Consider the following 68,884-nt stretch of genomic DNA (forward strand, 5'->3'; position numbering starts at 1 on the left):
GGCTCTTGGCAGTGGTGCCCAGGGACAGCCCAAGGGGCACTGGGCACACACTGGAGCCCAGGAGGTTCCACTTGAACTCAAAGAGAAGTTTCTTTGGTGTGAGGCTGCTGGAGCCCTGGAGCTGGCTGCCCAGGGAGGTCATGGTGGGCTTGGGTTGATGGTTGGCCCTGATGGTCTCAGAGGCCTTTTCCAACCAAAGCAACCATTCAATGATTTCATTCTTTAGTCTGTTGAGTCTTTCTCAGCACTGTCTGAAGAATCTGAGTTCTCTTAGTGGTGCTGGGTGGATGGTTGGACTTGGTTGGTGTTTTCCCACCTTAATGATTCCCTGATTCCCAGCAGGACCTGAGTGAAGCTCAGGATTTGCAGAGAGCCCGGGAGAAAAAGTGGATCCTCACCTTGCCCCCCGTGCAAACCTTCAGCTATTTCCCTTGGCAAGGTCAGTCCTGCGCGGGGCTGACACACACCAGGCAGGCAGGGCTGGGGAGAGGATCAGAGGCAGATTCCTCCTCACTTCTCACCTGCCCTAACCTGGGGAGAGGCAGCTTTAAAGGCAGGACGCCGCCGTCTGCCCTGGCTTGGGCTCAGCCGAGGAGCTGCCAGTTAGTGGGAAGGAAATAGGGAGCGGTGGAGTCGGGAAGTGCTTTGTTCAGCCCATCCGGCCGCTTGGCACCTAAGGACCTCCCGGGGGTTAATCCGAAGCCTGCTAAAGCACCGTGAGAAACCTGCCAGGCGCCCTCCGAGCTGCGTGCCGAGGAAATGAAATCCCGCGGACCATATGGCAGGGCTCGGGCAGGGAGGGAGTGGGGTGCCCGGGGCAGGGAGTGAGGGGGGTGCCCGGGGCTGGGAGTGAGTGGGGTGCCCGGGGCAGGGAGGGGGGTGCCCGGGGCAGGGAGTGAGTGGGGTGCCCGGGGCAGGGAGTGAGGTGCCCGGGGCAGGGAGGGAGTGGGGTGCCCGGGGCAGGGAGGGAGTGGGGTGCCCGGGGCAGGGAGGGAGGGGGGTGCCCGGGGCAGGGAGTGAGTGGGGTGCCCGGGGCAGGGAGTGAGTGGGGTGCCCGGGGCAGGGAGGGGGGGTGCCCGGGGCAGGGAGTGAGGGGGGGTGCCCGGGGCAGGGAGTGAGTGGGGTGCCCGGGGCAGGGAGGGGGGTGCCCGGGGCAGGGAGTGAGTGGGGTGCCCGGGGCAGGGAGTGGGGTGCCCGGGGCAGGGAGGGGGGGTGCCCGGGGCAGGGTTTGCAGCTGCCCCCAGCAGCCCCGCGAGGTGCCAGGGCTGCTGCTTTGGGGGGGGTTCTGAGGCGGGGAGGAAGGGGAAAGGTTAGGGTTAGGGGAGAGGGGGGTCCATCACCCAGCAATAATTCACCTCCTTCCCGGCACCCGGCGGGGAAGGACAAGGACAGTGACGGGGAAGTGAGGGGAACCGAAGGGAAGGATGACACATGTGCAGCCCAACCCAGTGGCAGAGCAGCCGGGGAGGCAGAGCCAATAGCTGCTTTCCATGCTCAGTGAGTCCATCCACCTCCACCCCCCACACACACCCCCCTCCCCTCCCCTCCCCTCTCCTCCCCTCCCCTCTTCTTTGAGTCCTTAAGTTGCAGCTTTTAACTACCTCGGTGTTCAAAGAAAAGCTGATGCCCAGCGTGAGCAGAAGGAAGAGCCTGCTGGCAGGTAGACAGCATGGACACTGACCCTGGCAGGGCTGGCTGCTGAGAGAGGTAGGTGCCTTGCAGGGCAGGGATCTGAAAGCAATCACATTTGGGATGCAAACTCAGAGCAGACTTTAATTTTCCAGCAGGGGGAATATGGAAATCTGGCTCCCTCGAAATTATTCATCCCCTCCCCTCCTCCTTCCCAACTCCACCACCACCTCCCTCCCTGCTGTGTCCTCTCCCCATCCACCCATCCACCCATCCATCCATGCATCCATCCATCCATCCATCCATCCATCCATCCATCCATCCATCCATCCATCCATCCCAGCACAAACCAGCTTGCTGCAGTCTCTCCATCTGGGTGCCTCAGTGCTGGGTGGCTTTGGTGTTCTGTGTGTGCCAGCAAGATGTAGGGAGAGCAGCAGGAGGGAGGGGGTGGTACCCGTGGGGGGTGGTGGGCTCTGGACCCATGGCACTGCCAGGCTGGCAGGGATCCTGGCTGCTAAGAACCATCCTGGTGGAGCCAGGCACTGCCCTGCTCAGAGCCTGCAGGGGGGGTGGGGTGCAAGCAGGGGGTCACCCCAATGGGTGGCTTTCCCCCAGGAGGGAAGGAAGGGAGGGCAGGCAGTGAAGCAGGGACATGGACAGAGTTAGAGTTGTCCCTCCCTGGGGCTTTACACTTGAAGAGGACCCTGGGGCAGCACTGTGTTCATGTCACCTGAGGCTCCTGCCCTGAGCAGGCACTGGCTTGGGGAGGGGGGAGGAAGAGAGGCCTGGCTGAAGGCTGCCTTTTGGATGTTGTGTTGCTGGCTGGACGAGCCAGGGCTGCTCACTGCACCGGGGGAGAGCCTCTCCTTTTGGCTGGGGGGGTTGGGTCTGACCTGCTGCTTGGCTTTTGGGGCTGGAGAGTCCCCACAGATATCTGGGGGACAGCTCTGTGGAGAGGCAGGAGGAGGTGGAGGTGACCCCAAGGTGGCAAGACTCCCTTGCCTGGCAGTAGTGAGAGTGTGACTTCTCTGCCATCGCCGTGAGGGAGCTGCTGGGGGGTTGCTGCCTCTGGGATGTCTGTGCAGCTCTGGCTCACGTTTAGGAACACAGAGTTGTCTTCTCAAGGAGAAGGGGGAGGGTGGGGGTGGTGGAGGGGAGTTGTGAGGATCCCCCTGCCAGGGCTAGCAGGATCTGCCTGCCTCCTGGGGAGCTTGGGAGAACTTTGGTGCTGTTGGGGAGAAGGGGAGCCGCCAGCGCGGGCGTCCGCTGGGCTCAGCTTTTGCTCTGCCCCATCCTGGGGATGGGCACAGGGCAGGGCAGGGCAGGGGGACCAGGGCTGCTTTCACTCCGTGGCCCTGGTCTCCTTTTCCACCCTGCTGGGTGCTGGCAGCGGTTCCTGCGGCTGTGCTGGTGTAAATATCGCCCAAGAAACCACTTCGTGGAGCTGATGCCATCAGGTGGCGCTTGGGAACAGGCAGCGCGGCTGCGGGAGTCCGGGCGGCAAACACTTGTTGCTGCCAGCTGCACATCACAAGGGGCACGGGGGCAACGTGGCACCCGGAGCCACCGGCCACCCAAGCACTCACCTCCAGCCCTGCCAGCCCAGAAAGGCCTTCTGCAGGTGCTGGGAAGGGGGTGCAGGGCAGTGGTGGCTGTGGAGATGGGAGGGTGAAAAGCTTTTCCTCTCAGGTCTGGCCCTGGGAAGTGTGATTTGAATTTCAGACAACTCCTTCAGAGGTAGCCTTGGCAAGCTTGTGAGTGCCAGCCTGTCCCCTCCCTGGCACTGCCTGTGCCAGTGGCTCCACGCTCGCAGTGTGGCACAGGGCTGCCCAAGGCAGAAGTTTTTGTGCAGTCCAGAGAGCTTTTGTTTGCTCAGGAGCAGAGCCAGAGGCAGGCAGTGCAGACCAGGATGTGCCTCTTCTGTCCTGATAAACCTGCTGCTCCAACCCTCTGACACCCCAAACCTGCAGCAGGTCCACCCCAAACCTGCAGCTGGTCCAGCCTGAACCATCTCAAAAGCCAGAGCAGGGCTGGGCTTGGGCAAAAACCCCTCCCAGGGCACAGAGTGAGGTTCACCAGGAGGGGCTGAGCAGTGAGATACTGGAAGAGGTTGCCCAGAGCTGCAGGGGGGGGGGAGGTTCCATCCCTGGAGACACTCAAGAGCAAACTTGATGGGGCCCTGAGTAACCTGCTCTGGTTGGAGGTGTCCCCTGCTCATTGCAGGGGGGGCTGGACAGGATGACCTTTGAGGGTCCCTTCCAACAGGATGCAATCTGTGGTTCTGTCACCTGCACATGCCAAGGTCCCATGCAAAGCTGCTCAGGCCAGGACGAGCTGCAGGAGCAGGCAGAGTGCTGCCTGGGCTGCTCTGCTCCACCCCACTTGCCACATCCCAACACCACGGGACAGGATGGATCCCCTGCTTGGAGAGGAGGGCAGCTGGGTGGCAGCCAGGGCCAGAGCTGCTGGCCACCCTCCAGGCTGCCTATCTCTGCACCCTGTCACTCCCCACTGCCAGGGCCAGGGAGAGGGTTTGCCACCCCCAGCCAGGGCAGACGCAGCCCAGACCACAGCACAGCGCTCCCAGCCTCAAGGATAACCTTGCCCTTGGCTTCAAAGATAAGGGATGCTGGAGAGGACAAAGAGGACCTTTGTAAGTGGGATGTGTTCAGGGACCTTGGTGGGAGCCTCAGCTGTTTGCAGAGGTCCCAAATGCAGCAGCAGTTTTGCAGCCTGGCTGAAGTGCACAGTGCTGGGTCAACAGCTGGACCTGGTGGTCTTAAAGGTCTCTTCCCACCCAAGTTAGGCTTCTGTAGGGAACAGACAGGAGCTGAGGAGGAAAGGAGCTGCTCAGACTCAAGTAAGAGCATCCTCAGCAGGTGTCTGCATCCAGTTTCACTACACCAGGTCTGGTGCAACTTCCACTTGGAGACAGAAGCAAAATCAGAGGCACAATCCCAGCTGGGAGGCCAGAGAAGAGAGTGGGGACCTGGGTGCAAAAGGTTTGTCTGCCATGACCAAACCCTGCACCTTTTGGGTGCCCCTGGTGTGGGCCAAGGCTGCCTGCTGCAGGCAGGGCCAGCTCCTGGAATCACAGCAATGTTCCACCTGGAAGACCTCTAACACCATTGGGTCCAATCATCCACCAAGCCCTGGCCCCAGGTGCCATGGCCATAGGTAAAGGCAGAGTAAATGAGCCCCCAAAAGACCCAGTGTGCATTTTGGTGCATCCCAAACTGCTGTGCTGGGCAGGTGATGAACAAGGGCAGAGAATGACCTGGAGTTGTTTGGGTGGGAAAAAGTCCTCTGAGGTCATCCAGTCCAAGCACCAACCCAACCCCCCCGTGGCCACCAAACCCTGGCCCCAAGTGCCATGGCCACAGGTTCCTGGAGCACCTCCAGGGATGGGGACTCCACCACCTCCCTGGGCAGCCTGTGCCAAGCCCTGACCACTCTGGCAGCAAAGAAATTGTTCCTGGATCTCCAACCTAACCCTCCCCAGGTACAACCTGAGGCCATTTCCTCTGGCCCTGTTGCTTGGTACGTGGGAGAAGAGCCCAAGCCCCACCTCACCCCAGCTGCCTGCAGGGAGGTTGTAGCCAGGAGGGGGTTGGTCTCTTCTCTCAAGCAACCAGCACCAGAACAAGAGGACACAGTCTCAAGCTGTGCCAGGGGAAGTTTAGGCTGGAGGTGAGGAGAAAGTTCTTCCCAGAGAGAGTTGTTGGCCACTGGGATGTGCTGCCCAGGGAGGTGGTGGAGTCCCCATCCCTGGAGGTGTTCCAGAGGGGATTGGACGTGGCACTTGGTGCCATGGGTTAGTCAGGAGGTCTGTGGTGCCAGGTTGGACTCGATGAGCTTTGAGGTCTCTTCCAACCTTGGGGCTACTGTGATGAGCTGCAGAGAGGTCTCTCCCCTCAGCCTCCTCTCCTCTTCTGCCTCTGCCGTGGCCGGGAGCAGGCTGGGGGCCCCGGCCGGGCTCTCTGGGGACGGAGATCAGCAGCAGCAGCCCCGGCTGCAGCCCAGGGGAGCAGGTCCCTTGTTAATCAGCATTTAATTAAAGGACATGCTGACATTTGGAGCTCAGAAACAACTCTCCTGTGTGGGCTGCCTCTCTCTGCTGCTCGCCTCTCCTCTGAATCACTCCCTGACATTTTGCCAGATTAGGATGTGAGTCTCTCTCTCTCTCTCTCTCTCTCTCTCTCTCTCTCCCTTCCTCCTTATCACAACAAATTGCAAAGGAGATGCAAAGCCACTGCTGCTCCTGAGGGAGAGGGTGGGGGTGGAGGGGCTGGGGTTTCACTGGGGAAATCCTCCCCCTAGCAATGGTGCCCCACAAAGACCCTGGCTGCAGGGCAGCTTTTGGTGTGGGAGGTGCTGCAGGGATGCTGAAGCAGAGGGTTCTCAGCCTGTTGGCCCAGGGCAAGTGGTTCTTCACCTCCAAACCCACACAGAGAGCATCTCAGGTCCACACAGCAGCCACAAGTGTGAAGGAATCAAAAGCAGAGGGTGGGAACAGGTTGGCCCCACAAGGACCCTTGGGTAGGGAGGGATGGAGAGCCAGGGCCGGGGAGGTGCTCAGCATCTTGGCCTTGGAGCAGCATCCTTAGAGCAGGAGTGACCAAGGCCAGGCTGAGGGGGCAAGGCAGGACCACCCCAGCCCCCAGTTCCAGACATGAAGGACCCCTCTCCCCACACACAGACCCCTCTCCCCACTCACAGACCCCTCTCCCCACTTACAGAACTCTCTCCCCACTCACAGACCCCTCTCCCCACTCACAGACCCCTCTCCCCACTTACAGAACTCTCTCCCCACTTACAGACCCTCTCTCCCCACTTACAGATCCCTCTCCCCACTCACAGACCCCTCTCCCCACTCACAGACCCCTCTCCCCACTTACAGATCCCTCTCCCCACTTACAGACCCCTCTCCCCACATGCAGACCCTCTCTCCCCACTCACAGACCCCTCTCCCCACTTACAGAACTCTCTCCCCACTTACAGACCCTCTCTCCCCACTTACAGATCCCTCTCCCCACTCACAGACCCCTCTCCCCACTCACAGACCCCTCTCCCCACTTACAGATCCCTCTCCCCACTTACAGACCCCTCTCCCCACATGCAGACCCTCTCTCCCCACTCACAGACCCCTCTCCCCACTTACAGAACTCTCTCCCCACTTACAGACCCTCTCTCCCCACTTACAGATCCCTCTCCCCACTCACAGACCCCTCTCCCCACTCACAGACCCCTCTCCCCACTTACAGATCCCTCTCCCCACTTACAGACCCCTCTCCCCACATGCAGACCCTCTCTCCCCACTCACAGACCCCTCTCCCCACATGCAGACCCTCTCTCCCCACTCACAGACCCCTCTCCCCACATGCAGACCCTCTCTCCCCACATACAGACCCCTCTCCCCACATACAGACCCCTCTCCCCACATGCAGACCCCTCTCCCCACTTACAGACCCCTCTCCCCACATGCAGACCCTCTCTCCCCACTCACAGACCCCTCTCCCCACATGCAGACCCTCTCTCCCCACTTACAGACCCCTCTCCCCACATGCAGACCCTCTCTCCCCACATGCAGACCCTCTCTCCCCACATTTCCACCCCATGCAGTGGGTGAGTGGGGCTGGGGCAGATCTTTTTCCCATATCCTGGGGTCTCTTCCCATCCCCCAAGGCTGAGAGGGAGGGGAGAGGAGGGGTAAGGGGGGGAGGTGGGCAATCCATGCCCACCCCTCTCCCTTTACACTCCAGGAGCCATAGCAGAGCAGCATCCGAGGTGCCCCCTGCCTCCCAAACCTTCTGCTGCTCTTGAAAGCAGGCCAGGGAGTCTGTTTATCTGTTAGCCCATGCCAGAGCTGGGAAAATGCAAACAGCAGTGAGGGATGGAGGGGGGAGGAGGAGGAGAAGGAGGAGGAAGAGGAGGAGGGGCGGTAGTGGCGGTGGTGGTGGTGGTGGTGGTGGGGAACCCTCCCTGTCAGCTTCCCCTTGGCTGCTCATTTCAGCCTTCTTTCAAGCAGAAATTACTCACATTAATCAGGAGTGAGAATGTGTTTGCAGCCCTGCAGATCTGGCAGCCTGGAATCAAATTCCATCAGTAGCAGCAGCAGCAGCAGCAGCAGGAGGAGGAGGAGGATGGAAGCCTCTGCCTCTGCTGGGCTCTGCCTAATAGAGCCATTGCCAGGGGAAACTGCAGCTGAGAGCTCCCCTCGATTAATCTACCCTCGACAAAAAGAGGAGGAAATGTACGTGTGTGTGTGTGTGTGTGTGTGTGTGTGTGTGTGTGTGTGTGTGTGTGTGTGCCAGGAGATGGCCCTCAGAGAGGAGAGCTGGCAACTGGAACCACAGCAGACCCCAGGGGCTGCCTAAAGCTACCACACTGCCCCCTGCCCACTGTGGGCAGAGCCACCTCAGCACCCCCCAGGGGGGCTTCACTGCGTGGGGAGCTCAAGTCTTGAGAGCTCCTGGGGCAAAGGGAGAGCTGTGAAGAAATCACTGTTCCTCTCCCTCCTCTCCCTCCTCTCCCTCTCCCTCTCCCTCTCCCTCTCCCTCTCCCTCTCCCTCTCCCTCTCCCTCTCCCTCTCCCTCTCCCTCTCCTTCTCCTCTCCCTCTCCTCCCCTCTCCCTCTCCTCTCCCTCTCCCTCTCCTCTCCCTCTCCCTCTCCTCCCCTCTCCCTCTCCTCTCCCTCTCCTTCTCCTTCTCCTCTCCCTCTCCTCCCTTCTTCCTCTCCTCTCCCTCTCCCTCTCCCTCTCCTCCCTCTCCCTCTCCCTCTCCCTCTCCCTCTCTCCTCTCCCTCTCCCTCTCCCTCTCCCTCTCCCTCTCCCTCTCCCTCTCCCTCTCCCTCTCCCTCTCCCTCTCCCTCTCCCTCTCTCCCCTCCCAGCAGGCAGGAGACACAGAGCTGCCTGTGTCCTATGCCAGGGAGCTGCTGGCCAGCTGAGGCCATGAAGCTGCTGAGGGGCCTGGAGCAGCTCTGTGAGGAGCAAAGGCTGAGAGCCCTGGGGCTGAGAGCCTGGAGGAGAGCAGCCCCAGAGGGGAGCTGAGCAATGCTCAGCAAGAGATAAAGGGTTAGGGGCAAGAGGTTGGGGCTGGGCTCTTGTCAGTGGTGCCCAGGGACAGCACAAGCTGGAACCAGGAGGTTTCACTTGAACTGAGGGAGAAAGTTCTCTGGTGTGAGGGTGCTGAGCCCTGGAGCAGGCTGCCCAGAGAGGTTGTGGAGTCTCCTTCTCTGCAGAGCTTCCAACCCCTCCTTGGCCATTGTGCTCCTGGGCAGGCTGCTGTGGGTGCCCTGCTGGAGCAGGGGGCTTGGAGTGGATGATCTCCAAGGGTCCCTTCCAACCCTGCTCTGGGGCAGGACCAGGTGCTGCCAGGCTGGGTCCTGGCACCATCTCACCATGGCACTGGGGCAGGTGGAGTCTGCTGGGGTCCTGGCTGGTGCGTGCTGAGGAGCTGGGGCTCAGGTGCCACAGCTTGCTCCATGTAATAGAGCTGCTGCTGCTGCTGCTCCAAGGTGATTGCTCCTTTATTGGCTTATTTTTAGCTGTGCAGCCAGGCTGAGATCAAGATGGATGAGTCTTGTCTTGGGCGAGACTTGTGCTGCGGGTAGGAGCTTGGGGATGGGGTGGGAGCAACAGCTTTGACAGCTGCCTTGAAAGCAAGCAGGGGGAAGCTCCCCGGTGCAGAGCAGGGAGCTCCCCGGGCCCCCATTCCTGCCCTGGGAGCTGTCCATAGGGTGAGCTTGGACCAGGTTTGAAGTCAGTGTCAGAGGGCTGCATGCTGCTGGGCAGCTCCCTTCAGTGAGGGACCCCCGGTCCAGTTCACCTGCAGGTCAGGCTCCTGTCTACCCCCAGCTCAAGAGGGACAGGGAACTGCTGGAGAGGGCACAGCAAAGGGCTGCAAAGATGCTGAGGGGACTGGGACAGCTCTGGGATGAGGACAGGCTGAGGGGCTTGGGGCTTTGTAGCCTGGAGGCAAGACTGAGAGGGGGATCTGATCAATGCTGATCAATACTTCCAGGGTGGGTGGCAGGAGGATGGTGCCAGGCTCCTTTCAGCGGTGCCCAGGGGCAGGACAGGGGTCAATGAGCACAAACTTGAACCCAGGAGGCTCCACCTGAACAGGAGGAGGAACAACTTTAATTTCAGGGTGGTGGAGCCCTGGAGCAGGCTGCCCAGAGAGGTTGTGGAGTCTCTGCAGAGCTTCCAACCCCCCCTGGCCACTGTGCTCCTGGGCAAGCTGCTGTGGGAGCCCTGCTGGAACAGGGGGGGTTGGACTGGGTGATGTCCAGAGGTCCCTCCCAACCCCTACAGGGCTGCTGGCCCTGTGGAGCTGCAGGCAGCTTCAGGTTGCATCTGGGACAGGGAAGAGAGACCATGGCTTTAGGTCAAGGTGCTGCAGAAAGCCTGGGGAAGCTTTGATCTCCCCAGCCCAGGAGGATCCCTCCTCTGCGCTGCACCACATGGTGAGACAGAAGAAGGCTGGGGCCAGACTCTTCTCAGTGGTGCCCAGGGGCAGGGCAAGGGGCAATGGGCACAAACTGGCACCCAGGAGGTTCCATTTCAATGTGAGGGAAGAATTCTTTGCTGTGAGGCTGCTGGAGGCCTGCAGCAGGCTGCCCAGAGAGGTTGTGGAGTCTCCTCTGGAGAGCTTCCAACCCCCCCTGGCCACTGTGCTGCTGGGCAGGCTGCTGTGGGTGCCCTGCTGGGGCAGGGGGGGTTGGACTGGCTGAGCTCCAGAGGTTTCTTCCAAGCCCTACCATGCTGGGGCTCTGTGAGGTGCAGACATTGTGTGGCACTACCTGGGCAGTGCCTGCTGCCCCGGGGGCAGTGCCTGGCAGTGCCAGCAGCGGTGTGTGGCACACAGCCCAGAGCCTCCTGGTGCCCGCCCTGGCTCCGGGGCTGCCTGCCAGCGTGGCTGGGAGCTGTGGCCAGCCAGGCCACAGGGAATATTGATTAGTTTTACAGTGTAAGCTGACAGAGCCTGTTCTGGTGATGTAATGAAGATGGATGATCCCAGCCCCTCGCCACCCTGCCCTGGGGAAGGAGAAAATGATTCGCTGTCTCCTGGAGGGATGCTCCACGCTCCCCCTGCCTCCCTCCTCTTCCTCACCTCGTTGCCACCCCTCTCCTGCTGGGTTTCTTTCCCTCTTTCTGCCCTTACAGCTCTCTGCTTCCCCTTGGTTGCCACTCCACCGTCTGCCCCCCGACCAGGTGGAACTGGGAGGCAGCTCAGCCTGGTTCAGCCCAGGAGCCCTCAGCGCTGGGATGGGCTGGGAGAGGACTTCCTGTCGATCTTGGCTGCCCGTGGGGGAAATCTCTCCCACTGGGACTCCCCACAGCCAGAGTCATGGTCCTGACTTATTCCACAGCTCACCTCTCCCTCCTCCTCTGCTTTTGGTTGCTGCCTCTTGTCCTCCACCCTTTGCCCTCTGTGGATGTGTGCCCCAGACAAGGCAGCCCCGGGGAGCCCAGCTGCCAGCCCAGCTCGCTGCAGACACACAGAGTGGCTTCAGCTGGAAGGATCACACCAGCAGCTAAAGAGAGGCTCCCAGGAGGATGGAGACTCCTTTTTTACAAGGAGACTAAGGGGGCTACAAGAAAGCTGGGGAGGGGCTTTTGAGGGGGTCAGGGAGGGATAGGATTGGGGGGGATGGAACAGAATTAGAAGTGGGGAGATTGAGATTGGCTGTGAGGAAGAAGTTGTTCCCCAGAAGGGTGGTGAGAGCCTGGCACAGGTTGCCCAGGGAGGTGGTGGAAGCCTCCTGCCTGGAGGTGTTTGCAGCCAGGCTGGAGGTGGCTGTGAGCAAGCTGCTGTGGTGTGAGGTGTCCCTGCCCATGGCAGGGGGTTGGAGCTGGCTGAGCCTTGAGCTCCCTTCCAGCCCTGACAGCTCTGTGATTCTGTGAGTCCCCTGGAAAAGACAAAAGGTGATGAGGACAAGCTGCTGCTGGGGAGATTCCCATGGGAATCCAGAAGAAAATTTGTCAGCATGGGAAGAGTCAGAGATTGAAATCATCTCCCAAGGTCAGCAGTGGATCCCCCAGCACTGGACAGCTTGAAGGCACAACAGGACAGGGTGCTGGGCCAGCTCAAGTACACCATCACCCACAGAGACTGGACCCCAGATGATCCTTGGGGTCTCTTTGTGATCAGCCAGTCCCAACCCCCCCTGCCACAGGCACAGTCTCACAGACTCACCAAGGTTGGAAGAGAGCTCAAAGATCATCGAGTCCAAGCTGTGGGACACCTCCCACTAGATCAGGATCAGGTTCTCCCACCTCCCACACTTGGAGAGACCTCCTCAGCTCAGCCCCACTGGGAAAACCCCAAAGTGTCAGCCCAGGGGAGGCTGAGGGCAGCTGTGTGAGGTGGATGAACACCCTTCAGAGCCTGGCTCTGGGTGTTTGGGGAACCACAGGCAGTGCTTTTTGCTCCACTGACCAGGAGCTGTGAATCCATCCAGGCTCAAGCACTCACCTGGCAGAAGGCAGTTTATGTACAGCCATAAAAATGATTGAATATTGCTCAGGGTTTTCAAAGAGGGGGGGAAAAAAAGGAGCGGGGGGGGGGGGGGGGAGGGGGAAGCTCATATATTCTCAGGTCTTTATTTCTCTTCTGGCTTTTACTCTTTAGGATTTGTGTTTTCAGGCTCTCCTCAACAAGCAGCACCGATTGGAAATGCTAAAATGTGTTTATATAAGAGCTGAGAATCCTCCAGGGCTGAGGGAAGTGAAAATCCCCCCAGCAGCTGCTGGTGTGCAGGAGATGGCAGCTCCAGAGCTGGCAGCAGCCTCTGGAAGGAGCCATCCCCCCTGCACCTCCAGAACCCTCAGGAGCCCCAGGGCTGTCTTGCATCAAGTCCAAACCTCATTGCTCAGAATCTCAGCATGGTGAGGGCTGGAAGGGACCTCTGGGAACCATCCACTCCACCCCCCCTGCCAAAGCAGGGCACCCACAGCAGCTTGCCCCAGCAGCACAGTGGCCAGGGGGGGTTGGAAGCCCTGCAGAGAAGGAGACTCCACAGCCTCTCTGGGCAGCCTGCTCCAGGGCTCTGCCACCCTGAAATTAAAGAAGCTCCTCCTCATGTTCCTCTTCGTGTTCATGCTCTAGGACCATCCAGACCAACCACCAACCCAACACCTCCATGGCCACCAAACCCTGGCCCCAAATGCCATGGCCACAGGTTCCTTGAACCCCGCCAGGGATGAGGACTCCACCACTCCCCTGGGCAGCCTGTGCCAGGCCCTGACCACTCTTGCAGTGAAGGAATTGTTCCTAATGTCCAACCTAAGCCTCCCCTGCTGCAACTTGAGGCCATCTCCTCTTGTCCTATTGCTTGGGAGAAGAGCCCAACCCCCACCCGGCTCCAGCCTCCTCTCAGGGAGTTGTGGAGAGCAAAGTGGTCTCTCCTCAATCTCCTTTCCTGCAGACTAAACACCCCCAGCTCCCTCAGCTGCTCCTCCCCAGCCCTGTTCTCCAGACCCTTCCCCAGCTTTCTTGCCCTCCTCTGGCCATACTCCAGCTCCTCAGTGTCCTTCTGTGAGTGAAGAGCCCAAAGCTGACCCCAGCACTGGAGGCAAGTCTGGGGAAGAGCTTTAGAGGGCTGATGGGAGACCAACCCCAGGCTGTGAGGAGCAGCTCCTCATCTTTCCAGCCACCTTCTCCTCCAGCTCCCAGCTTCAGCCTTAACATCTGGCAAAGTTGCTCAGGGCAGGGGAAGTGCAGAGCGCTGCTCATGGCAGGCCAGGCTGACAGCTCCTGTGAGATCAGCCCCCTGAGCATCATGCCTGGGTGATAGCTCTCTCACAAAGGGAGGGCCTGGAAGCAAATCTTACATGACACATTTATTTTTGTCATCTATTTATTAGCTCGGAGCAAGAGTCCTGCTGCGCTGCATTGTGGGGATTATGCAAATGAGGGCCATCAAGACAATTAAGCACGCACACACAACAACAACAAAAAGCAAGCCCCCAAGTGAGCAGAGTGTCAGAGCCGAGCAGATGCTGAGGGACAGCTCAGACCGCACTGGCCTCAGCCTGGGGGCATGGCTGCAGCACTGCTCGGGCAGGTCCCTGTCCAGAGCCAACGCCTTGCCCCAGCTGGATGCTCCTGCTCCTCCCCTGGCTTGTGCAGACATCCCAGGTCATTAGGCTCAGCAGTTAATGAGCTGCTCAGCACATCTCCCCGGGTGCTGCCCTCCCATCGAGCTTCATCTTGCTGCCCTCCCATCGAGCTTCATCTGCTGCCCCTTCCCTCTTTGGGGGAAGGATGCATGGGGTGGACCCTGCTGCATCCTCAGCCCATCGCAGGCTCTCACTGGTCTCACAGAATCATGGAGTTGTTTGGGTTGGAAGAGAACTCTGAGATCCTGGAGTCCAACCATGGCAAAGACCTCCAAGATCCTGGAGTCCAACCATGGCAGAGATCTCCAAGATCCTGGAGTCCAACCATGGCAAAGACTTCCAAGATCCTGGAGTCCAACCATGGCAAAGACCTCTGGGATCCTGGAGTCCAACCATGGCAAAGACCTCTGGGATTCTGGAGTCCAACCATGGCAAAGACCTCCGGGATCCTGGAGTCCAACCATGGCAAAGACCTCCGGGATCCTGGAGTCCAACCATGGCAAAGACCTCCGGGATCCTGGAGTCCAACCATGGCAAAGACCTCCGGGATCCTGGAGTCCAACCATGGCAAAGACCTCTGGGATCCTGGAGTCCAACCATGGCAAAGACCCCGGGATCCTGGAGTCCAACCATGGCAAAGACCTCTGGGATCCTGGAGTCCAACCATCTCAGCTAGACTGATGCAGCCAGAACCAGTGGTTAGCTTAATCCAGGCCAGGATTTGGACTTAAGGAGTTGCTGAGGTGACTGCCCACAGGGCAGAGAGTGTCCTTGTCCCCTGCAAGGGACCTCTTGGCTGCCCACTGGAGAGCAGCTCCCTGCCCTGTGCTCCAGCACGAGGTGAGGCAACGCTGCGCTCGTGTTTGGTCAGGCACTGCCACGGGAGGAGGATCTGGCTGGCTCCACGGCTCTGAAGCCTGGCTAAATCCTCTCTGAATCACCTCTTGTTACTCTGACAGCTCGGGATTTATCAGCTGAAGTGGAGAGATAGCAACGAGCAGGGGAAAGCAGGGCGGGGGAGGGCGGAAAAAAGGTCCCGAATCCGACTTGTCTTTGCTTCAGCAAGCCCCAGGGACTCGGGCCGCGTGTTTGGGGATTTAATCCTGTCTGAAGCTCTCCGTTTTGAGGAGGAGGTGGTGGAGGGAGGGCTTAAGGCAGCTGAAGTGCACGCCGCTAGCTGCACCCGGGCGCAGCTCCTGCCCCGGCAGCTCCTGCTTGCGGAGAGCGAAGGGGCAGGCTGGTGCTCGGAGACACGGAACGGGGTCGGGGAGCAGCCAGGGAACCTCTTGCATCCTCACTCTGCTAATTACACTCATTAGGGAAGGAATGCCGCCTCTCCTTTCCAGCCCTGGCAGCTCTCTTTAATTGCCCTGCCCGCCGAGAGCAGCCCACCGGAGCACCTGGGTGGCTTGGGGTAGTTTTTTTCTGCTGGAAATGGGCATCCCCCCCTCCCAGGTCAGAGCCTCTTTTGTGTCTGCCTGGCTGGGAGAATGGGCTGAGGACAAAGCAGAGCGGGGCGGGGGGGGAACAAAAACAGGAGAGGGGCAAGATGGGGAAATGCACCGAGGGGGCACGGTGGCAGCCGTGCCCCGCTGGGCAGCGGGCACCCGCGGTGCGCCGGGTAGGGGATGGGGAAGCTGGCGGCGGAGCGGAGGAGCAGCAGCGGCGGGGATGCAGGATGCAGACGTGTGCGCGGCTCCGCGACCCAATGGGGAAGAGAGTGAGAGACGGGAGATAATTTATGCACTAACCTCACATCGGGGTTGCGGGCGGCCGTCCCCAGCGTGGGAGGGAGGGAGGAAGAGAGAGAGAGAGAGGGAGGGAGGTCTCCTCCATCGCCCCCCTTCCACCCGCCTCCTCCCACCCTGCAACCACACACAGCCTCACAATCCCCTTACAATTAGGAAGACACCTATTCAGCACCGCTCTGGCATCGCTGGGCTTTTGTTCCTTCTCCTCTTCTCCGCTGGCAAAGCTCTTCCTCCCCTCGGCACGGCGCTTGGTGAAGTTGCTTCTCCCCAATCTCCAGCCCGAGAGTCGTGGTCGGTCCCACCAAAGTCCCGTGGCTCAGGCAGGGAGGAGGAAAGAGGAACCCCCCCCTAAAAAAATAATAATTAAGAGGATAAAAAGTAAGACAGAGGTTTTTTTCTTCTCTCTCTCTCTCTCTTTCTTTGTCCAAAACCTTGCCTGGAGGAGTTGTGTGTGTGTGAGGCAGTGACCAGGGGTGGGAGCGTGGGCTGCAGGCTTGGGGGGGACTGGGGGGGTGGGGTGATGGGCATCCAGAATGACCACACTGGGGTGCCCCTCCCCAACAGAGCCACCTGCCCCCCCATCGGCTCCCCTGTGTGTGTGTCTGTGTGTTACCTGCGCAGCTCCCCTGGGGGCAGAGCTGCCTCGGAGCATCCCAAAGCTCTCCAGCTCCGCATTGTGTGTGCCGCAAACGCCCGGCTGGAGGTGGGGGGCAGGGGGCTGTGTGTGTGGTGCATACCTATAGTTCCATCTGCTCATGCTGGAGCTAATGTGTGGCATCTGCTTGCAAGCAGTTAGATCCTGGTGGAGAGAGGTTCGTGGTGAGCTGGAAGGAAAGGGAAAGAAAAGGAAAGGGAAGATGGAATTCTCTTTGTTTTAAGTGAGAATAAGCTGCAGCTGGTCCAAAACCCCTCCCGGTGGGGGTGCTCGGGAAGGTGTGGGGCTGCATCCGTGTGTAACTCACATCACCTGAGAGGAGGCTGGAGGGAGGTGGGGGTTGGTCTCTTCTTCCCAGTAGCAGGTGATGGAGTGCAAGGAAATGGCCTGAAACGGAGCCAGGGGAGGGTTGGGTTGGAGGTGAGGAGAAATTTCTTCACTGGAAGGGTGGTCAGGGGCTGGGCAGAGGCTGCCCAGGGAGGTGGTGGAGTCCCCACGCCTGGAGGGGTTCATGAAACCCGTGGCCGCGGGGGATGTGGTTAGGTGGTTGTGGTCGGGCTGGGTGCTCTTGGAGGTCCTTCCCAGCCCCAACCCTTCCCTGCTCCTCTGCCTCTGTAATCCTGTGGCAGGCAATTACCCGCAGCAGTTGTTAACGAACTTAGTGCTGAATTCCACGTGAGCTCCCCGGCTGCCGGGTTTCAGGGCGAGGAGATGCTGCCAGCATTCCCGTGCAGCGACAGAGACCTTTGTGCAGGCAGATGAGGAGCTTGTTGTGGTTTGTTGTCTTACTCGAGGACCAGATGTGAGGTAGGGGTGGATTTGGAGGGCTCTCTCTGTGTCTGTCTGCAAACACTTTGCGCCGGTGGTGACATCGACAAGCCTCAGCCGGCAGCCTCCCAGTTGCAGGCAAAGAGAAGGCTCTGCCTGGTGCACAGCCACTCTCTTGGCCTCCCTGATGGGTGTGAAGGGTGAGGAGAAGGTTTTTTGGGGGGGTGGGGGGCTGCTTGTGCTTTGCTGAACCCCGGGAGCAAAGAGGGTGAGGTGGTGGTGGTGGTGCGAAGGGCTGGGCGTGCTGCCGGGGCTGCATTTCAGCCTCCCATCCTCTGGCTGCAAACTTGCAGCTCTGCCCCCAGCGCCGCTGCTCAGCAGAGCAGAGAGAGGGAGGCTCTCCGGGTGCTCTCCGATGAGGTAATCCAGAAGGCAGATAAGGAAGTGGTGCATGTGTTAACCTGAAGGGTGATGTCAGCCAGGGGAAAGGAAACTAATTCCTGGGAGATAGGAACTGCCTCGGTTCTGGTCTAGCTTGATTCCTGCTGGGACACTGAAAGCAAAGGAGCCCCAGTGATGGGAGGGGTGTTGGGGGCTGGCAGGGGCTGGGATGACCAAATGGTTCCCCAGAGGCTTGGGCAGTGGCCTGGGTGCTGATGTCTCTGTCTGTGCACTCCCTGCCTGGGCTCAGAGAGCCTCTGAAGGAGAAGAGTAATTCCCCTCTACAACAGCAAGGAGAGGGGAGGGTGGCAGAGCCCCCACCCCTGAGCCCCTCTCTAAGGAGCAGGCTAAGGGCACCCAGAGGGATCTGAGGAGTGTCACATCCTGGGTTTTGCCCCCAGGATGTCTGTGTGCCCCCAGGGAGTGGGGCAGACCCTCAGCAGCAGGGCTGGGATGGCTCCAGGCAGAGACAACGGATAAATGGGGCTGGGGCACCTTCCCACCATGCTTATGGATCTTCCCATGGGATTTAACTTCCCTCCAGGTGTGGCTGTCCCTTGGGACCCTAATGCCCTGCCCAGCAGGGTGAGCAATGGAGGCCACCCCTCCTCTCAGGGACTAATCCCTGTGCTGCCTCTCACTCCAGCTCCACACTTCCTACTAGCAGGGCACACTGCCTGTTGCCCCAAGGTGCTGGCACCAGCAGAGGACATGAGCTGAGGTCACCCCAAGCTCAGCTTTGAGGCTGCCAGTGCAAAGTGACCATGCCAGAGAGCCCCACAAAGCCTAAAGGAAGAGCAGCTTGGTGCTCAGATGTGGTTCACCAAACCCCAGGAGGCTGTGAGCAGCTGCAGGAGGCTTAACCACTCCTCAGCCTTGCACAGGCACACAATGGCAGCTCCCACATGGGGAGGCCATCAGCCCACCCTCTTTCCATCCCAGTCAGCCCAGCTCTGGCTGATCCTCTCTAGACAGCAATGGGAAGCATCAGGAGGGGCATACAGGGAGGGCCAACCCAGCCCCACAGCTCTGCCAGCATCCCTGGCTTCATTTGCTTGGACTCAATGATCTTAAAGGTCTCCACACAAAATGCTTCTATGATTCTGGCTCCTCTCCTCACCCCACCAGCCTCACCTGTGCATCCAGAAGGGAATTCCCAGCAGGAAGCACAGCAGTGTTCTGTGGTGCAGCCTAAAAGGGTTGCACAGGACTGGCTGGGTGAGAAGACCTGGCAGGGTTCCCCTGTTGCATGCCCAGGTTAAGTCAGGGGGGGTCTGGGGGAGTCAGTGCAGTGTGGGGGTCAGAGTGTGGGGCAGCAGTGGCTGTGCCAGTGCAGGTCCCTGGGGAGCAGCAGCCTGGGTGGCTATGGGTGGTCCAAGCTCTTCAAACCCAGCCTGAGGCTGTAGAGTGAACTCCAGCTGGGTGCCAACAGTTGTTTCTGCTCCTGACCCAGAAGGGAGCCAGCTCTGTTGTGGCTTTCCAGGAGATGTTCTGAGGTGGTGGTGAAGCCACAGGCAAAGGGAGCTTGGGGTCTGGTCTGTGAGGGGTGAGAAAAGACACCTTAGAGGGTCCACATCCCCCAGCACTGCCTGTGGCTCGTGGATTCAGCCCTGACTTATGGTGGTGGGAGACAGGTTGATCTCTTCCTCCCAAGCTTGTGTCCAAGGTGTGTCTTAGAGGCTCTGGAGTCTCCTGAAGCAGGTTTGAGCCAAGGGAAGGGGAGTTAAAGGGGCCAAACTGGCACAGCAGTGATGGTTCTCCTGCCTTCACCCTCTGCCTCTGGCCCAAGTGTCCCTCACACCCCCACAGGGCTCTTTCCTCTCCTTCCCTCTCCAATTCCTCCATCTCTTTGTTCCCTCTGCTTGAGTTGCTCCTGGTCACTGAACCATCCCCTTCAGCCCATTGCTTTCCCTCTCCCTCCATCTCCAGTTTCAAGTCGGGGAGGTCCAAGGGGGGCAGCACTTCCCTTGCTCACTCACCTCAGAGCGAGGGACCGGCCCCTGCCTTAGGGCCAGCATCGCTCCTCAGCCCTCTGCTCCTCCAGCAAAGCCAGACAAATGTCCCTGCTCCCGGCTGCTGCAGCAGCTCCCATCTCACAGCCCAGCCTTAATTACAGCTGGGGCCGCGGGAGCCGAGAGATCTGTGACCAGGAATGTGCTAAAAGGCCCGGGAGGACCTTGTTAGTGAGTGACTTACCTGGATTCCCGAGCTGCCTTTGCCCTCTCTTAATGGGCTGCGTGGCAAATTGATGGCTGCTTTGCAGGAACAGATCTGGGTCATTATCTCCTCCCTTCCCCCTCTGCCTCTCTCATCCCTCCACTTTGGAGAAGGAAAGCCAAAAAGAGGAGCAAAAAGCTGGAGGAAAGAGAGATGAGCACAGAACCATGGAGTCAGAGAGTCAGAGGATCATGGGGGAGTCAGAGGATCATGGAGAAGTCAGAGGATCATGGAGCTGTTGAGCTTGGGAGAGACCTTGGGGATTATCAAGTCCAACCACTCCCCCAGAGCTCACAGCACCCTCGCTGCTGCTAAGCCACCACCACTAACCCACAGCCCTCAGCACCACATCCAGGTGGCTTTGAACCCCCTCCAGGGGTGGTGACTCCACCACCTCCCCTGGGTAGCCTTTGCCAGTGCCTGAGAAGCCTTCCAGGGAAGAATCTCTTCCTGATACCCAACCTGAACCTCCCCTGGCACAACCTGAGGCCACTTCCTCTTGTCCTGCAACCTGTTGCACATGAGAAGAGCTCAACTCCAGCCTGGCACCAACCTCCTTCCAGGCTGCTGCTCTGGAGAGGGGTGGGTTGAGCATCCCGAGGGGTGTAAAGCAAGTAGGCAGAAAAGAAAGGATTCCTTCTCTCCTCCTCAAACAAATCAGAGCAGCTCTGTGCTGCTGCACTCTGTGGTTTGGAAGGAGCACTGCCTGTGTGTGCACCTGCAAAATGAGAGACCATTTAGGACCTTCCTGAGCCTGTGGGTTTTTTTTCTGTGGCTGCCAGTGTGTCCCTTGAAGGGAGCCTGGGCTCCATCTGCTCCCTCCTTCATGCAGTGCTGCAGGAGCACAGGATGATGCTGGGCACAGGAGTCTGGAGTGGCACAGGATGATGCTGGGCACAGGATGATGTTGGGCACAGGAGTCTGGAGTGGCACAGGATGATGCTGGGCACAGGATGATGCTGGGCACAGGAGTCTGGAGTGTCACAGGATGATTCTGGGCATGGGATGTTGCTGTGCATAGGATGCTTCAGGAGCACAGGATGATGCTGGGCACAGGAGTCTGGAGTGGCACAGGATGATGCTGGGCACAAGATGCTGCTGTGCATAGGATGCTTCAGGAGCACAGGATGATGCTGGGCACAGGATGATGCTGGACACAGGATGCTGCAGGAGCACAGGATGATGCTGGGCACAGGATGCTGCAGGAACACAGGATGATGCTGGGCACAGGGTGCTTCAGGAGCACAGGATGATGCTGGGCACAGGATTCTGAAGTAACACAGGATGCTGCTGGGCACAGGATGATGCTGGGCACAGGATTCTGAAGTAACACAGGCTGCTGCTGGGCACAGGATGCTGCAGGAGCTCAGGCTGCTGCTGCTGCTGCAAACAAGGGTTTGTGGAACACATCTCTCCAGCGTGGCTCCACGAGGGTGGTGCAGACAGAGTGTTCCCATCCTCAGCCACCTACTGTGGGGAGTGATGGGGAAGCAGCTCTGTGATGCTTCCCCGAGCTCACTGCTAAGGATGCTCAGCTTTACCTGGGCTGCATTTCCATTGTCTGTGAGAGCTGGGGGACTCAGGAACCATTCTGGAGCGATTTGGGGTTGGGGCTGTTGTGTTAAAGCAGCTGTCAAGGCACAAGTCAGGTGATGAGAAAGCTGATGAAAGTCCAGAATCTCCCCCAGAGATACCCCAGAGTCATCCCAGAATCTCCTCATCAATAACCCCAGGATCTCCCTACCCATGGGATGTAGCCCTGAGAGGCAGCCTGCACCTCTAGCTCTCCAGAGCACTGAACAAAAATGCTTCTGAGCCTCCTCTTCCCCCCCCCAGCAGAAAGAAGTCCAAGCCCTGGTGGCTTGGAGGACTTGGGAATGCCAGCTGAGGGCTGGGCAGTGACATTGCTCCAATGGCAAATATCCTCCAGCTCCCCAAGCCACGATCCTGGGCGCCTCCTAACTGTGCTTAGCAGATCTAATCTTGCCGTGCTGGAGCCACTTTGTCAGGGCAGCTTGAAGATGGATCCTTGCTCCAACCCTGGCTTCAACTGCTCCCCAAGTTCTAGCAGTTCATGGTCAAAACCTACCCAAGAGCTGAGTCCTGCACCCCCTGCCCCGGGGTGTGAGCTGGGAGAGAGAGGGGCTGGGGAAGGGGCAACTGCAGGTGAGCCCCCCCCAAAAGAAAGGCTGATTCCAGCTTTTTTGGGGTGCAGCTAGCACAGATCTCCGTGGAAAACAAACTCCTTCAGGTGTACCCAGGTTGGTCAGCCTCTGGTCTTGGGTACCTGTCCATCTGCCCATTCAGGCTGCCCCTTCCAGTTTCCACCTTGCAGCAGGGATGGAGGCAGCCCCGGAGAGGCTCTGTGCACCTTGCAGCAGGGATGGAGGCAGCCCCGGAGAGGCTCTGTGCACCTTGCAGCAGGGATGGAGGCAGCCCCGGAGAGGCTCTGTGCTCCTTGCAGCAGGGATGGAGGCAGGCAGCCCCGGAGAGGCTCTGTGCTCCTTGCAGCAGGGATGGAGGCAGCCCCGGAGAGGCTCTGTGCTCCTTGCAGCAGGGATGGAGGCAGCCCCGGAGAGGCTCTGTGCTCCTTGCAGCAGGGATGGAGGCAGCCCCGGAGAGGCTCTGTGCTCCTTGCAGCAGGGATGGAGGCAGCCCCGGAAAGGCTCTGTGCTCCTTGCAGCAGGGATGGAGGCAGCCCCGGAGAGGCTCTGTGCACCTTGCAGCAGGGATGGAGGCAGCCCCGGAGAGGCTCAGTGCACCTTGCAGCTCTTCCTTGCACCTGAGAGGCAGGCTGGGAGCTGGGGAAGGAGGGGATGAGCCCTAGGAGAAGGTGAAGCAAGGCTGCAAGCCCTTGGCTGCAGAGAAGCTGCTTCCTGGGCTGCGTTTTGGGTACTGTCCCACAGGCGTCGCAGGGACCTGCCCGCTCCGAAGGTGGTGCCCACAGGAGGCTCTCCGGGAGCTGCCAGCAGCAGGGTTTATTTTGCAGCCCAGCTGGCAAAGCAGGAGGACAAGAGCTCCAAAAGCCCTCAAATGCTCTTTTGTGTGTTTCTGCGCGGGGGGGGGGGAGCTGGGGATGGCTTCCAAGCAGATTGTCACAGCACCCCTCTGCCCTCCCGGGACTGGCAAAACCAGGCTGAGCCCCCAGTGCCCCCCAGCTGCCCGGGGAAGAAGGCAGGCAGCAAAACACTTCTGACAGCCTCACTCTAAGAATTGTTGAGTCTCTGAGGTGCATTTGGTGCCTTTTACCCAGCATTTTCTGGGGCATCCCGGTGGGAACAGGGCTTCAGAGCAAGCTGGTGCTGCTCAAGCTTTTGCATTCGGGATGGGGAGAGGGGTGAGGAGGCAGCCTGGCTGGGGTGAAGGCTGTGGGGATTGTTGCTGTGAGAGTCCCCAAGCTCCTGCCTGCCTTCGCCGCCACCCAACCTGCCCGAGCAGCCCCCACCTTCCCCAGGCAGCGCCTGGGACGAGCAGCACGGGGAGGGGGGGGAGGCTCTGAGCGTATCCAAGAGACGGCGGCTTTGGGCACCTTGTCAAATGTTCTCATTGTCTGACCCTTGTCCAGACGCCAGTAAAACCCTTTGGGAAATTCCCCCCTCCACCCAGCGCACCGGCTCTAATTACAGAGCAGGAATGTGAGGCGCAGAGCCCTGCTCCTCCCTCCCCTACGCTCGGCTGAGCCCTGGGCACCCGCACGTAGCCCCCGGAGCTCGGGGTCCGCAGGGTGAGGAGGTTGGAGGGACGGAGCAGGGAGGGCCAGGAGCCGTAGGGAAGGGCTGCGAGCGGAGGTGGGCGGTGGGTGCCGCTCCTCAGCGCCAAGCGGAGCCCTTCCCAAGGCCGGGCTGACCGCTGGGGGCTCGTCCCCGCGGCCCCCTCCCCCGTCCCGCTCTGGCAGCGGTACCCGAGCAGCAGGACATGAGTAATATACATCCCACTGGGGGAGTTAGATCAAAGGCAGTGAAGTAGATACAAGAGGTTTCTGCTTCACAGACCAGAGAGGCTGCAGTTCAATAGAGCCTTTGTTACCGGCTCTCCCGAGCTGGGCATGGAGAAATACCTGACCCCCCCCACCCCCACCCCCCCCTCCGCTCCCAGCCCCTCGCCGCACAACCATTTCAAGTATGTGACCGTGCAGTGAGACTCGGCGGGGACCTGGGGACGGCAGCAGGAGCAAGGCAGAGAGGTGGAGGCTCCGCAGATGAGACCCCCTCGTAGCCAGCCAGGGTAGGAGATGGCAGGGCTGGGCACCCCGAGCATCCCGGCGGCGCCTGGGTGTGCGGGTGGGGGCCGAGGAGGTGTGAGGAGGAGGAGGAGGAGAGGAGAGGACAGTGCAGGTGGTGCCGCGGCGGCTGCCGTCCCACAGCCCATGCCGGCTGGCACGGTGCCCCTCCCGCAGAGAAGATGCCACACTGCCAAAGGTGAGGTCAGCAGCGCTCGGCCGGCGGCTCCGGGCTGCCCTCGGGGCCCTGCGGCGCGGAGTGGGGCTGGGGGCTCCTGGATGGCCCTGAGCCCTCCTGCTCTGCCGCTGGGGAGAGCAGCCCGGCGCTGGAGCTGCCCTGCAGCCTCCTCGGGAAGGGCTTGGGGGCAACCCCCTCGGGCTTGGGAGCCAAAGCAGAGCCGCAGGGGCCACGTCCCAAGGAGCAGAGCTGAGCCTGGTGTGACAGACTTGCCCCTCAGGTGTGCAAGGCACAGAAAATGGGGGCTCCTCGGTGCACCCCCGGCAGCAGGGGGTGGTTTGGTGGGCAGAGAGCCACACAGGACCGCTGGCATGCAGGCAGCACCCGTGGGTGCTTACCAGCAGACCACCTCTGCACCCAAGGGGGGGGCAAGCGATGCTCCTGCTGTGCCCTGAGTGTGCACAGAGCTAAGGGGGGTGGGAAGGGGCTGGGGCTGTGTCAGGAGGTGGGGCACAGGGTGGCCTTTTATTGATTTGGGTTTTTAACTTGCCATTCATGTGTGGGATTTAGGAGAAGGAGAGGCCTTGGGAAAGTGCCAGCTTGGAGCTCCCTGTGTGCTTCTGAAGTGTGTGGTTTGTAGGTCAAAGTCCTGCTCAGTGCTGTTATGAATTGCAGGGTGCACACAAAAAAAACCCAACCCCAATCCTGCCCACTCCCAAAGCTGGTGCTGGCTGCTTGGCTTTTCAGAAGCTTTGGGTTTCCCAAGGCTTCTGGCTGGGACAACAAGAGAGGGAGTTTGCTGAGCTCAATAGCAGAGCTGACCTCACCAGCTCCTGCAATTAGCAGGCACTGCTGCTGCTGCTGAAGGTGCTGGAGGTCTGGCAGGGCAGGAGGATAACAGCATTTTCCCAGGGACAACCTGGGCAGCTTTGGCACCACCAGGGAAGCTCCCCCAGATCTGGTGCCCTGGCAGGGGGAGGAGATAAAAGCATTTTCCCAGGGACAACCTGGGCAGCTTTGGCACCACCAGGGAAGCTCCCCCAGGTCTGGGGCCCTGGCAGGGGAAAGAGATGAAAACATTTTCCCAGGGACAACCTGGGCACTTTAGATACCACCAGAGAAGCTCCCCCAGGTCTGGTGTCCTGGCAGGGGAAGGAGAGGAGAACATTTTTCCAGGGACAACCTGGGCAGCTTTGGCACCACCAGGGAAGCTCCCCCAGGTGTGGGGAGGTGCAGAGGCTTTTGCTAAAGGACAAAGGATTGTATCTGGCTCTTGGAGGAGCTGCTGGAGCTGCAGGATCCATCAGCTTGTCCTGAGATGCTTCTTTTGTGGGCATGGAGACAGAGGGTCCCCAGCAGCAGCGGGGGAGGTGAGCAGGAGGCAGCCTTGCAGCCAGTTCCTTCCTTAGCCCTTTGTCTGAGCTGACAAAGAGAGGTCTGTTGGATGCACCAGGTGAGCTGGGAAGGGTTTCAATTCCCAGTTGTGCTGCTGAGTGACTCTGTGGCTATGGGCAAGTCCTCCCCACCCCCCAAAGGCTCAGGCTGCCCAAACAGCTCTGCAGGACAGGGCACAGCTAACCCCCAAGGCAAGCACCTTCCCCTCCTTGCTTGCTAAAGGGATTCATCCTGTGGCATCCTGGGCTGCTGCAAGGGAAGTGGCTGTGGACCAGCAAGGTCCCTCTGTGGGAAGGGATGTTTGGTGTGCCAGCACCAATTTGTGCTGCTCCATTTGCAGTCTGGTTTATTTCTTGGGCTTATTGGGATCCTCAAAAGCAGCACAGAATGATGGGAGGAGGGAAACCCAGGGTCCTGAGAGAGATTAAGTTGGAGCTGCAGCCAGGACCCTGAGTGGGAGAGTGGAAATGAACCATTCCATTGCCTGCTCCCTGGGCAGGCTGCTGCTGCTGCTGCCACAGGCTGTGGGATGTTGTCCTTTGGGCATCAGCTCTGCTGCAGGAGCCTGCTGGCCCTTGGAGCCCAGCTCAGCACACAGCTTGGAGCAGGCAGGGCAGGGGGCTGGGGCCTCTTCCCAGGGTCACAGTCTCACTAAGGTTGGAAGAGACCTCAAGGATCATCGAGTCCAACCTGTCTCTGCAGACCTCATGGCTAAACCATGGCTCCAAGTGCCACATCCAGTCCCCTCTTGAACCCCTCCAGGGATGGGGACTCCACCACCTCCCTGCTGCCAGGGACAGATGTGGCAGGTCCCTTCCTGACCCAGGGCTAACCCTGGGGGAACCACCTGGGTTATAATCTGCTCTACCACCTTGGGATGCCGCTGAGGGGAGCTCTGGGTGGGCGAATCCCCTGGGCTTCAGGGAGGGCAGGGGGTGAGTTCTGCCAGAGGCAGAAAGGCTGCTTGGGGGTTTTGCCTTCCTTTCTCCTTTTCTTTCCCCCCAAGACCGCTGCCTTGTCCTGGGTGAAGCCTCTGCTGTGGTCTATGGCTTTTTATTCCTATGTGATTGCTTTTCCTAACTCATGTAGGGCGAAAAGCCATGGGCTACACAGAGGAGGGACTCCACCTCCCAGGCACCTCTGCAGACCACGCCGGCTCCTCAGCCCTCTCTAATCACCCACATTTATTTGCTGACAAATAAGGGAGTGAAAGGGAGCATTGAAGCCTTACAGGGCCTTAGAGGTTCTGCAAGGGGGTGGTGAGCAGGGGGGGGAGAGACAAAAGGGGAGGACAGGGATGGGGGGGGGGGGGCGGTTTTCAGGCGCTGTCGTCCCCATTCAGAGCTGAAAGGGGGCTTGGTGGTGCCGGCCGTGGGTGCAGGGGGCTGCGAGGGTGGTGGGAGAGGCTTCGGCAGCTTTTCTCACACGGTTCAAAGCATCCCCACCTGCAGCCCCGCGGAACAAAAGCATCGGAGACAGAGGCAGGGCACTGCCAAGGGTCGTGGCCGCTGCGCTGAAAGGGCTGCCAGGTGATGGCAGGAGAGCCCTCTGCTCTTGGTGGCGAGCAGGGGGCTGAGAAAAGTGTGGGCACCTCCAGCCCTGCCTCCCCCTTCGGGAATGCTGCAGACCCGCTGGGCTGAGCAGAGCCTGGAGCCCCCCAGTTTGCAGCAGGCAGGATCCATCTCCACGGCACCTCCGGGGCTGTGGGCAGCGCTCTGGCCCTGAGGACTTGGATGGGAAGGTGGTGGGCAGGAGCTTGAGGAGAGGACAGGCTGAGTTATGCACCTTTTAGAGGTCTAAAGTCGATGTCAGAGAGCTCAGCAGCCTGGCAGAGCTGGGCTGGATGGGGTGGGAGAGGAGGGCACTGCTGCAGACCCCTTTCTGCAGGTTCTGCCACTGCAGACCCCAGCAGCTCAGACCCCAGCAGCAGGCTGCATCACCTCAGCACTGCAGACCCCAGCAGCACAGACCCCAGCAGCAGGCTGCATCACCTCAGCACTGCAGACCCCAGCAGCACAGACCCCAGCAGCAGGCTGCATCACCTCAGCACTGCAGACCCCAGCAGCACAGACCCCAGCAGCAGGCTGCATCACCTCAGCACTGCAGACCCCAGCAGCACAGATCTTGTCACCACAGCCCCCACCACTGCAGAGCCCATCCCTACAGGTCCCACCACCAATAACTTCACCACCCCAGACCCCATCCCCATAGACCTCCTCCCCACCCAGCTCTGTGCTCATCACCAGAGACTCCATCATTGCAAAGACCACCAGACCCCATCCCCATAGACCCCACAGACCCCATCCCCATAGACCTCCTCCCCACCCAGCTCTGTGCTCATCACCAGAGACTCTACAATTGCAAAGACCACCACCCCAGACCCCATCCCCATAGCTCCCCACCCAGCTCTGTGCTCATCACCACAGACTCCACCACCCCAGACCTCACCACTGCAGACCTTGATGCCATCCAGCATCACCTGAAAAGCCCTGGGGGGGTTGGGAGGCTTACCCAGCACCCTTGCCCAGCAGGAAGGGAGCAATCTCTCTATTCTTTGCTTGCCTTTTTTATTCCCCCCCCCCTGCTCTCACTTCCTGAGCTTTGACTCATTAGGTGTCAGCCTTTCAAGTTTATTTCAGCAGCCTGGAATGCATCCTTAAAAATAATAGTCAGTGGGGAGAGGGGGGGAGGAAGGGAAGGGAAAGGGGAAGGGGAGGGAGGGGAAAGCAAAAGCTGAGCTTCAGCTGTAATCCCATGACTCAAGGAGGTGTGGAAGGAGGAAAATCATGAAATCCCCCTGAGCTCCAGCACTGAAAGCAGGAGAGCTGGCAGGGCTGTGGCACATAAATCATCAGAACTAAGCAGCAGCAGCAGCAGCAGTCAAAATGAAAGGAAGGAAGCCAACCTCACCAGGGCTGCTCTAATTCATTAATTAGTTGGGTTTGGGGTTTTTTTTAATGAGGATTTGCTCATTCAGAACAATCCACCCCTGGCACCCTGGCTGCCCCCCAGGCACCCAGCCTGGGCAGGACCCCGTCCCTGTGGCAGCCAAGCATGGCTTGAGCCCACTGCTCCCACCAGAGCCTGGCAAGTGGGAGCCTGGGAGGAGGCTGCCAAGCAGAGGGCAGGCAGAGTAAATCACAGAATCAATAAGGTTGGAAGAGGCCTCAGAGATCATCGAGTCCAAGCTGTCACCCAGCACCATCTGATCAACCAAACCCTGGCACCAACACATCCAATCCCCTCTGGAACCCCTCCAGGGCTGGGGACTCCACCACCTCCCTGGGCAGCCTCTGCCAATCCCTGACCACTCCTGCAGCAAAGAAATTGTTCCTGATGTCCAACCTAACCCTCCCCTGGCACCCTGGCTGCCCCCAGGCACCCAGCCTGGGCAGGACCCCGTCCCTGTGGCAGCCATGCATGGCTTGAGCCCACTGCTCCCACCAGAGCCTGGCAAGTGGGAGCCTGGGAGGAGGCTGCCAAGCAGAGGGCAGGCAGAGTAAATGAACCCCCAAAAGACCCAGTGTGCATTTTGGTGCATCCCAAACTGCTGTGCTGGGCAGGTGATGAACAAGGGCAGAGAATGACCTGGAGTTGTTTGGGTGGGAAAAAGTCCTCTGAGGTCATCCAGTCCAACCACCAACCCAACCCCCCCGTGGCCACCAAACCATGGCCCCAGGTTCCTTGAACCCCTCCAGGGATGAGGGCTCCACCACCTCCCTGGGCAGCCTCTGCCAAGCCCTGACTACTCCTCCAGCAAAGCCATTTTTGCTCCTCTCCAACCTCAGCCTCCCCTGGCACAATTCCAGGCCATTTCCTCTTGTCCTATCACCTGAGACTAGGCAGAAGAGCCCAAGCCTCACCTGCCCCCAGCCTCCTCTCAGGGAGCTGCAGAGAGCAATGAGGTCTCCCTCAGCCTCCTCTGCTCCAGGCTGAGCACCCCCAGCTCCCTCAGCTGCTCCTCCCCAGCCCTGTTCTCCAGACCCTTCCCCAGCTTTGCTGCCCTCCTCTGTACCCCCTCCAGCCCCTCAATGACCTTCTTGGGGTGAGTGGCTCAGAAGTGAACCCAGGGCTCAAGACATGACCTCAGCAGTGCTGAGCACAGGGAGGCAACCCCTGCCCTGCTCCTGCTGGCAATCTTCCTGCCCAATCTCCTTCTTGCCCCTGCTTCCCCAGCTCCAGCCCCCACTGGCACTGCCCAAGGGCTTAAGCAGTGAGCTTGGAGTTGTGGTTGGATCCTCAGAGAGCACTCAAGAGAGGCTGGCAGGAGGAGAGAGGGGAAACATGCACAGGACAAGTGTTTTGATGACAGCCCTGCCGTGCAGAAGGCATTGGCAGGGACCTCTGGAAAAGTTCCCTTGCCAAAGGGGAGATGCTGCCAGCAGCAGGTGAGCCCTCAGCTTGTCTGGCATCCAGCTCCCAGCAGCAGCTTCAGTCACCTCTCAATTAGCAGAGTCTGCCCACATCCAGGGCCAGACAAAGCCAAAGCCTTGCTCAGACACTCAGAGCAGCTCACACAGGGCAGCAGATCAGCTTGGCAGCTACAGAACATCCTCCAGAACTCTTCTTCACAAAGGCAGAGAGGAAAATCCCTCCCCTGGCCCAGAGGGGCAAGGCAAAGCTGCTGCAAAGGTGCTCCTGGGCAGCTCCATCTCCACAAGGAGATGCTGGAGCAGTTGGGACACCTCCAGCACTCTCTGGCCCTTCCTGAGCTCCCAGGAGTGAGGGAGCAGAGCAGGACGAGCTGCTAATTACAGATGATGACTGTCAGTTATGAGTGAGGCATCCACCAGCCCTGCTGCCCTCCAGGAGCTGGGTGTGGAGCTCCTGGATCCCAAACCCGCCGGTGGGTGAGGCCCAGGCTTGCTCTGCCCTGCCCTGCAGGGTGGGGAAATCAGAATCATCAGCTGGGTTGGGCTGGAAGTGACCTTGAGAGCTCATCCAGTCCAACCCCCCTGCAGTCAGCAGGGGCAGCTGCAAGGAGAGATCTGACCTGGAATGGTGCCAGGGGTGGGGGGCATCTCCCACCTCTGTGGGCAAGCTGGGATGGAAATCAGCTTCCATCCCAGCTGCCTGTCCTGACCCAGAGCCCCTGTGCTGCCCCTGTTGGTCTCTGGACATCCTTCATGGCAGCAGAGGGGATTCTGGCACCGGGCATGTGAGGGCCACCAGGAGCCTGCACAGGCTCCCAGCTCCCAGACAGCACTGGGCTGAGGAGGGGGTTTCAACCCCCAGCACAGCACTGGGGCTGGGCTTGGTTGGGAGCTTAGCTTCAGGCAGCACTGGTGGTGCACTGGCAGAGCAGCAGCAGCTTCTTGCTGGGTCACACAGCCCCGTGGATGCTGGTCCCAGGAGATGGCTGAGGGAGAGGTTGCCAGCAGTGAGCCTTTTTAATCACAGCCAGATGCTAATGAACTGGAAGGCTGTGAGTTTTAATCAAAGCTGTGAGGATGGCACCCAGCACCTCAGCAGCAGCACACAGCCCCAGGGAGGGCTGATGCACACAGGGGGCTGTGGCACTGGGACCTCCTACAGAGCTCAGCACAAGCCCCAGGGAGACTTTTAAAGCTCAGCTCTTGTGCAGGGTGCCCAGGACAGGACCAAGGGCATGAAAAACCAGGCAGCAGTCCCCAGCAGGCAGAGCCACCCAGGCCCCCAGCAGGCAGAGTCACCCAGGGCCCCAGCAGGCAGAGCCACCCAGGCTCCTAACAGGCAGAGCCACCCAGGCCCCCAGCAGGCAGAGCCACCCAGGCCCCCAGCAGGCAGAGCCACCCAGGCCCCCAGCAGGCAGAGTCACCCAGGGCCCCAGCAGGCAGAGCCACCCAGGCTCCTAACAGGCAGAGCCACCCAGGCCCCCAGCAGGCAGAGCCACCCAGGCCCCAACAGGCAGAGCCACCCAGACCCCAACAGGCAGAGCCACCCAGACCCCAACAGGCAGAGCCACCCAGGACCCCCAACAGGCAGAGCCACCCAGACCCCAGCAGGCAGAGCCACCCAGACCCCAGCAGGCAGAGCCACCCAGGCTCCCAACAGGCAGAGCCACCCAGGACCCCAACAGGCAGAGCCACCCAGACCCCAACAGGCAGAGCCACCCAGGCTCCCAACAGGCAGAGCCACCCAGGACCCCAGCAGGCAGAGCCACCCAGACTCCTAACAGGCAGAGCCACCCAGAACCCAACAGGCAGAGCCACCCAGACCCCAACAGGCAGAGCCACCCAGACCCCAGCAGGCAGAGCCACCCAGGACCCCAGCAGGCAGAGCCACCCAGGTGTGGGGCTGGGATTTCAGCATCGCTTTGGTTGGAGAAGACCTTCATGGACATCAAATGCAATCATCATCTAACTCCACCAAGTCTGGGGCTGGGAGATGGGTGCAGAGTGGAAGCTGCTGAAGAGAAGCTCAGAGGGGTGAGGCAATGCCACTGCCTTCTGCACCTGCCTTGTCCTTCCTGAGGATGGGTTTTCCCTGCTGCTGCAGCGAGCTGAGCGGCTCAGGACCCCCTCTGCAACGAGCTGAGCGGCTCAGGACCCCCTCTGCAGCGAGCTGAGCGGCTCAGGACCCCCTCTGCAGCGAGCTGAGCGGCTCAGGACCCCCTCTGCAGCGAGCTGAGCGGCTCAGGACCCCCTCTGCAGCGAGCTGAGCGGCTCAGGACCCCCTCTGCAGCGAGCTGAGCGGCTCAGGACCTCCTCTGCTGCGATCTGTGCGGCTCAGGACCCCCTCTGCAGCGAGCTGAGCGGCTCAGGACTCCCTCTGCAGCGAGCTGAGCGGCTCAGGACCCCCTCTGCAGCGAGCTGAGCGGCTCAGGACCCCCTCTGCAGCGAGCTGAGCGGCTCAGGACCCCCTCTGCAGCGAGCTGAGCGGCTCAGGACCCGCTCTGCAGCGAGCTGAGCGGCTCAGGACCCCCTCTGCAGCGAGCTGAACGGCTCAGGACCCCCTCTGCAGCGAGCTGAGCGGCTCAGGACCCCCTCTGCAGTGGTCTGAGCGGCTCAGGACCTTCTCTGTGGCGATCTGGCCGGCTCAGGACCCCCTCTGCATTTCTAGTTCTGCTCCATCCCACCCAGTCCTATCCCTCCCTGACACCCCCAAGAGCCCCTCCCCAGCTTTCTTGGAGCCCCCTGCAGGTGCTGGAAGGCCACAACAAGATCTCCTTGGAGCCTTCTCCTCTCCAGGCTGCACAACCCCAGCTCCCTCAGCCTCTTCCCCGCCATGGGCCAAAAGCAAGAGAGGAGGAAGAGACAAATCTGGGACTTGCTGGGGACTATTTATTCAGCCCTTGCTCTTGGCAGTGGAATTACAGTTATGCCACAAAGCACCTTCCTCCTCCTCCTCTTCCTCCTCCTCTCTGCTTGGCAAGGGCTTATTTAGGAGCTGCTGAGGGCCACTGGTGCTGAGTCAGCCCCCAGCTAATGAACACCCTGGCTGCCCATTTGAAATTTATTGCACCTATTAATTACAGCCATTAGCTGCAGCCAGGGAAATTCTTTATAATGAGGACCCTGGTGAGTTTGCCTTCCCAGCAGCAAATTAACTGGGGGGGAGGGAGGAAGAGGAAGGAGGGGAGGGGGGGGAAGAAGAATCAATGGGCTCAGCATACTTTACAGAAGCGATGTTTTAATTAGCCCTGCTCTGCAAACATGCCAAGCAGCAGCCTCTCCCTTCATTATCTCTCCTTAAAGGGGGGATGCTGCCTCTCCCTTCTCTCCCTCTCCCCTCTTTCCCCCCTTTTCAGGTTAGTTTTAGCCCACTCTGAGCCCCTGTGCCGTTGAGGGCTTTAATGCAGCTGCTGCTCGTTAGAAGAAATTGCTTTGAAGTCGGTTTGAAGCTGAGGTCTGGGGTGGGGAGGGAGAGAGGGAGGTTGGCCAAGGGTTGGGTTGGAAGGAAACAAACAAACAATAAAAAACACCCCACCCCCCAAAAAAATAATACAAAAGGCAACTCAAAATCATGGGTTTGGAAGCTCGGCTGGAAAACAGCTACATGGGATGGATGGCCAGGAGGAGGAGTGTGGGAAAAGGGCTGGTGTGCCCACGGGGCCGAGGCTGCCCCAGCTGGGACCCCTGGGGATGGGGGAGCTGCAGCCCTGACTCTGCCTTCCTGCACCCTGCCTGCAGCCCGGACTCTGCCTTCCTGCACCTCTTGCTCCCCTTGCCTGCACCCTGCCTGCAGCCCGGACTCTGCCTTCCTGCACCCCTTGCTCCCCCTGTCTGCCCCCTGACTTCCCATCCTGCCCCCCTTGCTCCCCTTGCCTGCAGCCCTGACTCTGCCTTCCTGCACCCTGCCTGCAGCCCTGACTCTGCCTTCCTGCCCCCCTTGCTCCCCTTGCCTGCACCCTGCCTGCAGCCCTGACTCTCCCTTCCTGCCCCCCTTGCTCCCCTTGCCTGCACCCTGCCTGCAGCCCTGACTCTGCCTTCCTGCACCCCTTGCTCCCCCGTCTGCCCTCCTGACTTCCCATCCTGCCCCCCTTGCTCCCCTTGCCTGCACCCCTGATTCTGCCTTCCTGCACCCCTTGCTCCCCTTGCCTGCACTCCTGACTCTCTCTATCTGCATCCCTGACTCTCCCTTCCTGCTCCCCATGCTCCCCTTGCCTGCACCCCTGATTCTGCCTTCCTGCACCCCTTGCTCCCCTTGCCTGCACTCCTGACTCTCTCTATCTGCATCCCTGACTCTCCCTTCCTGCTCCCCATGCTCCCCTTGCCTGCACCCCTGACTCTCTCTGCCTGCCCCCCTTGCTCTCCTTGCCTTCATCCCTGACTCTCCCTTCCTGCACCACTTGCTCTCCTTGCCTGCACCCTGCCTGCACCCCCAAATCTCTCTGCCTGTCCCCCTTGCTCTCCTTGCCTGCAGCTCTGACTCTCTCTGCCTGCATCCCTGACTCTGCCTTCCTGCATCCCTTGCCTGCACCCCGACTCTCTCTGCCTGCCCCCCTTGCTCTCCTTGCCTTTATCCCTGAGTCTCCCTTCCTGCACTTCTTGCCTGCACCCTGCCTGCATGCCCGAATCTCTCTGCCTGCCCCCCTTGCTCTCCTTGCCTGCAGCTCTGACTCTCTCTGCCTGCATCCCTGACTCTGCCTTCCTGCATCCCTTGCCTGCATCCCTGGCCTGCATCCCTGACTCTCTCTGCCTGCCCCCCTTGCTCCCCTTGCCTGCACCCTGACTCTCCCTTCCTGCCCCCCCTTGCTCTCCTTGCCTGCACCCTGCCTGCACCCCCAAATCTCTCTGCCTGCCCCCCTTGCTCTCCTTGCCTGCAGCTCTGACTCTCTCTGCCTGCACCCCTGACTCTCCCTTTCTGCTCCCCTTGCCTGCACCCCTGACTCTCCCTTCCTGCACCACTTGCTCTCCTTGCCTGCACCCTGCCTGCACCCCTGAATCTCTCTGCCTGCCCCCCTTGCTCTCCTTGCCTGCATCCCTGACTCTGCCTTCCTGCTCCCTTTGCCTGCACCCCCGACTCTCCCTTCCTGCACCCCTTGCTCCCCCGACTCTCCCTTCCTGCACCCCTTGCTCTCCTTGCCTGCACCCTGCCTGCACCCCCGAATCTCTCTGCCTGCTCTCCTTGCTTGCAGCCTGCCTGCACTCCTACCTCTCCTTGCCCAGGACCCCCCCACACACTCCTCGAGCTGCTGGGAGCTGCCCAGGGGAGCCCAGGGACAGGGGTAACTGCTGGGCTGAGGAAGAGAACTCTGTCCAGCTGCTTCAGAGAGACATTTTTTAGGGCTGAGGGAAAGTGACATTATTAAAGTGAGCATGCTGCTTCCAGACAGCTCCCAATTCATCACGGTGACAGTGACAAACACGGCCTGGGGTTATGCAGTTGACTAAAGAGAATTCTCCAAGCTTTACATTTTTAATGCTCCTCACAACTTCCCTCCCCCCCTCTGCCTCTGCTGCAGCAGAGTTTCACCCAAAGGATCTTCTCCAGTGAATAGAGAGGGGCAGCACCGGGCTGTGGAGCATGCCCAGCCCTTGCAGATCCAGCAGGGCTCCTGTCAGCCCTGCCCAAGCCACTTCATTTATTTCTTTAATTATCCCTTGCTCCTCCAGGGTCCTCTCCCCACCTTTTCAAGCAGAACAGGAGTGTCAGCCTCAGCTGGGCTGCCTCTGCTCTCCGGGGCTCATTCATCATTGTCTGCTGCCTGAATGGGAGGCAGAGGGTCAGCCTGAAAAGCCTCCCTGCTACAAGCGCCTCTAAATATATCAATAGCTCCCTGGTGGCTGCTGGGTCCCAGGCTCCGGGGGTGGCTTTTGTGTCTGCAAGGAAGCAGGGCTGGGGGGGAGGGAGGGAGGGGCGGGATGGACACAGGGAGGAGGACGTGAGGTGGCACGGGGCAGCGGGGCTGGGCACCCGTGGGGACGGAGGGCTGCACAGCTGAGCCTGCCTGGGAGGTCTGGGGGAGGGTTTGGGCCTGGATAATATGGGGAGTGTCAAACAGAGGAGCCCAGCACTGGGGACAGCAAGGAGCAGCACTGGGGACAGCAAGGAGCAGCACTGGGGACAGCAAGGAACAGCACTGGGGACAGTGGGAACAGCATTGGGGACAGTGGGGAGCAGCACTGGGGACAGTGGGGGAGCAGCATTGGGGACAGTGGGGGAGCAGCATTGGGGACAGTGGGGGGACAGCATTGGGGACAGTGGGGAGCAGCACTGGGGACAGTGGGGGGACAGCATTGGGGACAGTGGGGGAGCAGCATTGGGGACAGTGGGGAGCAGCAGGGACCAGTTCTGGGGACAGTGGGGAACAGCACTGGGGACAGTGGGGGAGCAGCACTGGGGACAGTGGGGAGCAGCATTAGGGACAGTGGGGGAGCAGCACTGGGGACAGTGGGGAGCAGCACTGGGGGCAGCAAGGAACAGCACTGGGGACAGTGGGGAACAGCACTGGGGACAGTGGGGAGCAGCACTGGGAACAGTGGGGGGACAGCATTGGGGACAGTGGGGGAGCAGCACTGGGGGCAGCAAGGAACAGCACTGGGGACAGTGGGGAACAGCACTGGGGACAGTGGGGAGCAGCACTGGGAACAGTGGGGGGACAGCATTGGGGACAGTGGGGGAGCAGCACTGGGGACAGTGGGGAGCAGCACTGGGATGGAGGGTAGGAGCCAGAGGAAGGTGGAACCTGGGTTTGGCACTGCCAGACCAAGCCCAGGCTGCCAAACCCTGGTACCAGCTCCCAGAGGTTTCTTCTCCTTCCTCATCATCCCTTTTCTGTTGAAGTTCTGCAAAGCTGGGGGTGTGTGTGGGGGGTTGAACTGTCTCTCCCCCCTCCCTCCCCCTTTTCCCCCCCAGCCCTTCTCTCCAAAACCTCAATCCTCAGGCTGCTAACAAAAAGCAGCAGCTCAGAGAGCCAGCAGAGAGCTGCTGCTCTGCTGGGAAGCCTTTGAGAGCAGGGAGGCTCATTAAGGAGCTGTTGTCCTTCCCTCCCAGCTCCAGAGGTAGCCTTATTTAATTTGGGAGCTCCTAGACAGGTACCCAGATGGCTGGGGAGGGGAGGGGAAGGGGGGGCAGCAGCAGGAGGGAATTAAATGGGATGCTTCTTGCTGCTGCCCTTCGCTTTGTGCTGCAGCTGGGCCCCTTGGAGAGGGGGAATGTGGGAGGGCAGGGAGCTGGCATCACCCCCTCTGCACCACCACTGCTGGGGAAGAGTGTCTGGAGGTGGGGGAGGACACACAGGAGCTTTCCACCTCCCCCCTCCCCCGTGGGTAGTTTCCTCCTAGCTGTGCCAAGCTCTGGGTCGAGGCTGTGGGTAGGGCTGGGGGCTTGCTGGGGGCTCTCAGCAGTGCCTGGCTCTTGGGGGGGGGGGATGTGGGGGGTGGGATTTGTCACTTTTAGCTTGCTGCTGCTGGTGGCTGTGAGCCTTGGGAGCTGACAGCAGCTTCTACACTGAGGTTTCTGCTTGGTTCTCTGCCAGCTTGGGCATCAGTGGTGCCCAGAGCCAGGACAAGACTGGAGCCCAGGAGGTTTCATCTGCACAGGAAGAGAAACTGCTTTGGGGTGAGGCTGCTGGAGGCCTGCAGCAGGCTGCCCAGAGAGAGGTTGTGGAGTGGAGTCTCCTTCTGTGGAGAGCTTCCAACCCCCCCTGGCCATTGTGCTGCTGGGCAAGCTGCTGGGGGTGCCCTTGGACTGGATGATCTCCAGAGGTCCCTTCCAACCCTCCCCATGCTGGGATTGTGCCCATCTCACAGATGGGTCACCAGAGGCCCTGAGATGCTCCTTCCCCATGCTGGTGCCTGGACAGAGGGGAGGAAAAACCCCTCTGAGTGGAGGCTCTGCAGGCAGAGGCTGTGCTGTGGTGCCCCTGCTCTGCTTGGCTGGCAGATGGCACAGTCCTGGTGCTGGGAAGGAGCCTTGCTGGGCAGCGTGGCACTGCCTGGGTTGAACACAGCTCCCTTTGAGCATCACCAGCACCTCCTTCTGGGGCAAAAACAATCAGAGCTGGGCGTCTGCAAACTGTCCTCCCCCCCCCAGGAAACATTGACAGCAAGCAAGCAAGGGCTGGGATCCCAGTCCCTGGGATTGGGAGCTCTGGGTGGGTGGCAGGACCTGGATGCTCTCCAAGGTCTCTTCCAACCTCAACAGTCCTCTGGCTCTAAAGGGCAAGCAGGGAGGAAATGAAGAGGGTTTGGTGCAGAGAGCTGTTGGGGGTTGGGTTGGGGTTTGGGGGCTTTTGGGGCTTTTTTCCTTGCTGGTATTTGTCATTTCCTTCACCCCTCCCCAGCAGCCATTTGCATAATGACATCGTGCAGCTGTTGGGCCATGCCCTGGGCTCTGCTTTCATCCCTTGCTGAAGGGACACAGCTGTGCCTCTTTGTGCCCTGGCTGGGGGTGGTGCTGGCCCCTGTGCTGGGGAGGGGGCTCCCAGGACACCTCACCTCCCAGCCCTCCACTGTGCATTGAGGAGCTGCAAGCTGTCCCCACGTCTGGCCCAATTGTTTGCTGCTTTGGGAGGAGAGGAGCTGGGGGAGGGAAGGGATTTAATCCCCTGGCCTGTGGCTGCATGGGGAATCTGGGAGCCTGTGGCTGGGGGCTTTGGATGAGGGGAAGAAGCCAAACAGTGGGGGTTGGACATCACCCAGTCCAACCTCCCTGCTGAAAGCAGAGGCATCCACAGCAGCTTGCCCAGGAGCACAATGGCCAGGGGGGGTTGGAAGCTCTCCAGAGAAGGAGACTCCACAACCTCCCTGGGCAGCCTGCTGCAGGGCTCCAGTAGCCTCACACCAGAGAAGTTCCTCCTCAGGTCCAAGGGAAACCTCCTGGGTTTGGTGCAGGATGATTTTGGGGGTCCCTCCTTCACCCTGCAGCCCTCTGCATCTGCAGAAGCTGCCCTGACTTCTCTCCCTGTCCCCATCCAGGTCTTCTGGGGGTGCTGCCAAGCCTCTCCTGCTCCAGGTGATGCCCCAGTTCACCTTTGCTTGCTTCTGTGGGCTCCATGGCTTCTGCAAGATGAAGAGGAAGAAAGAAGAGCCCAGCACAGAGCAGGAGACAGCAGTGTGAGAGCAGACTCGTGTGTGTGCCCTGCTGAGAGGTGCCTCAGGACCCTGTTCCCTTCCCATTGGTATGCTGGGACTGCTGGGGGGGACGTTTCACAGGGTCACAGGGGTTGGAAGAGACCTCTGGAGATCACCCAGCCCAACCCTCCCTGTGGTCCCATAGGCTCAGAGGGTAGTTTTGCTTGGAGAAGCCCTTTAAGCCCATCCAGCCCAACCATCCTCTAACTCTGCTAACCCATGGCCCTCAGCACCACACTTCTGGGGCTCTGAAGCACCTCCAGGGATGAGCATTCAGCCACCAGAGGATTTGCTGCCTCTCTCTTCTTGCCTCTCCAGCAGCCAGCTCCCCCCCTCAAAGCATCACCCTCTGCCTGCAGTGGCCTGGGGTGTCCCAGGGGACTGGGTGGGGGCTGCTGGGCCAAGCTGCTGGGGCTGGGATGGTGCTTGGCAGGGGAAGGGCTCAGCAATGGTTTTGCTCATCAATAGCAGCAGTGGGCTGGGGAGGGGGGATGGGGGGAGCTGGTTCATCTGCTCTAACACGCAGATTCTGCAGCTCCTCTCATCTGCTCTCTCCCAGATCCTTGTGTGGCCAGGAGGGAGCTGAAGCACAGGAATGACCTTGTCAAGAGGCAGAAGCAGATGCTGTGGATGTTACCCAGGGGCTGCAAGAATCCTGCCCAGACACCCAGCCCAGCCCAGTGCTCAGCCCTTGGCACCTGAGCAGCCAGTGACAGCAGGAGCCTGTGCCCCAGCAGGGTAGAGCCCCCTCCCGAGCAAGCTGCCCTGCCCTTGCTCCACCCAGCCTCAACAGCCAGACCTGGAGGGGGCTTCAGAAGCCAGGGCTGGTCCTTGCCCTTCCTGGAGTCACAGTGGTGGAGAGGCTGGCCCCTGGCTGGTGAGTTGTGCTGCAGAACTGGCTGGAGGTGAACACCGAGGTGGTCTGGGGGCTGCTCCTTTCAAAGGTCTGTCTCCAGCAAGTGTCTGACTGCAGGCTGCCTCCCTCCATGCCTCTGCCCTGCCTGCTGCCAGCCCTGCAGCACTCCAGGAGGTTCCAGAGGCACCAGACACACCAAGCCTGCCTGGATGCTGCTCCCTCTGTGACCAGTGCAGACTGGGAGCTCCCAGGCCACGGGCACAAGGGACATCCTGGGCTGTGACTCTCTGCACACCTGAGCCATGGGGCTCGGTGGGACGTTGGCACACCCTGGCAAATGGACCAAGGTCCCTGAGCTCAGGGCCCCTCTGACTCCCTCCAGGGGCACACAACTCCTGGCATCCTTCCATACTGCACTTCCCCTCTCCCTCTGGAGACCTCCCGAGCCTGGAGCCAGAGGCAATGCCTGGGGCTGCTGGGCAGGAGCTGCTCACCCCCAGGGTTAGTCCTGCTCCTGCCACCCTCTCCTCCCGCGGTGGCTGAGCAGTCACCTTGTGCCACGTGGCTGTTCCCAAGGTCCCCCCTCTGCCCCTCACCCTGTCTGTGTGTCCTTCCCACCCACTGTTGAAGCCATATGGGAGCTCCCTGCATGCTGTGCCTTCCTGGAGGTGTCTCAGCCAGACATCCCTTCTTAGACACCCTCCAAAGAGCCCCAGGCTGTGTGTGCTGGGGAGCAGGGAGTGGGTGAGATAGGGTCCCCTGGGGGCTGGGGACCTTGACTCGGATTCCAGTGTCTGGATCCCCACCCCTGAGAGCAGCCAGCTTTGCAGATCTCCCTTCAAGCCCCAGCAGCTGCCAGTGGCCCCAGAGCTCCTGTTTGCATGGAGAGAGCAGGGGGGGCAGCCCCTAGGAAAGGGAAAACGCTCGGGGTGGGGGCAGCCGTGGCGTGGAGGGGATTGAAACCCCCCTGCAGGGGATGAGCACACTCAGAGAGCAAACCCCCACCCTCTGTGAGCAGCTGGCTCAACCTTTCCAGGGCTTGCCCAGCGCTCCCAGACGAGGTCCTGTCTCTGCAAACAGAGCTGTACGTGCCACTGACAGCTCCCCTCTGGAGCAGGTTTGTTGGCTCAGCCAACATCCAGAGCCAACACAGCCAGGGTTTTATTTTCTTATCCAAAGGATTTAGCACAAAAAAAAAAACCACCCCAAACCCTGAGCCAGGCCAAGAGCACAAAGAACACAAGGTGCAGCTGAGGAGCTTAAAATCCTCTCTGCTGGGTGCTCGTTGTCCAGGGCTGCAGTGGGAAGCAGCTGGGAAGCAGCTCAGGGGTGGTAGCCAGGGCACGGGGTTGGGGGCTTAGGGGGGCACAGGCTGCACCCTGGCCCCAGCCTTGGGGCACTTTGCTTTTTCTTCTCTGGAAAGCCCCAGGGATGTGAGCTGTGGGATCTGTTGGTGCAGCCCCTGGGCTGTGCTCCCACCTCAGCTCTAGGATTTGGCACAGGGCAGGGCACGTGGTGGCACAGGAGGTGCCCTGCCACGAAAGCAGCCTGGCTTCCCTGTCATTTCTCACCACCAGGCTCAGCAGAGTTCAGCCTGGCTTGCAGGGGTAATGCTGGTGGTTAATATCTCCTCTGGGACCTCTGGGGCTGCTGCAGCAACCTTTTAGTTAAGCAGCACAGCAGGAGCTGCTTCAGCCAGGCACTGAAGGTGGCCGAGGTTCGGGCTGGGGCACTCACCTTTTGGCTTTGGCTGCTGCTGCCCTGCTCGTGGGGGGACACAAACTGGCTCCCTGCTGCTGATCCAAGCAGGAAGCATCCTTGTGAGGTGCAGTGTGCAGAGCTGGGGCTGCTGGGGCAGCCAGAGAGACCATCAGAAGCAGGGCTCTGGGGGGGACATCGTGGGGCAGCTTTGCTCAGTCGGGCTTTAGAGCAGCTCAGTTATGAGTGTGGGGCGGAGGGGGCCTGGCCCAGCTCACGGCTCTGCCACCCTGGCTGCTGAACCTCTCGGCTCACAGATCCACCAGGGCTTGGCAGGCAAAGGGGTGCAGCCGAGGGCCACCAGCAGCTCTGCTGTGGAGGTGGAGGCTTGGTGCTGGGGCTGCAGGGAGAGCAGCTCAGGGGAGGAGGCTGCAGGGGGGAGTCTCCCAGTTCTGGTGTGGGATGAGCTGGGAGCAGTGCTGGGAGCACAGCTGCGGTGCTCAGCCTGCGGTGCAGGGGTTGCAGGTGATGCATGTGCAGTGCACACAGCATGGGGCATGCTGGGCACATGCTGGGCACATGCTAGGCACACACTATCCTCATGCCATGCACACACTGCACACCATGCTGTGCACAGTGAACACGCTATGCACACGCTGTTCACATGCTATGCACATGTTATGTACATGCTATGCACACACTGCAATGCTGCGTGCATGGTGCACATGCTATGCACATGCTAGGAACACGCTGCACACAGTGCACATGCAGTGCACATGCTATGCACATGCTAGGAACACGCTGCACGCAGTGCACATGCAGTGCACATGCTATGCACATGCTAGGAACACGCTGCACACAGTGCACATGCAATGCACATGCTATGCACATGCTAGGAACACGCTGCACACAGTGCACATGCAATGCACATGCTATGCACATGCTAGGAACATGCTGCACACAGTGCACATGCAGTGCACATGCTATGCACATGCTAGGAACACGCTGCACACAGTGCACATGCAATGCACATGCTAGGAACACGCTGCACACACCGTGCACGTGCCAGGAACACGCTATGCACATGCTAGGGGCATGCTGCACACAGTGCACACGCTCTGCACATGGTGTGCACACGGTGCACATGCTGTCCACATGCGAGGAACACGCAGTGCACACGTTGCACACATGCTATGCACAGGCTGTGTGTGCTGCACACACACTGTACACGCTGTGTAGGCTGCACACACGCTTCTCACACACACCCCACGTGCTGTCCACACGCCGTGCATGCAGCACCTCTGTGCCTGCTTGGGTTTTCCCCACCTCTGGACTCTTCCCAACCCCCTCCAGCGAGGGGCTCCCAGCTGCCTGTCTCCCACCCTCGCCCATTGCCCCCCTGCCCCTGCACGCCCCGGGAGCGCAGCGGGACCGTCGCAGCACTCCGGCTGCGTTCCTTTTGGAAGGAGCCTTTCCCGGCTCCCTGGAGGGATGCGGCTCTCCCGGCGCCAATCCCTTCTCCACCGCGGCTCCGAGCAAAACGCTTTGCTCCTGGCTTCGACCTCTATTGTGCTCCTAAGCGGCTGGCCGTGCTTGTCCATCTCCCAGTCACAATGACTTGACCTGGAGACGCGGGGCCGAAGGAAGGTGGCTTTCATCTGCGCATCGGTCCCCACCAGACTCCAGCCTGACGCTTCCCTGCTAGCAAACTAAGCAGGAGCTGAGCTCCTGGGAGCCTCACAGCCAGCTTCCAGCGCCGGGCAAAAGCAAATTGGGTTGTTGCCTTCCTCCCTCTCTCTTCTCCTTTCCCCCTCTCCCTTTTCTCCTTTCTCCCTCTCTCTTTTCACCTTTCTCCCTCTCTCCCTTTTCTCCTTTCCCCCTCTCTCTCTTTTCTGCTCTCCCCCCTCTCTCTCTTTTCTCCTCTCCCCCTCTCTCTCTTTTCTCCTTTCCCCCCTCTCTCTTTTCTCCTTTCCCCCTCTCTCTTTTCTCCTCTCTCCTCTCTCTCTTTTCTCCTTTTCCCCTCTCTCTCTTTTCTCCTTTCCCCCTCTCTCTTTTCTCCTTCCCAGTAGCAGCATTTTAATAGGATTTTAGCAGAGCATTTTAATGCTTCTGAGACAGCAAAGCCTGGGAAGTTGACAGCTCTTGTCACAGCACAAACATTTGCTCCATGCCTCTCTCCCACGTTTGCACAAGCCCTGGCAGTTTTACAAACCAGGAGTTTGCTTATTTTGGGGGGTGGGGAGGGATTTCCTCTTCCCTCCCAAGTTCAGGCACTCTGCCTTTGACTCTTCCACCCAGCTTTTGCTCTTTCACAGCAGAAACAACTGCACTGGGCTGAGGCTGGAGTGGCTAAATCTTACTAATGGTGGTGGCAGTGAGCTGGGATTGTCCATCCAGTGGTTTCCAGGTGGTTTTCTGATGAGCAGGGACCTCTACCTGAGCAAGTGGGCCTGAAGCTGAGGCTGAAGAATCGCCCATGCCCTGGCTGCCTGTGGGCATCCTTGGTTCCAGAGGGTGCAATAAACCGTGTGAGCTGGAACTTGGCCCCTCTGATGCAGGGCTCCCTGCAAATCCCCTCTCACAACACTAGCCTTATCTGTACTCTGGGTTCCCAGGGTGCATGGAGAGAGCCTCCACCTCCAACCCTCCTCAGGCAGAGGAGAGCTGTGCTCCCCAAAGATGCATTTGTTCCCACCAGCAATAATCTTTCTCTAATCCTATTACAACGAGGAAAGCATCCAACCTCCCTTCCGTGGGATGCACTGGGGAGGGAGGCCTCTGCTGGGGTTTTGGGTTGGGATGGCTCCTGGCCCAGCCCCTTCCTGTGTACCCCGAGCTCTTCCTGCAGTGCCAAAGGGCTGGAGCAAAGCTGGCAGCAGCCATTGACACCTCTGCACCAGGCAGGATGGGCAAAACCCATCATCTGAAGTGAGCAGCTGCCTGCACCAAGGGTTCAGGGGCTGGAGCTGATGCTGGAGCGTTGGGGGGAAACATCAGCTTTTAGCGATCGAAACACCCAAAGCATCACCTCAGGCTCATTTCCAGGATCGGCAGAGTAGCCTCCTTTGTAAATATTGGCTTACTCCACAGCCTCCAGCTGTTTATTTGCATGACAATAGCTGGCTTGGGGACCAAAACATGTGTGCGTCCGTGTGGAGGGGTGAGGGACGAGTCTGTGGAGGGGCTGATGATGGGAGGTGGTCCCGTGGAGGGGCTGGTGATAGGAGGTGGTCTCCTGGAAGGGCTGGTGATGGAGCCAGGGGATCGTGCACTGAGCCCGTCGGAGATGGAGCGCTGTTCGTGCAGTCAGCCGGAGGGGTAGCAGCGCACAGAGGAGGAGGCAAGATAAAAACCCAAACCACTGCAGCTTGAGCTCTCCTCTTGCAAGACCTTCTTCAAGCCTTTGCTGGCGATGTGAAACAGGACCAGAGAACCACACCGGTGCCCTCGAGGCTGATGCTCTGCAGCAGGACAGATGGCTGCCACCCGGACACCTCGCAAGCATCAGCTGGAGGCAGCACGTTGGATTCGAGAGGACGCTGCGCTGGCTACCAGGCAGGGCGATTGCTGCAGCCCAGGTGGTAACCAAGAGCAGAATGCCTTTTGTCTGCAGGAATCACTTGGTTAAAGCTGCCCTCTCCCCCCTCGCACGGGCAGGATTTTCACCCAGCTGCTCGACATTCTCACGCTGACCCTGCTGCCCTCCTGCAAGCCAGCACCGGGGCGGGGGGGCGGCGGCTGTGCAGAGAAATATCTTGGGCAGGCTGATAAAACCTGCGGTTCACGGCCAGGTTTGATCCTCCCAGCCCCTTCCTGCTCACCTCCCTGCGCCTCTCTCGTCTTCCAACAGTTCAAAACAACAGCTGCTCTTTGTGGCCGGCCACCGAACACCCTTTTTTCACCCCCACCCACGCCCCCGCAAAGTACATCTCGAAGGACAAAACAAAGGCAGCCTCAGGCAGCTCCAGGTGGGCACAGGGAAGCTCGGTGTTGCTTGGGGAAAAACCGCTGACTTTGTTCTGTTCCTGTTTGGTTTTGCACATCAGCGCAGCCTCCCCAAATCCAGGGACTGCTGCTCCGAGCGCTGTCCTTGGCGAAGGACCTTTGGGTTTATCTCTGGGCTCAGGAAAAACACAAAAGAAAGAGAAAGGAGAGAAAGTTGGTGGAACACGAAGTGTATTTCTTGAATGTAACTTCATTTTTGCACAGCCCTCCCCCCGCCCTGGAACGTGTGGTGAGCACCTGAGGAATGCACTCAGGGACTGAAAGCCCTGGGGGGCGGGGGGGGATGAAGCGCTGCTCCGGGATTTATTCCCAGGGCAAAGCTAAGGGGTTAAAGGGGACCTCTGGTCGATGCCAGTGGCGCTCCAGAGGCAGTTTGCACGCTGTCTGCAAAAGTATTAATTAGCCAGAAATGAGCTTGGACTGGACCCCAGCTTCTCCTCGCTGCGTCCCGGCCCCATCTCTATGCAACCAGCGAGCACTAGCAGGCAAAGATGGGCTTACAGTGGGCTGAGGAAGCCCCGGCTCCACAAAGCCCTGCTTAAACGTGTTTGCTTTGGCATCTGGCTCGATCCAAGCGATGTGCCCAGCTCCCCCCAGCGAATCTGCGCTAATCCCTGCAGAAGTGCACAAGGACCAAGCAGAGGGCAAGAAGCAGAACTGCCCTTGCAGCATCTCCCTGACGCTGCCTAACGAAGATCAAAGCGTTAACCCTCTTTTGATTGTCCTTTTCTTTTATCCTACTGTCTGGATTTCATCATGAAGGGACCTACCCAGACATGTTCCTCAGGAGTCTCCCAGCCCCAGTAGCCATAGAAACCAGCTATTTTTAGCCTGTTTTCATGATGCCAGTAAATGACTTTTCCTCTGCTTTGGGGAGACAGAAGGTCCAGGTCAGCCTTCTGTGAGCTGGTGGATGGTAAATGAGCATCTCCAGGCGAGGTGGGCATCCTCTCCCCCAGCAGCACAGTCCCTTGGAGGAGGGATGTGGCATATGCACAGCTCTCTACGCACAGAGCAGAGGACTTTCTGCTGCATTTCCTATGCTAGAGGGGGGAAAAAATCCCCAGTATTTATAAGCATTTATTTTGGAGTATGGATTTTATAGCCCTCTGGAGATCAGGGCTTATGGTATAGAATAAGCTTCCTCCTTGCCTAGGCTGGTTCAAAAGACCCTGCAGTAGGAGTTAAGCAGTGTTTGGAAACGTGATCAGCGTGGGTATGGACAGAGTGGTGCTCAGAGCACGAAGCAGCCCCACAACAAGGCCTTTTGGGCTCCTGGGGTGTGGGTAAGTCATGCTGCCAGAGGCTGTGGAAGTCACAAGGGAAACCACATTTGGCTGAGCAATGATTGGGCCACATGCTAATGAGCACCACTGGCAGGGTAATTCAGGGGGAAGAGAAGGAAGAGAGCATCATCTTCCTGCAGGGTTTTCTGGGAACACCCAGCACCTCCTAGGATCTTCCCACAGCAGGGTCCAGCCCACGGGGGCGTTCCCCTGCCTGCTCCCCACCTTCCTTCGGGGTGCAAACAACACCGGGGGGGAAGCTCCTTGGGGCTCAGGAGCATCCCAGCCAGCACCGTGCCCTTGGTGGAGCACCCTGGGACGGGACCAAAAAACCTCTGTTCCCTTCTTAGCCCACCCCAGGTGTCCTGGAGCTGTAAATACACCAAGCCCGGCGGCTTCTGCTGTAACCTGTCTAGTTTACAAGATTGTCCTATAAATTATAGATGCACACCATGGCTGCAGTTTGCACCGAGACTCGCCTATCGATCTGTCTCCTGCTGGTTAACCTTGGGGAGCGCTGCTGCCCGGCAGAGTGCTGCCGCCGCGGGGTCGTTTCCTACCGTCTGTCTGTCTGCACTTGGAGCAAGCACTTTTCCTGGCCCGACTGTAGCAGCACGCAGGGAAGCAGCAATAAACCAGCTTTATGACAGCCCTCTGACAGATGGGTTTGGTTTGTGTGTGTGCTGCTTGTGGTCCCGGGCTGGGGTGGGAAAAAAGTGGGAGGTGGGTTTGGTAGGAGATGGGCAGGCAGAGGGGGGAACGTAGGCTGCTCTGATCCCACTCTCTTCCCACCGAGCCCAGTGTGCAGCTAGAGAGTCGTGCTGCAAGGTCACTTATTTGCACACACAGAGTGCAAGTGGAATCAGAATCATGGAATCCTAGGTTGGAAAGGACCTCAAGGATTGGGGACTAAGCATTTGCAGCCTTTTGGTATGGAAAGGGAGTCTGTGAGTAAGTTGGGGACAGAACTTTTAGCAGGACAAGGGGGGTGGTTTGAGACGAAAAAAGGGAGATTCAGACTAGAGGGAAGGAGGAAATTGTTGACACTGAGGGTGGTGAAACCCTGGCTGAGGTTGCCCAGAGAGCTGGGAGCTGCCCCATCCCTGGCACCATTGCTGGTGAGGTTGGTTTGGGCTCTGAGCAACCTGCTCTGGTTGAGGATGTCCCTGCTGGCTGGCAGGGGGGACGGACTGGATGAGCTTTCAAGGTCCCTTTCCACCCAAACCAGTCTGTCATTCCATGATCACCTGGCCCAAGCTCCCTTGGCATAAGCACCACCTAAGCAAGGTGGCCCAAGCAGCCTGTCCAGTTGCATCTCCAAAGCATGCAGAAGCTGCAGTGAAACCCAGCAGCAGCTTCAGTTAATGTTTAATTAAGCAGCTGCTGGGATGAGCTCCCAAATCCCATGGATACAGACCAAGGTGACCCTCACAGAGGGCAGTCACAACCCTTTGAACTTCGTTAACACATTGAAGCAGGAGGTGGTGGTGGGTCTGAGGCAGGGGAACACCAAGAGCCCCCCCACTTTTACAGCTGCCACCCCAGCTCGATGCACTGTAACGGGGCCGGGGCCCTTTAACCCTGGCGGGGCCGGGACAAACCACCGCAGTGGGACGGGGGGGTGAAGCCGGGGGTCCGCAGGTGAGCGATGCCAAATGGCGCAGGGCAACCCCTCTGTGGCGGTGGTACAGCCCACGACGGGGCTTTAAAACCGTGGGGCGGGAGTAGGGCGGAGGGATGAGGGCTGCACCGCTGCTACGGGCATCGGGGCCGGGGGAGCTGCGGGGGCAGAGGGCGGGGATGGTGGTTGAGGAGTAGGAGTGGGGTCTTAGCAGCTGAGGGCTCCGGGGGCCGAGAGTCCCATTCAGCGGTGACCCCCGGGAGAGGAGGGCCCTGTTCGGCGGTGACCCTCCCCGGGAAACGAAAGCGCTGCTGGCCTGTGACTCCCGAGCAGCGGAGAGCCCCGGGCGGCAGAGGGCTCCGGGGACCTGTCGAAGCCCGTCGGGGCTGGCCGGGGAGTCCCTCGGGCAGCGCATGCGCGGAGCGGCGCGCAGGTTCTTGCTGGCAGGCCAGAGCTGGCGCAACCGGGACCTCGTGGCGCAACGGTAGCGCGTCTGACTCCAGATCAGAAGGCTGCGTGTTCGAATCACGTCGGGGTCACGGCTAACCCTTTCGGGGGTTGCGTTTTGCGTCCGGTGGAAGCTGCCGGGCGCCGGTGCTCGGGGAGCTGCCGCTGTGGGGGAGTGAAAGAAGGTGGTGGTGGGGTCAGGGCTCCAGCAGCCTGCTCTGGATTGTGTTTTGTGTGGGTGTGAGGTGCCCCTAACCCGGCAGGGGGGAGTTTGGTCCTAGGGATGGTACAGTGCCAAAGGGGGGATCCAGACAGACAGCATCAGCTGGGAGCTTCTCACCTCTGGCAGTGATGTTTTAGGAGTAGTTTTGGGTGTTCAGACCAGCTGCCAGGCTTGGAGAGGATCAACCAGGTTGGGAAAGACCTCAGAGATCATCAAGTCCAACCTAATACCTAGCACCTCAGATGCTGTTGCCTGCACTACTCCAAGCCTTCAGGCTCAGGCAGAAGCAAAGAGGGCAGGCAGCAAGCTGTTTCTGAGTGAAACCAAACCAGCAGTGGCTGGAGCAGAGCTGGTCCTGGGCCAGGAGGCTGATCCTGGGCTGCTCTGGGAGAGAGGTGGCTCTGGGTGCTTTACTTTGGGGCACGGCTTGGCCCTTTGGGACGAGGTTTAATGGGCATGGCAGTGCTGGGCTGGCAGTTGGGCTTGATCTTGGAGCTCTTTTCCAGCCTTAATGATTCTGTGACTCTTCCTTTCTGCTCAGAAGATCCAGCAGTAGATAAATTAGGTCCTGCTTGGAACAAGACCTAACACATAGCTCTCTAAGTAACTTCCCCCCCCCTTTCCCTTTTGCCTTTGTGGTGGTAGAAATAGCTGCAGCCTTGACTCAGGCTTGGCTGTTTAAAATCGTTTCAGGTTTGGGAGGCACAATAAAGGCAGAGTCTCCATCTGCAGCCTGGATTAAGCTTCTCAGAGGTCATTAACTGCTTTAACCTGTTCAGCAGATGATGAGTTGTGTACACCTGAGCTCCTCCAGTCTGAATCCCTTTCATTAAACGGCTTTTTGTCTTGACTGGCTCTTTCTTTTGAACTTCATTGCTTTGTAATAGCTCTCAGGAATGAGGCTTTGAGCTTCTGAGGCTTCAAAGCTTACCTTTTGTATGGGGGGGGGGGGGGGGGAAGGGGGGGGAGGGGGAGAGAGGGGGGCACCAGACTGCAAAAGAAATATAAGTGGAGCCTTTATTATCCTGTGGTGCCTTCACTGATACGGTTTTAATTAAGGGAAAAGGGCTGGGCAGGAAAATAAGCTCGTGTCTGGATGTGTTCAAAGTGCTCCCTGCAGTGGGCAGTGTTAAAGCCATGCAGAAGGTGACAGCAGGATGGAAGGCTGCAGAGATGCTGAGGGGCCTGGAGCATCCTTTGGGGGAGGGGGGGATGAAAGGCTGAGAGCCCCTGGGGCTGTTGAGCCTGGAGAGGAGCAGCCCCCAGAGGGGACCTGATCAGTGCAGGGTCGATTCAGGTTGGACATCAGGAGGAAGCTCTGCACCACGAGGGTGGTGAGACCCTGGAAGAGGTTGCTGAGGGATGTGGTTGAGGCCCCATGCCTGGGGACATTCAAGCTCAGCCTTGCTGTGGCCCTGGGCAGCCTGCTTTAGCTGGAGGTGTCCCTGCTGCCTGCGGGGGGGTTGCACAAGATGAGCTTTGGGGAGGTCCCTTCCAACCCAATGCAATCTGTGACTCTGAGCAAGCTGAGAGGTGGCTTTTCTGCCTAAGCTCATCTGATGCTGATGGCTTTTCTTACTTCCACTCTCCCAGGAGAAGGACTTTTCCCCACCTGAGGGGAATTCCTTTCCCCTGCACTTCAGCGCTGGTTGCCATGGGAAATTGTGACATCAGAGTGGTTGCTAACACTGAGCAGCAGGGTGAGGGAAGGGGACACCCTTCCAGCACCCCCTCTTGCTGCTTCAGCTAGCACTCAGGACTCCAGCTGACCCTGAGGGAGGTGAGTGGTTTCCTCTGAAGTCTTGCAGTTTGGGGTGAAGGTCCTGACCTGTGAGCTGGGCTGGGCACAGCTGGGGTCTGCAGGCCCTTGGGGCTGTGGTGGTCACTCTGGGCTTGCCTCAGTCTCAGGGCAAGCTCCGTGTGAGCACTTGGACCTGAGGCTCACAGATTCACCTCCAGGACCTCCTCCTGATGTCCTGCTCCAGTTTCAAACCATTGCCTCTTGTCCTATCCCCACAGTCCCTCCACAGCCTTCCTGTAGGTGCCCTGCAGATACTGAAATGTTGCTCTAAGTGGGCTCTAGAGATGATGAATGGAGCTCCCTAGACTGGTGCCAGGGGCTGAAACACCTTCACCACTGGGATGCAGGGCTTGCTGCCAGCCTTTCCTGGGCTGCTCCTCAGCCTTCCTCCTGACTGTTGTTAGGAGGTGATGAGAAATTAAACTGGGGGGAAGGGATGGACAGAGCCAATATTTGGTGAGGCCCCAGTGGAGTGCTGGTGCTGGAGGGGCTCTGTTTGTGTCAAACCTCACCCTGCTGAGCCACCTTTTATGAGAGTGTTTGCTGGGGATGTTTGTCTCTACCTGTGGCTTGGGTTTGGTGTCCTGGCAGAGCAGAAAGCTGTCTGTGGCTCACAGGAGTAGCCACAGAGACAACAGTGAATGCCACTGAGGTCATTCCATTGCCTCTTGCTGCAAATTGCTTCCCTTTCCTGGTGTGGAGTGAGGGAAGAGGAGTGTTCCAGGGAGGCATTAAAGAGCAGCTTGGAGCTTCTGCCCCTGCAAGGGGAAGCAAAAAGCATTAAAGAGCAGCTTGGAGCTTCTGCCCCTGCAAGGGGAGGCAAAAAGCTTTGCAGAGCAGCTTGGAGCTTCTGCCCCTGCAAGGGGAGGCAAAGAGCTTTGCAGAGCAGCTTGGAGCTTCTGCCCCTGCAAGGGGAGGCAAAGAGCTTTGCAGAGCAGCTTGGAGCTTCTGCCCCTGCAAGGGGAGGCAAAAAGCTTTGCAGAGCAGCTTGGAGCTTCTGCCCCTGCAAGGGGAGGCAAAAAGCATTAAAGAGCAGCTTGGAGCTTCTGCCCCTGCAAGGGGAGGCAAAAAGCTTTGCAGAGCAGACTGGAGCTTCTGCCCCCTGCAAGGGGAGGCAAAGAGCTTTGCAGAGCAGCTTGGAGCTTCAGCCCCTGTAACAAGGGGAGGCAAAGAGCTTTACAGAGCAGCTTGGAGCTTCTGCCCCTGCAAGGGGAGGCAAAGAGCTTTGCAGAGCAGCTTGGAGCTTCTGCCCCTGCAAGGGGAAGCAAATGAGCTGTGGCTTTAGGCAATTTTGCTCTTTCAATCAAACAGTCTCATGTCTGGGGGGGTTGATTTTGGTCTTTTTTCTCCCCCCTCCAAGAGAGGTGGCAAATGTTAGCATGAAAACCAGGTCACCACAGAGCCCTGTGTGAAGGAGCAGCTGTTGCATGCAGTCATGCACAATATTCCTGTGCTAGAAATGATTCATTTGGTCCATGCCATACACATGGAAAGGGGCTGGAGGAGCATTGCTGGAGGTGCCCCTCCTGCATCCACACAGCCCCAGCAAAGCTGGGCTCTGATCTGTGGGGTCTGTGTCTTTTTATCTGTCTTTTTTTTTCCCCTCCCTTTTGCTGTCAAATAAACACAGACAAAGTGGACTGCCAGTGTCTGAAGGGGACCTACAAGGATGGTGACACAAGGAGTGGTTAGTGGTGATGAGGGCCATGAGGTGGGCTCTGGGCCGGCTCTGTCCTGTCCAGGGCAACCAGGGGGGTGCCACTCAAAGTTGTTCCTTGGGGTTTTGCTGTCCTCAAAGAGCTGAGTCCTGGGGACTGCTTGCTGGTGCCTTGAGCCCAGCCCAGAGGAAGCCCTGCAGCCAGGGTGAGCAGAGGGCTGGAGCTCCTCTCCTGTGGAGACAGATTGAAGGAGTTGGGGTTGTCCAGTCTGGAGAGGAGAAGGCTCTGAGGAGACCTAATTGTGGCCTTCCAGGATCTGCAGGGGGCTACAAAAAAGCTGGGGAGGGACTTTTGAGGGTGTCAGGGAGGGATAGGACTGGGGGAGATGGAGCAAAACTAGAAGTGGGGAGATTGAGATTGGCTGTGAGGAAGAAGTTGTTCCCCATGAGGGTGGTGAGAGCCTGGCACAGGCTGCCCAGGGAGGTGTTGGAAGCCTCCTGCCTGGAGGTGTTTGCAGCCAGGCTGGAGGTGGCTGTGAGCAACCTGCTGTGGTGTGAGGTGTCCCTGCCCATGGCAGGGAGTTGGAGCTGGCTGAGCCTTGAGCTCCCTTCCAACCCTGCCCTCACTCCTTTGTAGTGAGGCACTTGAGTGTCCTTAACTTCTGTGTGTGTGCTTCTCCCAGGCTGCCCTCTCCAAATGCAACACCTCCACCACTGAAAGAAGAAACTTAAATGAAGCTTATGGAAAGAGAAGCAAGATAGGAAAGGGGAAAAAAATCCTCCTGCAGAATTGCTTTGGAAGAACAGCTCCAGGAGTCAGAATGAGGAATAAGAAGCGTGGGAACCGTTGCAGAGGTCAAAAATAGCCTGGGGAAGAGGGGGGAATAATCTGAGTTTAAAAGGGGCTTTTACTTTTTTCCTCAAGTAGACCATTCTGTGGTTTTTGAGTCTCCAAAAGGTTTTGTGGGTTTCTTTTTTGGGGGGGTGGAGGGGTGGGGAGAATAGAATAGAATAAACCAGGTTGGAAGAGACCTTTGAGACCATCCAGTCCAACCTCTCACCCAACACCATCTGATCAACTAAACCATGGCTCCAAGTGCCTCATCCAGGCTCTTCCTAAACACCCCCAGGGATGGGGACTCCACCACCTCCCTGGGCAGCACATCCCAAGGGCCAATCTCTCTTGCTGAGAAGAACTTCTTCCTCACATCCAGCCTGAACCCCACCTGGCACAGCTTGAGACTGTGTCCTCTTGTTCTGGTGCTGCTTGCCTGGGAGAAGAGACCAACCCCCACCTGGCTCCAACCTCCCTGCAGGGAGTTGCAGAGAGCAAGAAGGTCTCCCCTGAGCCTCCTTTTCTGCAGGCTAAGCAACCCCAGCTCCCTCAGCCTCTCCTCCCAGGGCTGTGCTCCAGACCCCTCCCCAGCTTTCTTGCCCTTCTCTGGACACCTTCCAGCAGCTCAACATCTTTCCTGAACTGAGGAGCCCAGAACTGGACACAGGACTCAGGGTGTGACCTAACCAGTGCTGAGCACAGGGCAGGATGAGCTCCCTGCTCCTGCTGGCCACACTGTTCCTGATGCAGGCCAGGATGCCCTTGGCCTTCTTGGCCACCTGGGCACACTGCAGGCTCATGTTCAGCCTACTCTCAACCAGCACCCCCAGCTCCCTCTCAGCCACTCTGCCCCCAGCCTGTAGCACTGCCTGGGGTTGCTGTGGCCAATGTGCAGCCCCTGGCACTTGGATGTGTTCAATCTCCTGCCCTTGGCCTCTGCCCATCTGTCCAGCCTGTCCAGGTCCCTCTGCAGAGCCTCTCTGCCCTCCAGCAGATCAGCTCCTGCCCCCAGCTTGCTGTCATCTGCACATTTACTGCTGATGGACTCCATGCCCTCATCCAGACCATCAGTGAAGATACTGAAGAGCATGGGGCCCAGCACTGAGCCCTGGGGGACACCACCTAGTGCCTGGCTGCCAGCTGGCTGTGGCGCCCTTCACCACTCTGTGGCACCAGGCACCACCAAGGGAGGGTGGAGCTCCTCAGCACTGAAAGCTGAGGACCATTTCTCTTGTCATGTTCTTTTGAAGTCCTCTTCAAACAAAAAGAAGAGAGAGAGAGGAGCCCAAACTCCTCCATTCCCTCTCCAGCCTGTCAGGAACGCTCCAGCTTTGTTGTAAGCAATTAGCTTGCTGGGGTGATTTTTGGTGGCTGGTTTTAAAAGGAAGGGAGGTGGAATAAAAAGTAAGTAATTTCCCCCCCCCCCCCCCCAAAATCCTGAGTGGTTTAGACATGTTTTGAAAGGGGGAGGGGGGAAGGGAAGAGAAAAAGAAGCTAAAAAAAACGCCCCACAGAGCCACCAGCTGTGCCTTGGTCTAATCTGAGAGTGGAGCAGCTGTCATAACAAAAGCAGGGCTGGTTCAAACACAGCTTCTTTGTAGAGGGAGGGGAAGTGATTTCAAGGGAAAAGATGATTTACTGGCTGGAGCTGTGGGGTTGGAGAAAGGGCTGACTCACTGCTTCTTGGGGTGTGAAGTCATCCTGCCCCTGTGCTCAGCGCTGCTCAGGCCACAGCTTGAGTCCTGTGTCCAACTCTGGGCTCCTCAGGTCAGGAAAGAGGTTGAGCTGCTGGAAGGTGTCCAGAGAAGGGCAACAAAGCTGGGGAGGGGTCTGGAGCACAGCCCTGGGAGGAGAGGCTGAGGGAGCTGGGGTTGCTTAGCCTGCAGAAGAGGAGGCTCAGGGGAGACCTTCTTGCTCTCTCCAGCTCCCTGAAGGGAGGTTGTAGCCAGGTGGGGGTTGGTCTCTTCTCCCAGGCAAGCAGCAGCAGAACAAGAGGCCACAGTCTCAAGCTGTGCCAGGGGAAGTTTAGACTGGAGGTGAGGAGAAAGTTCTTCCCAGAGAGAGTTGTTAGCCACTGGAATGTGCTGCCCAGGGAGGTGGTGGAGTCCCCATCCCTGGAGGTGTTCAAGAGGGGCTTAGATGTGGCACTTGGTGCTATGGTTTAGTCAGGAGGTCTGTGGTGAGAGGTTGGATTTGATGAGCTTTGAGATCTCTTCCAGCCTTGGTGATTCTGTGACTCTGTGGCTGTGAGCAACCTGCTGTGGTGTGAGCTGTCCCTGCCCATGGCAGGGGGGCTGGAGCTGGCTGAGCCTTGAGCTCCCTTCCAACCCTCACAGATTGGCCCTTGGGATGTGCTGCCCAGGGAGGTGGTGGAGTCCATCCCTGGAGGTGTTTAAGAAGAGCCTGGATGGGCTGCTTGGTGCCATGGGTTAGTTGATTAGATGGTGTTGGGTGATAGGTTGGACTGGATGATCTCAGAGGTCTTTTCCAACCTGGTCCACTCCCCTCCCTTCCCCCTCCCCACAGATGAATGGATTCTTAACCACCTCTCTAGCTCAGAGGCTCAGATGTGTTCTGCCCCTCAGCTCTTGCTGCTGGCTGTTGTTAGCAGCCCCCTGAGGGTTTCTGGAGCCACCCTTACGTAGGGGCCTGCTTGGGTGCTGCTTGGGTTGGTGGGAAACCATCTCAAGGGGCAGGCAAACCAACATCTTGGCTGACAGGTTGGGCTTGATGATCCTTGAGGTCTTTTCCAACCTTATTGATTCTATGATCTGCAAGCAAGGGATGCTCCAGGGGAAGGCACAGGAGGGGAACTAAAGCAGAACAGTTTGTAAAGGTGGCCTGAAGTGTGTCCTTTTTAAAGGAGCAGCTTCTGCCCCTGGGCAGAGGGGTTGCAGGAGCAGATCTGCCCCCTGGGCAGAGGGGTTGCAGGGGCAGCTTCTGCCCCCTGGGCAGAGGGGTTGCAGGGGCAGCTTCTGCCCCTGGACAGAGGGGTTGCAGGGTCAGCTTCTGCCCCTGGGCAGAGGGGTTGCAGGAGCAGATCTGCCCCTGGGCAGAGGGGTTGCAGGAGCAGATCTGCCCCTGGGCAGAGGGGTTGCAGGGGCAGCTTCTGCCCCTGGGCAGAGGGGTTGCAGGGGCAGCTTCTGCCCCTGGGCAGAGGGGTTGCAGGGGCAGCTTCTGCCCCTGGACAGAGGGGTTGCAGGGGCAGCTTCTGCCCCTGGACAGAGGGGTTGCAGGGGCAGCTTCTGCCCCTGGACAGAGGGGTTGCAGGGGCAGCTTCTGCCCCCTGGGCAGAGGGGTTGCAGGGTCAGCTTCTGCCCCTGGACAGAGGGGTTGCAGGGGCAGCTTCTGCCCCTGGGCAGAGGGGTTGCAGGAGCAGATCTGCCCTTGGGCAGAGGGGTTGCAGGGGCAGCTTCTGCCCCTTGGGCAGAGGGCTTGCAGGGGCAGCTTCTGCTCCTGGGCAGAGGGGATGCAGGCTACTTTGTTTGTGTTTTCCACCCCCCCTTCTCTCTCTCTTCTGTTTAATTCTCCTCTTCTCCTCCTCATTTAGACAGAACCAACACAGTAACCTTAAGAACAAAAGACTCGAGACCAGCCTCTGTCTGTGGCTGTGCTGAAGTAAGTCCGCTCCTCCTGCGTGAATATTTGATGTCCCTGCAGCTCCAACGAAGGAAATTGCAAGTTGATGTCAGCTGATGTGCTTTGTATTAGCTGATGACAAATGCAGCAATTACCTCCAATCAGTTTAATTACAGCATCCCTCTGTGGCCTTGCCTTCCACTTCCTTCAGCTCTTAAACTCGGTTCCTCCGTGGCTGGCTGGCTGCAGGGCTTCTCTTTTGGCGGTGCCGTTAGCAAACCTATTGAGCTGCGATGGTGGAGGGCAAGTCCTCGGCGTCTCCTCAGACCGTCTTGGCTCTTTTCTCTTTGTAGTCTTTGCACCTGGAAGCGCCTGATCCCCACCTGAACCTTCGGTTGTGTTTTGCAGATCACAGCCATGCTGAGATAATAGTGAAGGGAAGTATCTGTCCTCCTTCCCCGCTGGTTTTGTTGTGCCTCTGCCACTTAGCAAGCTCTTCAGTGGGGAAAGTGATCGTGATTTGGAGTTCCCTCGCTGCTTGCTGTCGAAGCAAACTTCCTGAGCTGGCTTTCTAGCCTTGCTGCATTAAGGAATTGGTTGGATGCTTGCATCCAGAGGGTGGTGGTCAGTGGCTGGGTGCCCAGAGGGAGATGGGTGACAAGGGGTGGCCCTCCAGGCTCTGTGCTGGGAGCAGTGCTGTTTGGTATCTTATGGGCAGTGAGACTGAGGCACCCTCAGCATGCCTGCAGATAGCACCAAAGCTGAGTGGTGCAGCTGCTAAGACTGGAGGATGGGGTGGGTGCCATCCAGAGGGCCCTGGGCAGGCTGAGGAGGAGCCCACGAGGTCCAACAAGGCGAAGGGCAGGGTCCTGCACCTGGGCTGGGGCAACCCTGGGGTATCAATCCAGGCCCTGCTCAAAAGTCTGGCCCCATAATTCTTCTAGGCCCTGTTGGCAGCACTGGAAAGCTGCAGTAAGATTCCCTCTGCAGCCTTCCCTTGAGGACTTCTCCCTGATGGAAACGTTGCAGGGAGTTCCTGGTTTGAATCAGTGCCACTGCTGAGAGCAGGCTCTGTGCTGGGTGACGTTCAGGGGCCTGCTGGTAACTTGAGAGCCTTGAATTCCCTGCCCACAGCCTGCACCAATGAGCCTGTCTTGAAATGTTAACAGGTAGAGCAAATGCAGACTGAGGATGATTCGCTCACAGCCCAGACACAGGAACCAGAGAGCTCAGCTGGCAGCAGTGCCCAGGGCAGGCTGGAGGCTGTTTGCAGGAGCAGGGTACTGTGGTGTTGTTAGCTTAACCATAGGCACCTCCCCGTGCTTCCCCTGGGCACAAAACACTCCCAAGGAGCAACCCCCGGAGCAGTGCCTCATCCAGATGATGCCATGAGTCACAGAACCTCCTCCTTTCACTTGCTAATGCTCATCCCTTGGGCTCTTGGTTTTAGCAGATTCCTCATCCCTTGGGCTCTTGGTCTTAGCAGATTCCTCATCCCTTGGGCTCTTGGTCTAAACAGATTCCTCATCCCTTGGGCTCTTGGTCTTAGCAGATTCCTCATCCCTTGGGCTCTTGGTCTAAACAGATTCCTCATCCCCTGGGCTCTTAGTCTCAGCAGATTCCTCATCCCCTGGGCTCTTAGTCTCAATAGATTCCTGGATTGCACTGGGTTGGAAGGGACCCTCCAAGGTCATCTTGTCTAACCCCCCTGTAGTCAGAGCCCCAGCTGAATCAGGCTGCCCATGGCCACATCCAGTCTGATCTTGAATGATTTCAGGGATGGAGCCTCAACCACATCCCTGGGCAGCCTGTTCCAGTCATTTCAACCCCCCCTGCTCATGGTGCAGAACTTCCTCCTGCTGTCCAACCCATATCTCCCTTGCTCCAGTTTGCAAACCATTGCCCCTCAGCCTATCACTGGCAAGCCCTTCTAAACAGCCCTGAAGCTTAGACATCTTGCATCTTATCTGCAGATGCACTTCACAGTGCAGGATGAGGATCCTGAGTCACCCCTGAGCAAATCAGCCTGCTCATAGCCGAGGAATTCTGGCAGGGAAAGCAGATGTTCCCCCTCCAGGCATTTCACTTCCTCCTCAGCATAGCTGTAACCTAGAAGATGGTTATCTCAGAGAGCACGGTGCTGCCTTTTGAACACAACACTCTGGAGAACCTTTTGATGTAGCTGCAGGATCAAGGCCACTCAGCATTTACAATTCAGCCCCAGCCCATCTTGAACCAGGGAGGGATGGAGGATTCTGAGTGGATCTTTTATCCCCACCCCAGGCACAGGTTCGATGTTAGAGATCTGCTCCCAGAATGGTTGAGGCTGGAAGAGACCTCTGGGACCCACTGCCAGAGCAGGGGCACCCCCAGCAGGCTCCACAGGTTGGCATCTGGTTGGGTTTTGAATGCCTCCAGAGGTGGAGACTCCACCACCTCTTTGGGCAGCCTGCTCTAGGGCTCCACCACCCTCAAAGCAAAGAAGTCCTCCCTGGTGTTTAGGTGGAACTTGCTGAGAGCTCCACTTGGTGCCCCCTGCCTCTTGCCCTGTGTTTGGGCCCTACTGAAACCTCTGAAGCACAGAATTGAGGCTTCAGCCTCAGAAATGGAGCCTGCTGCACGCTGCTGAAGGTGGTGGCAGGACCTTCACAGGGCACTTGTGGCTGGGCAGATGGGCAGAGCCCCAGGGCAGGAGATTGAACACAGCCAAGTGCCAGGTTCTGCACATTGGCCACAGCAATCCCAGGCAGTGCTACAGGCTGGGGGCAGAGTGGCTGAGAGCAGCCAGGCAGAGAGGGACCTGGGGGTGCTGGTTGATGGTAGGCTGAACATGAGCCTGCAGTGTGCCCAGGGGGACAAGAAGGCCAATGGCATCCTGGCCTGCATCAGGAACAGTGTGGCCAGCAGGAGCAGGGAGGTCATTCTGCCCCTGGACACTGCAGTGGTTAGGCCACACCTTGAGTCCTGTGTCCAGTTCTGGGCTCCTCAATTTGGAAGGATGTTGACTTGCTGGAACATGTCCAGAGAAGGGCAAGAAAGTTGGTGAGGGGCTTGGAGCACAGCCCTGTGAGGAGAGGCTGAGGGAGCTGGGGCTGCTTAACCTGGAGAAGAGGAGACTCAGGGGTGACCTTATTGCTCTCTACAACTACCTGAAGGGAGGTTGTAGCCAGGTGGGGGTTGGGCTCTTCTCCCAGGCAGCCAGCACCAGAACAAGAGGACACAGTCTCAGGCTGTGCCAGGGGAGGTTCAGGCTGGAGGTCAGGAGGAAGTTTTACACAGAGAGAGAGATTGCCCATTGGGATGTGCTGCCCGGGGAGGTGGTGGAGTCCCCATCCCTGGAGGTGTTCAGGAGGAGACTTGACAGGGTGCTTGGTGCCATGGGTTAGCTGTTTAGGTGGTGTTGGATGATAGGTTGGACTCGATGACCTTGAAGGTCTCTTCCAACCTGGTTTATTCTTATTCTAATATCTTCACTTGGGCAGAAGATTTCTGCCAGGGGCGCCCAGCAGAGTGGAGCTGTGGTGCCGAGGGAAGCTTTGGAGCACTACCAGAAGAGGGATGTTGATTCTAGCAGTGGTTTCCTTGCATACAGATGAGGCTGAGCTGCTGCGATTCGATGTGTCCCGAGGCAAAACGCTGTGGATTGTGCACTGCTCACCGACTCGGGCAATAAATCACTTTGAAGTAGTCTCTTTACCAGCAGGACGAGCAGAGGCTGGACAAGAGGGGCTGAGCACCTCTTAATATTCAGGAGGCATCCATGGCAGAGTAGACCACAGGCAAGCAGGCTTTGTTTTAACCTAATCTCGGGTGATTTGAAGTACTTCCCCAAGGTCTGGAGGCTGTTTTGTTTTCCCCTGCTATCTGCCGAGCCATCCACTCCAGCTGGCGATGCTTTGAGGCAGCTTCCCCTGGCTGAATCGCTGCTCATCAAGCAGCGCCGCGGTGGTTCTTCTGCCTGGGTACCAGCCCTGGCAGACTCCTGCGGTCACTGGCAGGCGTTCACCTTCTGATTAGTCTTCTCCTGACAGCAGCAGGACCTCAAGAGACTGAGGATCCCCACCCGTAGAAAAACTTCTTTGCTGTGAGGCTGCTTGGAGCCCTGGAGCAGGCTGCCCAGAGAGGTTTTGGGAGTCTCCTCCTCTGGAGAGCTTCCAAACCCCCCCCCGGCCACTGTGCTCCTGGGCAAGGTGCTGTGGGTGCCCTGCTGGAGCAGGAGGGTTGGGCTGGGTGACCTCCAGAGGTCCCTTCCAGCCCTCAGCACGCTGGGATGCTGGGAAGTGGAGACGGCCTTGCTCTAGCGAGCTGCAGCTGGTGTGGTAGCTTTGCTTGCTGGCACTGAAAACCTTTCCCATGAAGGTCATTGAAGCTCTTGCTGTGCTCTTCCTCAGCTGAACAGAGGTGCAGCTGTCAGAGATGGCCAAGGTCAGAGCTGCTTTCCTGCTTCATCTCCAGCAGGAGCCAGGTACTGCACACTTAACCCTCTCTTTTCTTTCCCCCCCTCTTGTCATCAACCACCTTTCCTTTGGCCTCTTTCCCAGCTTAGTTATCTGCAGGTGAAGGCCTTGGGAATCCCAGGGCTGTGTGGGGATTCCTGCTGAGGCAGGAAAGCTTTAGTGCAGAGATGTCTAGAACCAGAGAAAGACTTTCTGAAGTGGGAGAGGACCTTAAGTGCAACCTTGGAGCTTGAGCTGGGAGTCCTCAGCCCACTGCCATGGGATCAGTGCAGCAAAGAGGCTGTGGTGAGCTACTGGGTCACAGAATCCATTTCTTGAGCACCTCCAGGGATGGGGACTCCACCACCACCTCCCTGGGCAGCCTGTGCCAAGCCCTGACCGCTCTGGCAGCAAAGAAATCGTTTCTAATCCGCAACCTAAACCTCCCCTGGTGCCATTTCAGGCCACTGCCTCTTATTCTCTCACCTGAGACAGGGAGAAGAGCCCAGCCCCCACCTGGCTCCAACCTCCTTTCAGGGAGCAATGAGGACTCCCCTCAGCCTCCTCTTCTCCTAGACCCAACCACCCCAGTGCCATTCTCTGCATCTGGGCACAGCCAAGGTGTGTGGAGCTGGCACAGCCAAGGTGTGTGGAGCTGTCACAGCTCTGCTTGGTGCTGAGGAAAGCTTCTCTCCATCAAAGCCCTGCCTGCCAGGGCAGCACTTCAATGAACCTGCTTTCAGAGGACATTAAAGTCAGAGAGTAACAATTAGGGGCTGGGGGAAGAGGAGCACTTCCTTCAGTGGATGAACTCCAGGCAGGTTGCAAGGGTGGGTGGCCTCTTCACTGCTTAGATGCTGAGGGCAGAGTGGTCTCCACAGACTCCTCAGAGGCTCTTTCAAGTCTCAGCTCCTCTGTGCAGCTTTGTCACAAACACAACTCCCATTCTTCAGAGCTTTGCATGGGCAGCAGAGGCAGCCCTGGGAAACTGTCTCCTCCTGCTGTTAGAAGCTCATGAAAGCCTTGTGTGGGGCTTTTTCCTCCCCTCCTCCTCCTTCTCTTGCATGGGAATACAACAACCCAGAGGGGTCTTGACCTGTGAGAGGGTTTTCCTTTTGCTTCAGCTAGAGGCTGAGCACTGAAGTGTGCTGCTGGTGCTGCTCTGCCATCCATGCTGCAGCAGCAGGGCCTGGAGGGCTGCTTGCCATGCCATGCCATGCTGTGTCTATCCTCTGAGGCCACAGAATCAGCCAGGTTGGAAGGGACCTCGAAAGGCTCATCAGTCCAAACCCCTCTGCCCTGAGCAGGGGCATCCCCAGCTAGAGCTCCCCAGGAGGAGCTGAGCAGCACTGAGCCATCCCTCGGTGCCAGCTGCACAGAGGTGGAGTTTGGGTTTGGTTCAAAGGGTTCTTGGGTTGCAGGCAGAGGTGGTGCTTTGGGAGGGGTTTGTTGTGTGTGCTGAGGTTTGGGGGTGAGTTGGTTGGTTGGGTTTTTGGGGGTGGTTTTTTTTCTGCCCTAGCTGCAAGAGTCCTTTCAGGGTGGATTTCTGTGGCTCAAGGATAATGTTGCACAATCCCAGCGTGGTGAGGGCTGGAAGGGACCTCTGGGGATCATCCTCTCCAACCCCCCTGCTAAAGCAGGGCAGCTTGCTCAGGAGCACAGTGGCCAGGGGGGGTTGGAAGCTCTCTGGTGAAAGAGACTCCAAAACCTCCCTGGGCAGCCTGCTCCAGGCCTCCAGCAGCCTCACACCAAAGAAGTTTCTCTCTAAGTTCAAGTGAAACCTCCTGGGTTCCAGTTTGTGCCCAGTGCCCCTTGGGCTGTCCCTGGGCAGCACTGCCAAGAGCCCAGCCCCAGCCTCTTGCCCCCCTCCCTTTAGCTCTTGCTGAGCATTGCTCAGCTCCCCTCTGGGGCTGCTCTCCTCCAGCCCCAGGGCTCTCAGCCTTTGCTCCTCACAGAGCTGCTCCAATGCCCTAAGCACCTTTGTGTCCCTCCCCTGGAGTCTCTCCAGCACAGACTCACACAGAATCACCAAGGTTGGGAGAGACCTCAAAGCTCACCGAGTCCAACCTGGCACCACAGAGCCCATGCCTAAACCATGGCACCAAGTGCCACATCCAGTCCCCTCCTGAACACCTCCCAGAACTGCACCCAGCCCTGCAGGTGTGGCCACACCAGGAGGAGCAGGAGAGCCTCCCCTGACCCTTCTGTGTGCACCCTGGGATACAGCTTGCCTTCCTGGCCACAAGAGTGCATTGCTGGCTCATGATGAACTTGCCCCCCCGGGGGCACCTGCTGCCGGCCCTGCAGGGTCCCCAGTGAGGATTTGGGTCACCTGGAACAGCTCTCTCTTTACCCTGCCAGATGCAGCAGGGGGAGGTGGAAGCAGCAGTGGTGTCAGCTCGCAGCCCGGCAGAAGGTGAGGACAGCCGAGGCGGAGAGAGAGAGATTGGTGCTGGCAAGAGCCACCAGGAGAGCAGAGGCAGCCCAGGAGGAGCTCCCTGCAGGGCTGATCCCCACCCCTCTGAAGGTTGGGGTCCTTCTCCTCCTGCTGTTGGTGATCCTCCTGCGGCTCCTCAGTGGATGCTGATGCAGAACCTCTGCCCAGAAGCCTCGGCCGGGGAGGACAATAAAAGCCTTGCCCTTGGTGGCACCAGGAGTGGTTAGTGGTGAGGAGGAGCAGAGGGCTGGAGCTCCTCTCCTGCTCAGCTGAACTGAACAGCTCTGGGGGCAGCTGAGGAGCTCCTGCACCAAGAGCTATCCAAATACTTCCTTCAGAGCAAAAAAACCTGAGTCCTACACTGCCTTTTTCCCTGTTTTTTAGCCCACATCTCCCTTTCAAATCCATTCTCTGCACAGCCTGCTCCTGCCTCTTTATCCCTGCCCTGCTCCATGAATGATTAACCTCCACTTCCCTTTGAAGAGCAGGGAACAAAACACCTCTGGTCAAGGTCCCCTTTGCCTTTGATTTGAAGTCAGGCATCCAGAGCTGGCTGGGGAGAGCCCAAGGCTCTTTGTACCCTGCACTGGAGCAGATTGACTCTGGATGGGCTGCTCCAGGGGGCAGCTGTGCCCCTGCTGGGCTGCTCCAGGGGGCATCTATGACCCTCTTGTGCTGCTCTAGGGGCATCTATGACCCTCTTGACTGCTCCAGGGGGGCAATTGTGCCCCTGCTGGGCTGCCCCAGGGGGCATCTATGACCCTGCTGGGCTGCTCCAGGGCTTAGCTGTGCCCCCTGAGCTAACCCAGGCCCCCTCCTAGTGAGCAGAGAGGAGCAGCAGCTCCTGCTGCCAGCGTACCTCAGCCTTTATTTCCCTGCTTGTTTGTTCTGCTGCCCCTGCAGGGAGGCTCCAGCTCTTTCCAGCCCTTATATGTCTCCCACGAAGCCTTTTCCTGGGAACAAAGAGCAGTTTTATTGCCTCTTTCTGCACAATCTTGGCCTTGTTTGGGCTTTACACTGAGCTGGACCCAGCCCTAACCTCAGCAGTTAGCTCCAAACCCTTTCAGGCTGCTAACTGCAGCTGGGTCTGGGAGGTGGGGAGGGTCTGGGGTGGGGGGTTTTGGGGGTGGTTTGTTGGGGTTTTTTCCCCCTCCTCTTTCCCAGCAGCTCTCTTTCCTTGCTGCCTGCCTGTCCTGCAGTGATGTCTCTCTGTGTTTGTCAGCTGGGCAGACACAGCTGGTGGACTTCTCCCTCTGGGTTAAACATCTCCTGATTGAGAGATCCTGAAGCTCTTGGCTCCTGTCTGCTCCTATTAAGGTGACTCTCTCTGCACTGTAAGCAGCTCAAGGCCCTGCAGGAGGGGAGGGAAGTGTGTGTGTGGGGGGGGGTTAATTAATTAACTAGTTAATGAACTGTCAGGTTGCCAAAGCTGTGGAAGAAATGACAGGAGAGGACTGAATGCTGTCTCCAGTCCTCCTGCACTGCTTGTGCCCAAGCACAGGGTGGGGGTCGTGTGCTCCAGCCCCTGCTCCTCGGGCAGGTCTTGGGCCTCTGGCATCTTTTGGCTCTTCAGCTACAATCCTGAGCTCTTCTAAAATAGAAGCCTTTTGCTGGGCTCCTGAAGGGGCTTTTTGGGGGCTCTTCCCATGGGCTTTGGCTGCTTCCCTCCCTGCTTTTTGGTGCTCTTTCTCCATGCTCTTTGGTTGCCTTTTCCCTGCTCTTGGGGTGTTGCTCTCCCCCTGCTCTCCTTTGGGGTTCCTCTCCCCCTGCTCTCTTTTGGGGCTGCTCTTCCCCTGCCCTCCTTTGGGGCTGCTCTTCCCCTGCCCTCCTTTGGGGCTGCTCTTCCCCTGCCCTCCTTTGGAGTTGCTCTTCCCCTGCTCTCTTTTGGGGCTGCTCTTCCCCTGCTCTCTTTTGGGGTTTCTCTTCCCCTGCCCTCCTTTGGGGCTGCTCTTCCCCTGCCCTCCTTTGGGGCTGCTCTTCCCCTGCCCTCCTTTGGGGTTGCTCTCCCCCTGCTCTCTTTTGGGGCTGCTCTTCCCCTGCTCTCTCTTTGGGGTTGCTCTTCCCCCTTGCTCTCTCTTTGGGGTTGCTCTTCCTCTGCTCTCCTTTGGGGTTGCTCTTCCTCTGCTCTCCTTTGGGGTTGCTCTTCCCCCTGGTCCCCTTTGGGGTTGCTCTTCCTCCTGGTCCCCTTTGGGGGTTGCTCTTCCCCCTTGCTCTCTTTTTGGGGTTGCTCTCCCCCTGCTCTCTTTTTGGGGCTGCTCTTCCTCTGCTCTCTTTTGGGGTTACTCTTCCCCCTGCTCTCTCTTTTTGGGGTTGCTCTCCCCCTGCTCTCTTTCTGGAGGGCTGCTTCCCCCCTGCTTTCTTTCCTCCTGGCCTCTTCCCTGCAGCTCAGCAGAGCTTTCCCAAACACCAAGGAGAAGCAGCCTGGTCAAGAGGATCTCTTTGGCTGAGTTGCCTCAGCCTGAAGTGATGCAGGTGGAAGAGAGGACCCCAAACCACGACTGGTTTGCCTCATTTGTGTCACTTGCAGGAATCCCTGCACCTCTCCTGCTGTTCCCATGGAAACAGCTGTTGGGTTGCAGGAAGCTGCTCCAGGTTTGCAGGGCTGATACATTTAGGGGTAGGGGTGTGGGGGGAGGTTTGTTTTATCATTTCCAAGCAGCCAGGAGGAGTTGTTCCTGCTGAGGCACAAATCTGGAGCATCCCTGCTTCTCCCTCCACAAAGCCACAGAATGGGTTGGGTAGGAAGGGACCTGAAAGATCATCCAGCTCCAAGCCCTCTGCCACGGGCAGGGATGCCTCCCACCAGCCCAGGCTGCTCAAGGTCTCATCCAGCCTGGCTTTGAACACTTCCAGCCTTGGAGCCTCCACAGCTTCTCTGGGCAACCTCTTCCAGAGCTTTACCACCCTCAAGGGGAACAATTTCCTCCTAATGGCTAATCACAACCCAGTATCTTCCAGGCTGAAGCCATCACCTCTCATCCTGTCACTTCCAGGCTGAAGCCATCACCTCTCATCCTGTCACTCCATGCCTGTGCCAGAAGTCCCTCCCCAGCTTTCCTGTACCTCCTTCAGGTACTGGGAGGCTGCTCTAAGGTCTCCCTGGAGCCTTCTCTTCTCCAGGCTGCACAACCCCAACTCTCTCAGCCTGGTTTTTGGTCCTCTTTGTGGCCTCCTCTGGACCTGCTCCAAGGACAGGTCCGCGTTTGTGTGCCTGGGGGCTCCAGAGCTGGCCTGATCACTGCAGGTGGTGTCTCAGCAGGGCAGAGCAGGACAGAATCCCCTCCTGCTGCCCACACTGCTGGGGGTGCAGCCCAGGCCAGTGTCTTACAAGCTCTTCCAAGATGTCTCCTTAGCAGCAAGCAAGACTCTGCTAGGCAAAGATGCCACCAGGAGAAGGGGAAACTCCACTTTGCTCTCCCTCTTAGCTGCCTGGTGAGGGTAGGTCTCTTTGCTCAGCCCTCGGTGGGCTGCAGGATGTGTCCCTCCCTCCTTCCCGTCGCAGGCTCTGCCCTGGGGCAAGGACTCCTTGGCTGTCACAGCGCTGGGCGATTTTCACCGCTCAGAAAGCATCTGCTGAGAGCAGCCAACACCTGCCTTTGTGCACGGGGCTCCGTGGCACCGTTGTGTAAGCTCCATCCTTCCCAGGCAGACAGTGATTTTCCAGCCTGTCGGCTCTGACTCATCCAGCAGACAAGTCACAGTCAGGGCTGAACCCCCCTGGGGCTTCCTGGCCAAGATGCTGTACCTGGCTCCCTGCTTAAGCTCCCCCTCTTCCCCTGCCTGCCTCCCTCCTATCCCTTCCTCCCCCTGCCTGCCTCCTTCCCTCCTTTCCCTTCCTCCCCCTCCCTCCCTCCTTTCCCTTCCTCCCCCTCCCTCCCTCCTTTCCCTTCCTCCCCCTCCCTCCCTCCTTTCCCTTCCTCCCCCTCCCTCCCTCCTTTCCCTTCCTCCCCCTCCCTCCCTCCTTTCCCTTCCTCCCCCTCCCTCCCTCCTTTCCCTTCCTCCCCCTCCCTCCCTCCTTTCCCTTCCTCCCCCTCCCTCCCTCCTTTCCCTTCCTCCCCCTCCCTCCCTCCTCTCCCTCCCTCCCCCTCCCTCCCTCCTCTCCCTCCTTTCCCTTCCCCCTCCCTCCCTCCTTTCCCTCCTTTCCCTTCCCCCTGCCTCCCTCCTTTCCCTCCTTTCCCTTCCCCCTGCCTCCCTCCTTCCCTTCCTTCCCCCTGCCTCCCTCCTTCCCTCCTTCCCTTCCCCTGCCTTTCTGCAGCTGCTGCTGTGGTGCAGATTGGCTCTCCAGGGAAGGGCAGGGCTGTGTGCCTTGAGCTAAGATGTGATGCTAAGTGCTGAAGGTCACCAAGGTGGTTTGTTGTGGTTGTCTTGGCTCGGTTTGGGGGTTGGGGTTGGTTTTTTTGGAGTTCCTTTGTTGGTTTGCTTTTATTTGGGTGAAATAAATGCTTAGGAAGATGAAGAAGGAGTTGCCTCAATGTGGTTAGCATCAGGCATTTGACACTGGCACAGGCTGCCCAAGGAGGTGATGGAAGCTTCATCCCTGGAGCTTTGTAAGGCCAGGCTGGAGGTGGCTCTGAGCAACCTGATCAAGGGCAGGGAGGTTGGAGCTGGATGATCCTTGAGGTCCCTTCCAAGCTGATCATGGGCAGGGAGGTTGGAGCTGGATGATCCTTGAGGTCCCTTTCAAGCTGATCATGGGCAGGGAGGTTGGAGCTGGATGATCCTTGAGGTCCCTTTCAAGCTGATCATGGGCAGGGAGGTTGGAGCTGGATGATCCTTGAGGTCCCTTCCAACCTGATCATGGGCAGGGAGTTTGGAACTGGATGATCCTTGAGGTCCCTTCCAACCTGATCATGGACAGGGGGGATTGGAGCTGGATGATCCTTGAGGTCCCTTCCAACCTGATCATGGGCAGGGGGAGTTGGAGCTGGATGATCCCTGAGGTCCCTTCCAACCTGATCAAGGGCAGGGAGGTTGGAGCTGGATGATCCTTGAGGTCCTTTCCAAGCTGATCAAGGGCAGGGAGGTTGGAGCTGGATGATCCTTGAGGTCCCTTCCAACCCTGACAATTCTGTGAGGTGTGTAGGAGTGTGAGGATGAGGATGGCCAAGGCTTCCTGGGAGAGC

General features: G+C 58.8%; 1 long non-coding RNA gene and 1 other non-coding gene across 2 annotated transcripts; both read left to right on the forward strand.

Moving 5' to 3' along the window:
• Positions 1 to 1,360: 1,360 nt before the first annotated feature.
• LOC137451847 (uncharacterized) lies at positions 1,361 to 47,377 on the forward strand. The gene is made up of 4 exons (XR_010989909.1): positions 1,361 to 1,497; positions 1,616 to 1,707; positions 38,725 to 38,927; positions 39,440 to 47,377. It is a non-coding gene; the product is annotated as an uncharacterized lncRNA (long non-coding RNA).
• A 1,436-nt stretch (positions 47,378 to 48,813) lies between these two features.
• On the forward strand, positions 48,814 to 48,885 carry TRNAW-CCA (transfer RNA tryptophan (anticodon CCA)). The gene has a single exon. It is a non-coding gene; the product is annotated as a tRNA-Trp (tRNA).
• Positions 48,886 to 68,884: the final 19,999 nt, after the last annotated feature.

Source organism: Melanerpes formicivorus, unplaced genomic scaffold (genome assembly GCF_026170545.1).
Source record: "Melanerpes formicivorus ecotype bairdi unplaced genomic scaffold, bMelFor1.0.p_v2 SCAF_46, whole genome shotgun sequence".
Classification (NCBI taxonomy): Eukaryota; Metazoa; Chordata; class Aves; order Piciformes; family Picidae; genus Melanerpes; species Melanerpes formicivorus.